Source organism: Xenopus tropicalis, chromosome 4, assembly GCF_000004195.4.
Source record: "Xenopus tropicalis strain Nigerian chromosome 4, UCB_Xtro_10.0, whole genome shotgun sequence".
Lineage (NCBI taxonomy): Eukaryota > Metazoa > Chordata > Amphibia > Anura > Pipidae > Xenopus > Xenopus tropicalis.
In genome coordinates, this window is record NC_030680.2 from 10,041,742 (window position 1) to 10,112,784 (window position 71,043).

Consider the following 71,043-nt stretch of genomic DNA (forward strand, 5'->3'; position numbering starts at 1 on the left):
ATCCATTATACAGATACATTATATCTTTCCTACTCTATATCCATTATACAGATACATTATATCTTTCCTACTCTATATCCATTATACCCATACATTATATCTTTCCCACTCTATATCCATTATACTGATACATTATATCTTTCCTACTCTATATCCATTATACTGATACATTATATCTTTCCTACTCTATATCCATTATACTGATACATTGTATCCTTTCTATTCCTATATCGTTTCCTTTCCCTGCGTTGTTCCCATTGCACTACCCGCCTGCCACCAGCAGGTGTCGCCCACGGCCAAGCACTGGGGGAGGGGGCTCTGTTCCTCCCAGCCCGGCTACACAATGACTGACACGGTCCAAAGTTATCCCGGAATACAGACAGCACGCATGTGCAACCGACCCGGATGTGAAACTCACTGCGCCCCTCACCGAATCCGTACCGGGCCGATCCAGGCCGAACCGTGCTGGGTACAAGCGGGCCAGAACCGGAGCAGAGCCCGAGAACCAGCGGGAGGGAGACCGAGAACCCGCCGGGATCTAAACCGTGCCAAATGCACAGTCCAGATCGGCACTGCAGCCCCAAAAGGGAGAAAAATACGCGTTCTCCATTCAGGTGATCTAGAACGCTCTGATCAAAAACTCTGGAGAAGCCTAGAGCCAGCATGATAGCTGCTTATGTAAGGGGTGCATTGCCTCTTAATAAGTTCTCTGCTTAGGCTATGGTGAACAAATAGAGTAAAAGTACGTTCTTTTCACCAATTTCTCTGGAGAAGAAAAAAAACAACATTTTGGACAACTTGAGGATTCTTCTTGAGATTTAATTTGAAGAACATTTATTTAGATGCAATTTGAGGAACCTTATTGAGATTCAATGTAAGGAACCTTCTTTAGATGACATACGAGGGACCTACCTGAGATGATATTCGAGGAACCTTATTCAGATTCAGTTTGATAAACCTATTTGAGATTAAAAGTTGAAGAACCTTCCTGAGATGATATTTTAGGAACCTTCTTGAGATTAAACGTAAGGAACCTTCTTTAGATGACATTTGAGGGACCTACCTGAGATGATATATGAGGAACCTTCTCGAGATTCAATGTAAGGGACCTTCTTTAGATGACATTTGAGGGACCTACCTGAGATGATATTTGAGGAACCTTCTCGAGATTCAATGTAAGGGACCTTCTTTAGATGACATTTGAGGGACCTACCTGAGATGATATTTGAGGAACCTTCTCGAGATTCAGTGTAAGGAACCTTCTTTAGATGACATTTGAGGGACCTACCTGAGATGATATTTGAGGAACCTTCTTGGGATTAAACATAAGGAACCTTCTTTAGATGACATTTGAGGGACCTACCTGAGATGATATATGAGGAACCTTCTCGAGATTCAATGTAAGGAACCTTCTTTAGATTACATTTGAGGGACCTACCTGAGATGATATTTGAGGAACCTTCTTGGGATTAAACATAAGGAACCTTCTTTAGATTACATTTGAGGGACCTACCTGAGATGATATTTGAGGAACCTTCTTGGGATTAAACGTAAGGAACCTTCTTTAGATGACATTTGAGGAACCTTATTGAGATTAAATATTGAAGAACCTTCTTGAGGTGAAATGTAAGGAACCTTTTTATATGAAAGATAAGAAACCTTCTTAACACGATCAGCAATGGGATTAGGAATCTCCTGTTCTAAGAGATAATCCATGACTCCTTTGTAGTTGGTGGTTGTTACTTGGTCAGCTTTGACGTTTATTTTTTATTGAATCAAACAATTGCCCTCCAGTTATGGATTTCCGAGGCAAAAAGTATGAGCGGGGTAGTAACTGGTCAGACCCAGAGGTGGTGGAGCTTCTCCAGCTTTGGGGCAATGAGTCAGTACAGATGGAGCTGGAGAGCTGCCTAAGGAACCAACATGTCTTTAACCGCATTGCCGACGTGCTGAGGGAAAAGGGGATTCACCGCACCGGGGACCAGTGCCGGGAGAAGATAAAGAAGATGAAGTTGGAATATCGGCGGCTAAAGGATAACAACAAGACCCTACGCAGCGGGAGAGCCTGGAAGTTCTACGAAGTGATGGACAGGGTGCTGACGCACCGCCGGACCCTTTCATACGGATCCTTGGGAACGGGAGTTTTGTCTCAACCTCTGCTCCAGGGACCTATGTCTGAAGGGTTCCACCACCCCTTCGCACAGTACGGACACACACAGCACCCAGAACTTATGGAAGTCAAGTGTGAGGAGGTCCAGTCAGATGTGCAGTGTTTGACCCCGGAGCCTCCGCCTTCCATGACGTACATCCAGGACTCAGGGGGAGAGCAGGATGAGGAAGACAGGGTCATGTTGGACAGAGGGCCCCCTGATTCTCCTATATCAAGGGTAGAAGTTCCCGCTGAAGTGAGCGTATCCCCCTCAGGTAAGTTTCAGTACATGCAGTCAGGAAATAGGGTTCTTTCCCCAGGGATCATTAAATGTTCCGGTTGAAGTCAATAACTGGGTTTGTGGCACCTGGTCCTAAACAGGTTATGTATGGACCCCTTATTGTTATAAAGACGGTCTGTTTCTGCCCATAGCCCCTCAGCTGTTGGTGAACTTCAACATGGAAAGGGCTTGAGGTTGGTTAGAACTAGGAGTAAGGATTGGTTCTTATACCAACTGCTACTATAGGCACCATCTCTCCCTACTATACCTGCTATCCCACAGCCCCAGTCCCTTCCCAGAGGCTATAATCCCCCCACTGCTACTATAGGCACCATCTCTCCCTACTATACCTGCTATCCCACAGCCCCCCAGTCCCTTCCCAGAGGCTATTATCCCACTGCTACTATAGGCACCATCTCTCCCTACTATACCTGCTATCCCACAGCCCCCCAGTCCCTTCCCAGAGGCTATTATCCCCCCACTGCTACTATAGGCACCATCTCTCCCTACTATACCTGCTATCCCACAGCCCCAGTCCCTTCCCAGAGGCTATTATCCCCCCACTGCTACTATAGGCACCATCTCTCCCTACTATACCTGCTATCCCACAGCCCCAGTCCCTTCCCAGAGGCTATTATCCCCCCACTGCTACTATACGCACCATCTCTCCCTACTATACCTGCTATCCCACAGCCCCAGTCCCTTCCCAGAGGCTATTATCCCCCCACTGCTACTATAGGCACCATCTCTCCCTACTATACCTGCTATCCCACAGCCCCAGTCCCTTCCCAGAGGCTATTATCCCCCCACTGCTACTATAGGCACCATCTCTCCCTACTATACCTGCTATCCCACAGCCCCAGTCCCTTCCCAGAGGCTATTATCCCCCCACTGTTACTATAGGCACCATCTCTCCCTACTATACCTGCTATCCCACAGCCCCAGTCCCTTCCCAGAGGCTATTATCCCACTGCTACTATAGGCACCATCTCTCCCTACTATACCTGCTATCCCACAGCCCCAGTCCCTTCCCAGAGGCTATTATCCCCCCACTGCTACTATAGGCACCATCTCTCCCTACTATACCTGCTATCCCACAGCCCCAGTCCCTTCCCAGAGGCTATTATCCCCCCACTGCTACTATAGGCACCATCTCTCCCTACTATACCTGCTATCCCACAGCCCCAGTCCCTTCCCAGAGGCTATTATCCCCCCACTGCTACTATAGGCACCATCTCTCCCTACTATACCTGCTATCCCACAGCCCCAGTCCCTTCCCAGAGGCTATTATCCCCCCACTGCTACTATAGGCACCATCTCTCCCTACTATAACCTGCTATCCCACAGCCCGAGTCCCTTCCCAGAGGCTATTATCCCCCCACCGCTACTATAGGCACCATCTCTCCCTACTATACCTGCTATCCCACAGCCCCAGTCCCTTCCCAGAGGCTATTATCCCCCCCACTGCTACTATAGGCACCATCTCTCCCTACTATACCTGCTATCCCACAGCCCCAGTCCCTTCCCAGAGGCTATTATCCCCCCACTGCTACTATAGGCACCATCTCTCCCTACTATACCTGCTATCCCACAGCCCCAGTCCCTTCCCAGAGGCTATTATCCCCCCACCGCTACTATAGGCACCATCTCTCCCTACTATACCTGCTATCCCACAGCCCAGTCCCTTCCCATAGGCTATTATCCCCCCACTGCTACTATAGGCACCATCTCTCCCTACTATACCTGCTATCCCACAGCCCCTTCCCAGAGGCTATTATCCCCCCACTGCTACTATAGGCACCATCTCTCCCTACTATACCTGCTATCCCACAGCCCCAGTCCCTTCCCAGAGGCTATTATCCCCCCACTGCTACTATAGGCACCATCTCTCCCTACTATACCTGCTATCCCACAGCCCCAGTCCCTTCCCAGAGGCTATTATCCCCCCACTGCTACTATAGGCACCATCTCTCCCTACTATACCTGCTATCCCACAGCCCCAGTCCCTTCCCAGAGGCTATTATCCCCCCACTGCTACTATAGGCACCATCTCTCCCTACTATACCTGCTATCCCACAGCCCCTTCCAGAGGCTATTATCCCCCCACTGCTACTATAGGCACCATCTCTCCCTACTATACCTGCTATCCCACAGCCCCAGTCCCTTCCCAGAGGCTATTATCCCACTGCTACTATAGGCACCATCTCCCCCTACTATACCTGCTATCCCACAGCCCCAGTCCCTTCCCAGAGGCTATTATCCCCCCACTGCTACTATAGGCACCATCTCTCCCTACTATACCTGCTATCCCACAGCCCCAGTCCCTTCCCAGAGGCTATTATCCCCCCCACTGCTACTATAGGCACCATCTCTCCCTACTATACCTGCTATCCCACAGCCCCAGTCCCTTCCCAGAGGCTATTATCCCCCCACTGCTACTATAGGCACCATCTCTCCCTACTATACCTGCTATCCCACAGCCCCAGTCCCTTCCCAGAGGCTATTATCCCCCCCACTGCTACTATAGGCACCATCTCTCCCTACTATACCTGCTATCCCACAGCCCCAGTCCCTTCCCAGAGGCTATTATCCCCCCACTGCTACTATAGGCACCATCTCTGCCTACTATACCTGCTATCCCACAGCCCCAGTCCCTTCCCAGAGGCTATTATCCCCCCACTGCTACTATAGGCACCATCTCTCCCTACTATACCTGCTATCCCACAGCCCCAGTCCCTTCCCAGAGGCTATTATCCCCCCACTGCTACTATAGGCACCATCTCTGCCTACTATACCTGCTATCCCACAGCCCCAGTCCCTTCCCAGAGGCTATTATCCCCCCACTGCTACTATAGGCACCATCTCTCCCTACTATACCTGCTATCCCACAGCCCCAGTCCCTTCCCAGAGGCTATTATCCCCCCACTGCTACTATAGGCACCATCTCTCCCTACTATACCTGCTATCCCACAGCCCCAGTCCCTTCCCAGAGGCTATTATCCCCCCACTGCTACTATAGGCACCATCTCTCCCTACTATACCTACTATCCCACACAGTGTGTTGCTACACAGCGGTTGCAGTCCCTCTCTGTACACCTTACTATAAATACTTTTATAGTACTTTCCTCTTACACCTTCACCTGACTGCACCTTGGCTTATTATTTACCCTTTTGTCACAACAGAACTTTGACCGACACCCTGCAGACTTCCTATACACACAGTCTGACAGTTCCAATATGATAGATAGCTCTGCGTGCCGCTGTAACTCCTTACACTCATTGGCTGCCCCTAAGGGTCCCCCGGTTGCTCCCTTTCCTCGCTCCGCTTGCACAGAGGACATTGGTTACTCTGTGTTTCTTCTACGTAAGAAATAAATAATAGCTATGAAACATTCCTGAAAGGGAGAGTAAATGTTCCTTTCGGCCCCCCTGGGAATCCGAGAGGACGTCCTCCTTCTGCTGGAACGTTTCCTCATACTGTAGGTTTTTCAGTTGGGGGCCCCCAGCCCTTGCCGAGTGCTAACCATTCTGTGCTGCACTTCCATCGCTGAATGGGAATCTTCCTTGGTGGATTTATTTGTAAGTATAAACTGTATTCTGTTACTTACAGATTGTAAGATGTTACTCATGCGTCTCTTCTTCCTTAACCCAGTGGGGCCAGAACATTTGGGCTGAGAGCAGTGAGCACATTCAAGTTAAAAAGGGAACTTTCATGTTATAATATCTCTTTAACATAGGATCTGTGCCACTGTGCCATAAAGCAGGGCAGGACTGCTGCTTACAATGGGGGGGGATCAGATAGGATCTGTGCCACTGTGACAGAATGCTCTGTTATACAGATAGCTAGAATCTCAGCCATAAAGCAGGGCAGGACTGCTGCTTACAATGGGGGGGATCAGATAGGATCTGGGTCACTGTGACAGAATGCTCTGTTATACAGATAGCTAGAATCTCAGCCATGATAGCGTTTCGTGGTGAGTTGTACTAACACAGCGTCACGGATGTGCACATTCTCCCTCTCCTCGCCAATAGGTCTGAATAAATAAATGTAAGGCGATACATGAATCTTTCCATTCTTGGCTTTTTCTGAATGGGCCCCTGTGTAATTTCCCTGTTCAGCCCACTCCACAAACAGGCAGTCAGTGTGAGCTGGCAATGCGGAAACCGGGTAAAATGTCGTACTCCAGCGCCAAGCGCAGTCTGCCCGGCTCAAACAGGCACTGGCGGGGGCAGCCTTTATACAACTAACGCTTTCTTCTGTCCTAAAATAAACCTTATATATCTATATATAATATATATGTAGCAGCAGTCCTGCCCTGCTTTATGGCTGAGATTCTAGCTATCTGTATAACAGAGCATTCTGTCACAGTGGCACAGATCCTATCTGATCCCCCCATTGTAAGCAGCAGTCCTGCCCTGCTTTATGGCTGAGATTCTAGCTATCTGTATAACAGAGCATTCTGTCCCAGTGGCACAGATCCTATCTGATCCCCCCATTGTAAGCAACAGTCCTGCCCTGCTTTATGGCTGAGATTCTAGCTATCTGTATAACAGAGCATTCTGTCACAGTGGCACAGATCCTATCTGATCCCCCCCATTGTAAGCAGCAGTCCTGCCCTGCTTTATGGCTGAGATTCTAGCTATCTGTATAACAGAGCATTCTGTCACAGTGGCACAGATCCTATCTGATCCCCCCATTGTAAGCAGCAGTCCTGCCCTGCTTTATGGCTGAGATTCTAGCTATCTGTATAACAGAGCATTCTGTCACAGTGGCACAGATCCTATCTGATCCCCCCATTGTAAGCAACAGTCCTGCCCTGCTTTATGGCTGAGATTCTAGCTATCTGTATAACAGAGCATTCTGTCACAGTGGCACAGATCCTATCTGATCCCCCCCATTGTAAGCAGCAGTCCTGCCCTGCTTTATGGCTGAGATTCTAGCTATCTGTATAACAGAGCATTCTGTCACAGTGGCACAGATCCTATCTGATCCCCCCATTGTAAGCAGCAGTCCTGCCCTGCTTTATGGCTGAGATTCTAGCTATCTGTATAACAGAGCATTCTGTCACAGTGGCACAGATCCTATCTGATCCCCCCATTGTAAGCAGCAGTCCTGCCCTGCTTTATGGCTGAGATTCTAGCTATCTGTATAACAGAGCATTCTGTCACAGTGGCACAGATCCTATCTGATCCCCCCCCCATTGTAAGCAGCAGTCCTGCCCTGCTTTATGGCTGAGATTCTAGCTATCTGGATAACAGAGCATTCTGTCACAGTGGCACAGATCCTATCTGATCTCCCCATTGTAAGCAGCAGTCCTGCCCTGCTTTATGGCTGAGATTCTAGCTATCTGTATAACAGAGCATTCTGTCACAGTGGCACAGATCCTATCTGATCCCCCCCATTGTAAGCAGCAGTCCTGCCCTGCTTTATGGCTGAGATTCTAGCTATCTGTATAACAGAGCATTCTGTCACAGTGGCACAGATCCTATCTGATCCCCCCCATTGTAAGCAGCAGTCCTGCCCTGCTTTATGGCTGAGATTCTAGCTATCTGGATAACAGAGCATTCTGTCACAGTGGCACAGATCCTTAATGCAAAAGATACTGAAAATAAATATTTACTATATCAGGCTTTATAAATGCATCTCTATGTAATCCCCAGGTTTCAGTGAGTCCAACATGGCTGGCTCCTCGGGGCAGAGTGGGCAGCAGAGGTTCTGGAGGAAGCGGAAAGTACGGGAATCGCTGGATGAGCTTATTGCGCAGATGTTGGCGGCTCAGCGGGCGTCGGAGGAGCGGTTTCTGCAGCTGGAGGAGCGGCGGATGGAGCAGGAACAGGAAGCGGAGGAGCGCAGGTTGCGCCTGGAGGAGCGACGGCTGCAGTTGGACCGACAGCACGAGCTGCGCATGTTTAGTCTTTTCGCCCAGATGTTGGGAATGTTACGCCCACAGGGCGGTGATGGCGGGCAGCCCCCAAACACAGATCCTGTTTACTCCCAGGAGGCGGAGCCTATGAGCAGGGCGGGAACGGCGAATGCTCACGAGACGGACCTCAATGAGGTTTATAACTGCAACCAGTTCAGCAGCCCCTACCTGTCCACTCGTGGGAACATCCTCAGCGGCTTCCGTGGCTCCTCCGAGGAGGGATACAGGGCCTACCATGAGGATAAGTACGATGAGGACAAGAACCCTAATGTACGTTTATGGGTTACTTCTCTCCTTTCTCACACTGTTAGTAAAGTTATAATCACAATACGATAAGCTGAAAGGGGTGTGGTTTGATGTTTAGGAGGTTTAGTATGACCTTAATAGGGGGCAGTCATATAAAGGGAAAAACTGTACAGAGAGATACCATAAAACTATGGCAACATAGGGATTCCCCTGTACTAAGCACAATTCAGCAGGAACAGCCCCCTAAGTTTGCTCATAGCCTGTACAGAGAGATACCATAAAACTATGGCACATAGGGATTCCCCTGTACTAAGCACAATTCAGCAGGAACAGCCCCCTAAGTTTGCTCATAGCCTGTACAGAGAGATACCATAAAACTATGGCACATAAGGATTCCCCTGTACTAAGCACAATTCAGCAGGAACAGCCCCCTAAGTTTGCTCATAGCCTGTACAGAGAGATACCATAAAACTATGGCAGCATAGGGATTCCCCTGTACTAAGCACAATTCAGCAGGAACAGCCCCCTAAGTTTGCTCATAGCCTGTACAGAGAGATACCATAAAACTATGGCACATAAGGATTCCCCTGTACTAAGCACAATTCAGCAGGAACAGCCCCCTAAGTTTGCTCATAGCCTGTACAGAGAGATACCATAAAACTATGGCAGCATAGGGATTCCCCTGTACTAAGCACAATTCAGCAGGAACAGCCCCCTAAGTTTGCTCATAGCCTGTACAGAGAGATACCATAAAACTATGGCACATAGGGATTCCCCTGTACTAAGCACAATTCAGCAGGAACAGCCCCCTAAGTTTGCCCATACCCTGTACAGAGAGATACCATAAAACTGTGGCACATAGGGATTCCCCTGTACTAAGCTACTAAGCACAATTCAGCAGGAACAGCCCCCTAAGTTTGCTCATAGCCTGTACAGAGAGATACCATAAAACTATGGCAGCTTAGGGATTCCCCTGTACTAAGCACAATTCAGCAGGAACAGCCCCCTAAGTTTGCCCATACCCTGTACAGAGAGATACCATAAAACTGTGGCACATAGGGATTCCCCTGTACTAAGCTACTAAGCACAATTCAGCAGGAACAGCCCCCTAAGTTTGCTCATAGCCTGTACAGAGAGATACCATAAAACTATGGCAGCTTAGGGATTCCCTTGTACTAAGCACAATTCAGCAGGAACAGCCCCCTAAGTTTGCTCATAGCCTGTACAGAGAGATACCATAAAACTATGGCACATAGGGATTCCCCTGTACTAAGCACAATTCAGCAGGAACAGCCCCCTAAGTTTGCTCATAGCCTGTACAGAGAGATACTATAAACTATGGCACATAGGGATTCCCCTGTACTAAGCACAATTCAGCAGGAACAGCCCCCTAAGTTTGCTCATAGCCTGTACAGAGAGATACCATAAAACTATGGCACATAGGGATTCCCCTGTACTAAGCTACTAAGCACAATTCAGCAGGAACAGCCCCCTAAGTTTGCTCATAGCCTGTACAGAGAGATACCATAAAACTATGGCACATAGGGATTCCCCTGTACTAAGCACAATTCAGCAGGAACAGCCCCCTAAGTTTGCTCATAGCCTGTACAGAGAGATACCATAAAACTATGGCAGCATAGGGATTCCCCTGTACTAAGCACAATTCAGCAGGAACAGCCCCCTAAGTTTGCTCATAGCCTGTACAGAGAGATACCATAAAACTATGGCAGCATAGGGATTCCCCTGTACTAAGCACAATTCAGCAGGAACAGCCCCCTAAGTTTGCTCATAGCCTGTACAGAGAGATACCATAAAACTATGGCACATAGGGATTCCCCTGTACTAAGCACAATTCAGCAGGAACAGCCCCCTAAGTTTGCTCATAGCCTGTACAGAGAGATACCATAAAACTATGGCAGCATAGGGATTCCCCTGTACTAAGCACAATTCAGCAGGAACAGCCCCCTAAGTTTGCTCATAGCCTGTACAGAGAGATACCATAAAACTATGGCAGCTTAGGGATTCCCTTGTACTAAGCACAATTCAGCAGGAACAGCCCCCTAAGTTTGCTCATAGCCTGTACAGAGAGATACCATAAAACTATGGCACATAGGGATTCCCCTGTACTAAGCACAATTCAGCAGGAACAGCCCCCTAAGTTTGCTCATAGCCTGTACAGAGAGATACCATAAAACTATGGCACATAGGGATTACCCTGTACTAAGCACAATTCAGCAGGAACAGCCCCCTAAGTTGCTCATAGCCTGTACAGAGAGATACCATAAAACTATGGCACATAGGGATTCCCCTGTACTAAGCACAATTCAGCAGGAACAGCCCCCTAAGTTTGCTCATAGCCTGTACAGAGAGATACCATAAAACTATGGCACATAGGGATTCCCCTGTACTAAGCACAATTCAGCAGGAACAGCCCCCTAAGTTTGCTCATAGCCTGTACAGAGAGATACCATAAAACTATGGCACATAGGGATTCCTTTGTACTAACACCCCAAAATTTCTCTAGTGAAGTATTTCATAGCATCCAATAAATAATTTTTTTCAATATCCTACCTGATAAAATAATCAAAGATGAATGCTAATTGGTTGTTGTGAACGAATGCAGTAGAGGTGATTTGACTGGTGTTTGTAGAGGCCTTAGAGACCTGTAGACAGGAGTTTTTAGTGGATTTTTCTGTTTCACTTGCAGGGAATTATAAACTTTGGCACCAGTGAGAATAAACTCTGCTTTGACCTGATGTCCAAACGGGTAAGCAAAGGCAATATTATCTATATATGTGGGATATTTGTGAGTCGGTGGTGAAGCTAGCTATGTATGCTTAGAGCCATGAATTGAGAGTTGTTCTTATATACACCTTGGGTATTTATTTTCCTTTGCACCTATTACAATGGGGGGTATGGGATCTGTGCCGCTGTGACAGAATGCTCTGTTATACAGATAGCTAGAATCTCAGCCATAAAGCAGGGCAGGACTGCTGCTTACAATGGGGGGGATCAGATAGGATCTGTGCCACTGTGACAGAATGCTCTGTTATACAGATAGCTAGAATCTCAGCCATAAAGCAGGGCAGGACTGCTGCTTACAATGGGGGGATCAGATAGGATCTGTGCCACTGTGACAGAATGCTGTTATACAGATAGCTAGAATCTCAGCCATAAAGCAGGGCAGGACTGCTGCTTACAATGGGGGGGATCAGATAGGATCTGTGCCACTGTGACAGAATGCTCTGTTATACAGATAGCTAGAGTCTCAGCCATAAAGCAGGGCAGGACTGCTGCTTACAATGGGGGGGGATCAGATAGGATCTGTGCCACTGTGACAGAATGCTCTGTTATACAGATAGCTAGAATCTCAGCCATAAAGCAGGGCAGGACTGCTGCTTACAATGGGGGGATCAGATAGGATCTGTGCCACTGTGACAGAATGCTCTGTTATACAGATAGCTAGAATCTCAGCCATAAAGCAGGGCAGGACTGCTGCTTACAATGGGGGGATCAGATAGGATCTGTGCCACTGTGACAGAATGCTCTGTTATACAGATAGCTAGAATCTCAGCCATAAAGCAGGGCAGGACTGCTGCTTACAATGGGGGGATCAGATAGGATCTGTGCCACTGTGACAGAATGCTCTGTTATACAGATAGCTAGAATCTCAGCCATAAAGCAGGGCAGGACTGCTGGTTTGTGAGACAACCCTATTCCCTGTTGTTCCTTTGCAGCTGACACAGAGTGATATGAATGTTATAGAGCCCCCACTCCTGCAGTACCCAGACTGGAAGGGCCACACTTTGTAAGTAATTGGTTTATTTCCTTCCTTGTTACCTTCTCTTTCTTCCTTTTTTCCCAGTTTTTTTTCCCCCGTTTCCCTGACCGTGCCTCTCGTTAACATTTGTTGTTCGTTAGTTTAAGGGAGGAGGTTGCTCGTTTCCTGACGTATTACTGCAAGGCGCCGTCCCCTCTCAGCGCAGAAAACGTGAGTAGTCCTACAGCCGCCCTTTATACTTGGATTCCTTACAGCCCCTTTTACCCCTGGAGACCAAGCTTCTTGCTGACACTTGCAGCTGGCACTTGAAGGAGATGTGTGCTTATTCAACCTCACCTACTATATAATAATATTGGACTTTTGCATTTTAGGTGGTCATATTAAATGGCTGTGGCTCGCTCTTCTCAGCTCTGGCAGCGGTGCTGTGTGACCCAGGAGGTGAGTTGTTCATTGGTTCTGTCCCATACAGATAACCTGTACATTTATACGGTAGGCAGTATAATAACCCTCACTACAGTACAGCTGCACTTTATGGCACTCCCTAGGCTGCTCCTGGGGCAGGCAGTTTATTTCAGTGCACTGGCATGGGGAGGGGGCATGGACTATATATAGTAAATAAAGTACCCCCTATTGTAACATATAAGGATATTAGAAGTCACCGAGGAGTTCCTTATAATATATAGTGAATAAAGTGCCCCCTATTGTAACATATAGGGATATTATAAGCCCCTGAGGGGTTCCTTATAATATATAGTGAATAAAGTGCCCCCTATTGTAACATATAGGGATATTATAAGTCCCCAAGGAGTTCCTTATAATATATAGTGAATAAAGTGCCCCCTATTGTAACATATAAGGATATTATAAGCCCCCGAGGGGTTCCTTATAATATATAGTGAATAAAGTGCCCCCTATTGTAACATATAGGGATATTATAAGTCCCCAAGGAGTTCCTTATAATATATAGTGAATAAAGTACCCCCTATTGTAACATATAAGGATATTATAAGCCCCCGAGGGGTTCCTTATAATATATAGTGAATAAAGTGCCCCCTATTGTAACATATAGGGATATTATAAGCCCCCGAGGAGTTCCTTATAATATATAGTGAATAAAGTGCCCCCTATTGTAACATATAGGGATATTATAAGTCCCAGAGGAGTTCCTTATAATATATAGTGAATAAAGTTCCCCCTATTGTAACATATAGGGATATTATAAGTCCCCGAGGAGTTCCTTATAATATATAGTGAATAAAGTAACCCCTATTGTAACATATAGGGATATTATAAGTCACCAAGGAATTCCTTATAATATATAGTGAATAAAGTACCCCCTATTGTAAAATATAGGGATATTATAAGTCACCAAGGAATTCCTTATAATATATAGTGAATAAAGTACCCCCTATTGTAACATATAGGGATATTATAAGCCCCCGAGGGGTTCCTTATAATATATAGTGAATAAAGTACCCCCTATTGTAACATATAGGGATATTATAAGCCCCAGAGGGGTTCCTTATAATATATAGTGAATAAAGTACCCCCTATTGTAACATATAGGGATATTATAAGCCCCCAGGAGTTCCTTATATAGTGAATAAAGTACCCCCTGTTGTAACATATAGGGATATCATAAGTCACAGAGGAGTTCCTAATAATATATAGTGAATAAAGTGCCCCCTATTGTAACATATAGGGATATTATAAGCCCCCGAGGAGTTCCTTATATAGTGAATAAAGTGCCCCCTATTGTAACATATAGGGATATTATAAGTCACAGAGGAGTTCCTTATAATATATAGTGAATAAAGTACCCCCTATTGTAACATATAGGGATATTATAAGTCACAGAGGAGTTCCTTATAATATATAGTGAATAAAGTACCCCCTATTGTAACATATAGGGATATTATAAGTCCCCGAGGAGTTCCTTATAATATATAGTGAATAAAGTACCCCCTATTGTAACATATAGGGATATTATAAGTCACAGAGGAGTTCCTTATAATATATAGTGAATAAAGTACCCCCTATTGTAACATATAGGGATATTATAAGTCCCCGAGGAGTTCCTTATAATATATAGTGAATAAAGTACCCCCTATTGTAACATATAGGGATATTATAAGTCACAGAGGAGTTCCTTATAATATATAGTGAATAAAGTGCCCCCTATTTTTACAATAGGGGGTACATTATTCACTATATACGTTTATGGGTAAACTGGTGCACACCGCGAACCTTTAAAAAGTTGCTTTTATTAAATTAATGCATTACAGACCAGGCTAAATTTTCGGTCTCCTTCTAAGACCTTTACCAAGACCAATAGGGGGTACATTATTCACTATATATATGTATATCCCACAAGAGGCCAGTGTAATGAATAGTAAGGTGGAGCGTTTGGGCTCCATATCCGGGTGCAGCCTCCTTGCCATGCTGATTTTATCGCTTGTTTTTCAGACTCGGTTCTGATTGCTACTCCGTTCTACGGGGGGATCACCCAGAGCATATTCCTGTACAGTGGCATTAAGCTGGTTTATGTGCACTTGGAGAGTAAGGTAAGGGCAGATAGAGCACCGGCCTGGCTCTTGTCCTTCTCTTCTCTGGGTACCGATACGATACAGGGCTCCGGGGGGGGGGTATGATGCCCACCAGATTGGCAGAAGGCCGAGGGGGTGGGATAAAGCCCTGACTGTAGCTAACAGGAAACTCTCTATTTTGCCAGGTGGTGCCCCCGGCAACCCGTCCCTTCCAGCTAACGGTGCAGAAACTGGAGACCACCCTGCAGTTGGCAAAAGAGGAGGTGAGACCGGAAAAAAAGGCATTAAAGGCTTTAGTATGATGTAGAGAGTAATATTCTGAGACCATTTGCAATTGGTCTCCATTTTTTATTAGTTGTAGATTTTTAGTTTCACTTTAGAGTGTAAGCTCTTTTGGGCAGGGCTCCCTTCACCTCCTGTATCGGTTACTGATTGCTTTATATGTTACTCTGTATGTCCCATGTATGTAACCCACTTATTGTACAGCGCTGCGGGATATGTTGGCGCTTTATAAATAAATGTTAATAATAGATCAATAGATAGAGAGATATAGATAGATAGATAATTGATAGAAAGATAGATAGATATTAGATAGACATTCAGAAAGATAGATAGATGATATATAGACCAATAGATAGATAGCTCTTTTGGGAAGGGCTCTCTTCACCCCTTGTATCGGTTATTGATTGCTTTATATGTTACTCTGTATGTCCAATGTATGGAACCCACTTATTGTACAGCGCTGCGGAATATGTTGGCACTTAATAAATAAATGTTAATAATAGATCAATAGATAGAGAGATATAGATAGATAGATAATTGATAGATAGATAGATATTAGATAGACATTCAGAAAGATAGATAGATGATATATAGACCAATAGATAGATAGATAGATAGATGATATATAGACCAATAGATAGATAGATAGATAGATAGCTGTTTTGGGCAGGGCTCTCTTCACCTCCTGTATCGGTTATTGATTGCTTTATATGTTACTCTGTATGCCCAATGTATGGAACCCACTTATTGTACAGCGCTGCGGGATATGTTGGCGCTTTATAAATAAATGTTAATAGTAATAATATTCAGCAGCTCTCCCGTTTCAGCTGCTATCTGGTTGCTATAGTCCAGATTACCTTAGTAACCAGGGAGTGGTTGGAATGAGACACTGGTATATGAATAGGAGAGGGACTGATTAGTCAAATAAGTTATAAAAAGTAACAATAAAACTGTAGCTTCACCGAGCAATAGTTTTTTTTTACCTGCCGGGGTCAGTGACCCCCATTTGAAAGCTGCAGAGAGTTTGAAGAAAAAGGCAAATAATTATAAAACTGTAAATAATGAAGACCAATTAAAAAGGTGCTTAGAATTAGTTACATTTGTTTATTTAAGTCTTTGTGTTGGTTACAGGGCAGCAGTGTGAAAGCTCTCATCCTGATAAACCCCCACAATCCCCTGGGGGACGTGTACTCGGCCACAGAAATGCAGGAATTCTTGGAATTTGCAAAAAGGTACTGTGTATTTTGTATTGTGTACGGCAGTCCTTCCCCAGGCTCCCTATGGGCATGTACAGACGCCAGACATCTGGGGCCAATATCTGGTTGGGTGTTGGCCATTACCTATTGTGTTCTGTCCATTGCTCCGCCCCGCAGGGGTTATAAATATGGGGGTGACCCCAGGGAAAATCCTGATAACAAGTTGACAAAGTAAATGTTTTCAATTGCATGTGAACGCAGTTATTTTCTATTGGGCGTTAGTGCTCGGTGCCGATCGGCAGCAGCGCTGAGCACTAACGCCCACAGAGATGAGAATGGACAAGCATCAATAGTGCCGGTAAACAATTATTGATTGACTCATTCGCTAACCCCTAAATCTCTCTCTCTATGGGGGAGTATGTTATAAAAGGCGCTATGTTTGCCCAGTAATCTATAGCAACCAATAATATGTTTGCTTTGAAACAGGCGACCAGTAAATTCTACGTGCGGATGGGTTGCTATGGGTTACTGCTCCAGGGCAAACTTGGTGCCCTTTATAGGATATGTAAACCGTTACTAGACGCCATGTTCAGAAAGTGACCAGCAGGTGGCGCTGTTGTAACAAAACGCATTCATATTAACAGTACTTTTAATAGTGCTTGGCGGTATACCGGTAAAAACCGATCACCGTATTTATGTGAAGGGGATGGGGGGGTGTTTGGGGTGGGGTGGGGTGGGGGGGGGTGTGTGCGGATGGGGGGGTGTTTGGGGTGGGGTGGGGGGGTGTGTGCGGATGGGGGGGTGTTTGGGGTGGGGTGGGGTGTGTGCGGATGGGGGGGTGTTTTGGGTGGGGGGGGTGCGTGCGGATGGGGGGGTGGGGGGGTGTGTGCGGATGGGGGGGTGTTTGGGGTGGGGTGGGGCGGTGCGTGCGGATGGGGGGGTGTTTGGGGTGGCGGGGGGGGTGCGGGTGGCGGGTGTTTGGGGTGGTCACCTAATCATGCATGGGGAAAAAAAATACCGTCAAATACCGTGATACCGATATAATTTTGAAAAATACCGTGATATAAATTTTTGGTCATACCGCCCAGCACTAACTTTTAACCCTTAATATCTTGGAATTAAAAAAAAAAAATAATGAATATAAATTACAAAAGTTTTTGGAATAGCACTCTCATCAAATAGACTTTAAAGGTTTACTTATCCTTTATCACATAACCCAATATATATGTAATAATGAATTCTCCTGTCCTAGGCACTCTCTGCACGTCATCGTTGATGAGATTTACATGCTCTCGGTTTTTGATGAAGCGTCATCCTTCCACAGTGTCCTGAGTCTGGACAAGTATGGTCTCGTTTTATCCACCCCCCCCCCCACCCAAACCCCCCTCCTGCTGTTGGTTATAACCCCCTTATAAGATATAAAAGCCAAGTACCATTACCCTGTATTTATAATCTGACCCACTGCTAATACTCTCCCTGTTACCCTATAGGCTCCCGGACCCTCAGAGGACGCATGTTATGTGGGGGATCAGCAAGGTGAGCAATGGCGTGTAATTACTCACATTGTACGTTTCCCCATATGTAATAAGAGGCATTAAGTTTGCCCAGGAGTGGTAACCCATAGCAACCAATAAGATGTTTGCTTTTAAATGGATGACCAGTAAATGCTACCTGCTGATTGGTTGCTATGGGTTATTGCACCTAGGCAAACTTTGTGTCTTTTTTATACATATAATATCTTATAGTGTATTACCCTTGGAGTCATATTGTCCCCTTGGAGCCATATTGTACCCTTGGAATTAGATGGTCCTCATGGATTCATGTTATACCCTAAGAGCCATATTGTCCCCATGGAGCCATATTGTACCCTTGGAATTATTTGGTTCCCATGGAGCCATGTTATACCCTTGGAGCCATATTGTACCCTTGGAATTAGATGGTCCTCATGGATTCATGTTATACCCTTGGAGCCATATTGTCCCCATGGAGCCATATTGTACCCTTGGAATTAGATGGTCCTCATGGATTCATGTTATACCCTAAGAGCCATATTGTCCCCATGGAGCCATATTGTACCCTTGGAATTAGATGGTCCTCGTGGATTCATGTTATACCCTAAGAGCCATATTGTCCCCATGGAGCCATATTGTACCCTTGGAATTATTTGGTTCCCATGGAGCCATTTTATACCCTTGGAGCCATATTGTACCCTTGGAATTAGATGGTCCTCATGGATTCATGTTATACCCTAAGAGCCATATTGTCCCCATGGAGCCATATTGTACCCTTGGAATTATATGGTTCCCATGGATTCATGTTATACCCTAAGAGCCATATTGTCCCCATGGAGCCATATTGTACCCTTGGAATTATATGGTCGTCATGGATTCATGTTATACCCTAAGAGCCATATTGTCCCCATGGAGCCATATTGTACCCTTGGAATTATATGGTCCTCATGGATTCATGTTATACCCTAAGAGCCATATTGTACCCTTGGAATTATATGGTTCCCATGGATTCATGTTATACCCTAAGAGCCATATTGTCCCCATGGAGCCATATTGTATCCTTGGAATTATATGGTCCTCATGGATTCATGTTATACCCTAAGAGCCATATTGTCCCCATGGAGCCATATTGTATCCTTGGAATTATATGGTCCTCATGGATTCATGTTATACCCTAAGAGCCATATTGTCCCCATGGAGCCATATTGTATCCTTGGAATTATATGGTCCTCATGGATTCATGTTATACCCTAAGAGCCATATTGTCCCCATGGAGCCATATTGTATCCTTGGAATTATATGGTTCCCATGGATTCATGTTATACCCTTGGAGCCATATAATCCCCATAGAGCCATATTGTACCCTTGGAATTATATCAGGGGTCTCAAACTCGTGGCCCGCGGGCCATTTGCGGCCCTCGGTACAATATTTTGTGGCCCGCACCAACGCCTTCGCAAAAGCAATGAATGGATCACGATTTTTATTGCGATTCAAGGGATAATGCAAGGCACGGCGGGCGGGAGCTGCTGATTGCGGAAATGACGTTATGCCTTCATAACAGTTATTATGGGAAGACGTTCTGTGTGCACAATTAGCTCCTTAGTTAGCAGCTAATTGTGCACACAGAACGTCTTCCCATAATAACTGTTATGATGGCATAACGTCATTTCCGCAATCAGCAGCTCCCACCCGCCGTGCCTTGCATTATCCGATAATGCAAGCCTTCATGGACTTTTTTTTGTGAAATCCCTTATGTGGCCCAGCCTCATCCTGACTTTGCCTCCTGCGGCCCCCAGGTAAATTGAGTTTGAGCCCCCTGAATTATATGGTCCCCATGGCACCATGTTATACCCTTGGAGCCATATTGTCCCCATGGAGCCATATTGTACCTTGGAATAATAAAGGTCTCCGTGGATTCATTTATACCCATCAAATCCCCGATAGGCACAATCTATAAAACTATTTTGCAGCAAAGAAAGACAGCAAGGATTTGGCACTGTCCAGAGTCCAGTGGTTTAGTCCAGTCCGACCCAAATGCAGACAGCAGAGCAGGCGCATTGCCACATATAGGCCCCTTGAACACAATAATAAGAAGCCGCATTAAATTCCCTGCGTCGCGTCTCTTTCCTGCCAGGACTTTGCCGTCTCGGGAGTTCGCTTTGGGACGCTCTACTCTCAGAACCAGGACGTGTGCAATGGCGTGGCCTCTCTCTGCTACTTCCATGGAGTGTGTGGACCCATCCAGTTTAAGATGGCGCAGCTGCTCCGGGATCGAGGTGAGACGATGAGTCCGTTCTATGAAACCACGCCCTCCATTCTAGCAGCCAATGAAGAGATAGCATTGTTGGTTCCCTTAGAAGCTCTGCTCTAGCTGCTTGCTCCTATTTTGTTTTCTCCTAACCTTCTCTCCTGAGCTCAGCTTAACCAACACAGTATTCAATCCAAGCAGAACTTTTTTTTAAATTCTGCCAGTGTAAGCCTGCATTCTTCATTGCATGAACTTTACAGCGCACACGTGCTAATTGCAGATGGAAACATCACTGATGATGGGTCATTGGGAAATGGTGCCGGCAAACTGAGGGGATATATGCAGTACTAATGGTGTGGTCTGGGTGGGGGAGATGTGCCCCAATGATATACACGGTCGGAAAATGTAGGTTGGTTGGTATCTGTAGTGCCATAGGGCTGCTGTACAAACCCTAAACTAAAGGCCCTCCTTGTAGCAATGCAATTGGTCTTGTTTAACATAATCTTTCTCTTGCCAGACTGGATTAATCAGGTTTTCCTAAGGGTGAATCACACGCGCCTGCGGGCCGCTCAGTCCTACGTGGCCGACGAGCTCCGCACCCTGGGCGTTCCCTTCCTTAACCGCGGGGCCGGCTTTTTCATTTGGATTGATTTCCGCAAGGTGAGTTGCTAATGGGAAAACCCGGGTCTTTTGTTTTTGCTCAGCCAAAAAATGGCAGCTTCCGTGCTCCATAGAAAATAATGGTGTTTTGCGGAGGTTTCCAAGCCAAGGATGGGCAAGTGTTGGCACCAGGTTCTAGTAACCCTTTGCCTCCCTTACAGTACCTGCGGGCGCCCACCTTTGAGGAAGAAGTGATTTTATGGAGACACTTTCTGGACAATAAAGTGCTGCTGTCCTGTGGCAAAGCGTTCGAATGTAGCGAACCGGGCTGGTTCCGAGTCATATTCTCCGACAAGACCCACCGCTTACAGCTAGGTAAGTGCCATCAACCCCTCACAACAAAGTTTTCTGCCCCCCCCCCCTTTTCCTACGCCCCCAATGGCCCCTCCCATCAGTTTCCAAGCAGCCTATGCAATAAAAGGTCTCTTTAAAAAATGGCACAGACTACACATTTATTACTATTATTATTATTAATACAGTACAGGCACTTAGAGGAAATGCATCCCCCACCATCCACCTACTTTCTCCTGCTCCCCCCCCCATCATCCACCCCCCCCCCATCCACCTACTTTCTCCTGATCCCCCCATCATCCACCCCCCCATCCACCTACTTTCTCCTGATCCCCCCCCCATCATCCACCCCCCCATCCACCTACTTTCTCCTGATCCCCCCATCATCCACCCCCCATCCACCTACTTTCTCCTGATCCCCCATCATCCACCCCCCCATCCACCTACTTTCTCCTGATCCCCCCATCATCCACCCCCCCATCCACCTACTTTCTCCTGATCCCCCCCCATCATCCACCCCCCCATCCACCTACTTTCTCCTGATCCCCCATCATCCACCCCCCCATCCACCTACTTTCTCCTGATCCCCCCCATCATCCACCCCCCCATCCACCTACTTTCTCCTGATCCCCATCATCCTCCCCCCCAGCATCCACCTACTTTCTCCTGATCCCCCCATCATCCACCCCCCCAGCATCCACCTACTTTCTCCTGATCCCCCCCATCATCCACCCCCCCATCCACCTACTTTCTCCTGATCCCCCATCATCCTCCCCCCCAGCATCCACCTACTTTCTCCTGATCCCCCCATCATCCACCCCCCCATCCACCTACTTTCTCCTGATCCCCCCATCATCCTCCCCCCCAGCATCCACCTACTTTCTCCTGATCCCCCCCATCATCCACCTGCATCCACCCTTCCCCCCAGCATCCACCTACTTTATCCTGATCCCATCATCCACCTGCATCCACCCCCACCCCAGCATCCACACACATATGCACGGGGCGCGACCAATCAAATTACCCGCTGGCCACCAATGACAGAGCCCGTAATTTTTAAAGTGGGCCCGGGCTAAAAATACCGCATCATGGCCGGGCCCCTTTAAAGCAAGAAGTGTCCGGACCCAGGACGACTGTCCCCCCTGTGCCCCCCTGATGGCGGCCCTGCTGAGGTTTCACTACAAGGTGAGCAGGGTATAAAACATAAATCTCATTGGTGCAGGAATGCAGCGAATCCGCAAGGTTCTGGAGGAGAGAGAGCGGGAGCTGCAGTTGGAGACCCCAACCCGAGGCAACGAGGAAGGCAAAGCTGACAGTACCGACGAAGTCATCTACGTATCCAGCCACCACGAGGCGTCCTCGAGCTCCGGCCTCGGAGACCTGATCAGCCAACTGCAGAGCCAGCTGCGCTCATCCGATTGGCTGCAAAGGAACACGGCCGAGAGCTTCGCACAGCAGAACCCTGAGGTCTACCAGGTCTACAGCAAGTTCATGGGCAAGCAGTGAGCAAGCCCTCACATTTTGCACAATAAAGGGGACAGTTCTTCAGGAAAAGGAGTTGGAACCCGGGAATCCAAGTTTGATCGATGACAGCCCTACTGTTTACACCTAAACTAGAGAGCCCACCGTAACGCCCAATGCTGCTCTTCAGATCCAAAGTCACTGGTTCAGCAGAATAGGAGGAACATCCAGAAGAACGTCTGGATCATTTCAATCAGTTTGTAGGAACATGATTGGGTGTTCCCCCCCCCCCCCTCCAAATATAGTAAAGAAATATTAATTTCTGAATTTTAAGACTGTTGACTTATGAGCCCGGCACCCCCAGCCTCTGCACACAGCACCATCAGAGCTAAGCTCCACCCAAGGGGCGGTGCTGGAGATTTAGCCCTGCCCACTACTAGAGCTGGAGGTCTGGATATGGCCTTCCAAGTCATTTTTACAGCTCTCAGACTTCTCTTTTATGAAATCACCAGTGTAAGCTATCTGTAGGGGGCGCTATGTGGCCAGAAACCTACAGGTTTAGCCATAAGACAGGCCTGTTTATACAGCCTACAAAGAGCGGCATGGGTCAAACCTCTAAAGGGAATTTTCTTACTCTTTTTGGTGACAATCTCCATAGAGCCCGCCCCTACCTGATGTCACTAGTGATGCACATTACGCCTTCCTACTATATAAAATAGTATCTAAAATGAGGGGCAACCATGTCCCTGGAGGTATTTTGACCCACTGCAGCACCCTTAGAAGTGCAGATCTGCTAATCAAGTCATTTCAATCAGTTTAAGAAGAGGCAGTGATCTGATTGGCTGCTAGGGGTAACTGCGTAGGTACAGTTTAGTGCCTCCTTTAGTATATCAGCCCCTTTATTTCTAATACCCTCCTGACAATTTGCAGTTGGTCTTCATAATTTGTGGTTTGTTTTTTTTCTACATTTTCTTTTTGTTCAGCAACTCTCCAGTTTGGAATTTCAGCCGTCATGCGGTTGCTAGGGTTCTAATTACGTTAGCAACCAGAGAGCGGTTTGAAAGAGAGACTGGAATATGAATGGGATCGGGGCTGAATAGAAAAATAATTAATAAAAAGTAACAATAACAAAGTGTAGAGTCTTTTGGCTGCCGGGGTCACTGACCCCTAAATGAAAGTTGGAAAGAGCCGGGGGGGGGGGGGGGGTATGACTAAATGGATAATACAAACTACAGCAGTAACTGAGCCCCCCTCCGGACATAATCCGGTTCCATATTTTGGTCATAAATGATCTTTCCTACTCTTTCTATTGCTGTTTCCCTATTAGAATCAACCAAACGGCACAGATTTTTTAAATCATTTTATTTTATACAAAAAAAGTGCAATTTCCAACCCGCTCCACCTTTCCTACGAGGGGGGTCTGTGGTCACGTGACCGATTCAACGGACCCCAGCAGAAGCACCTTGTCCAAGCTCCGGCCAATAGGAATTCTGCACTACGATGAATTTATAGAAGCACTTAACCCCCGGGGGGGCTGCCCTAGAGACTTATGGATTATTACCTATATATATATATATACAGTGGAGGAAATAATTATTTGACCCCTCACTGATTTTGTAAGTTTGTCCAATGACAAAGAAATGAAAAGTCTCAGAACAGTATCATTTCAATGGTAGGTTTATTTTAACAGTGGCAGATAGCACATCAAAAGGAAAATCGAAAAAATAACTTTAAATAAAAGATAGCAACTGATTTGCATTTCATTGAGTGAAATAAGTTTTTGAACCCCTACCAACCATTAAGAGTTCTGGCTCCCACAGAGTGGTTAGACACTTCTACTCAATTAGTCAACCTCATTAAGGACACCTGTCTTAACTAGTCACCTGTATAAAAGACACCTGTCCACAGAATCAATCAATCAAGCAGACTCCAAACTCTCCAACATGGGAAAGACCAAAGAGCTGTCCAAGGATGTCAGAGACAAAATTGTAGACCTGCACAAGGCTGGAATGGGCTACAAAACCATTAGCAAGAAGCTGGGAGAGAAGGTGACAACTGTTGGTGCGATTGTTCGAAAATGGAAGGAGCACAAAATGACCATCAATCGACCTCGCTCTGGGGCCCCACACAAGATCTCACCTCGTGGGGTGTCAATGATTCTGAGAAAGGTGAAAAAGCATCCTAGAACTACACGGGAGGAGTTAGTTAATGACCTCAAATTAGCAGGGACCACAGTCACCAAGAAAACCATTGGAAACACATTACACCGCAATGGATTAAAATCCTGCAGGGCTCGCAAGGTCCCCCTGCTCAAGAAGGCACATGTGCAGGCCCGTCTGAAGTTTGCCAATGAACACCTGAATGATTCTGTGAGTGACTGGGAGAAGGTGCTGTGGTCTGATGAGACCAAAATAGAGCTCTTTGGCATTAACTCAACTCGCTGTGTTTGGAGGAAGAAAAATGCTGCCTATGACCCCCAAAACACCGTCCCCACCGTCAAGCATGGGGGTGGAAACATTTTGCTTTGGGGGTGTTTTTCTGCTAAGGGCACAGGACAACTTATTCGCATTACCGGGAAAATGGACGGAGCCATGTATCGTGAAATCCTGAACGACAACCTCCTTCCCTCTGCCAGGAAACTGAAAATGGGTGGTGGATGGGTGTTCCAGCACGACAATGACCCAAAACATACAGCAAAGGCAACAAAGGAGTGGCTCAAGAAGAAGCACATTAAGGTCATGGAGTGGCCTAGTCAGTCTCCGGACCTTAATCCAATAGAAAACCTATGGAGGGAGCTCAAGCTCAGAGTTGCACAGAGACAGCCTCGAAACCTTAGGGATTTAGAGATGATCTGCAAAGAGGAGTGGACCAACATTCCTCCTAAAATGTGCGCAAACTTGCTCATCAATTACAAGAAACGTTTGGCCTCTGTGCTTGCAAACAAGGGTTTTTCCACTAAGTATTAAGTCTTTTTTTGTTAGAGGGTTCAAAAACTTATTTCACTCAATGAAATGCAAATCAGTTGCTATCTTTTATTTAAAGTTATTTTTTCGATTTTCCTTTTGATGTGCTATCTGCCACTGTTAAAATAAACCTACCATTGAAATGATACTGTTCTGAGACTTTTCATTTCTTTGTCATTGGACAAACTTACAAAATCAGTGAGGGGTCAAATAATTATTTCCTCCACTGTATATAATCTATATAAAGAAGAAATGATGTCTGTTCTTTGGTTCTCTTACGTGTTTATATCCACATACGTGTATTCAGTTGGTCTATTTTATCTCTGCCAGCCCCCGTTCCATGATATCGGAAACCCAATAAATGCGTTTTTACTTTCTCTCAGGCTTCTCTGTTCGAAGCGCAGAACCGGCAGCCATATTGGTCGTTAGGCGTCTCTTTTACATTTATCCGCGTGGCCAATATGTAATATTCTGAGACAATTGGCGGTTGGTCTTCATTATTTGTGTTTTTTTTTTTTTGTTCAGCAACTCTCCAGTTTGGAATTTCAGCCGTTATCTGGTTGCTAGGGTTCTAATTACGTTAGCAACCAGAGAGCGGTTTGAATGAGAGAGGAGAGGGGCTGAATAGAAAAATAATTAATAAAAAGTAGGGGGGGGGGGAGGTTAAACATGGACTGATTTGGGCTCCTCCGTCGCCATGCATTCGTCTATGATATAAATGATGGGTAGGATGAAAAGCAGCATGGTTAAGGCCGGAGCCCCCAGCCAATAGGAATAGCCCAAGGATATCCGCTGGCTCTGGATGTCTTCCCAGCGTTGCCACGTGAACGCTGCCCACCCTAAGAAGAAAAACAGACCTAGGGGAGAAAAAAGAAAATTTAAAGTAAAATTAGTCCTGTAATAGTCCAAAAGTCTTTTTTTTTTTTTTAAATGGGGTTTTAAAGGGGAAGTTCACCTTGAAAATTGCAATTGGTTCTCATTTTTTATTTTTTTTGTAGTTCTTAAACTATTTAGCTTTTAGGTTAGCAGCTCTCTGGTTTGGAATGTCAGCAGCTATCTGGTTGCTAGGGTCTTGTTTACCTTAGCAACCAGGCAGCGGCGTGAATGAGAGACTGGAATATGAATAGAAGAGGGACTGGCTAGAACAATAAGGAATAAAAAGTAACAGTAAATATTGCGGTTAACATGAAGGTGAACCGCCGCTTTAAATATAAGCCTCCTAAGCCTGGTACTTAGTTACCCAATGCTTATTGCTGATTGGTTGCTATGGATTCCTAGGTACAATTTTTTTGGGAGGGGCCATCAGTGGGGGGTGTATCATCCATATATGGGTCTGTGGGCTGACCTGTGGGTAGAAGCACAGCCAGGAGTAACGTTCCAGGGCTTGGGGTCCGTCTAGTATCCAGGGAACGACGCGGCGGCTTCCACGAGACCAGCAGAACCAGGCAAAGGCAGAAGCCGGCGGCAGCCATGACAGTGGACAGTCCAATGAAAAATAGTTGAGCTCCTCTGACTGGCAGGGGGGAAAATTGTACAGAGAATGAATATACCGAGCACAGCAACCCCCCCCCCCCCCCCAGGCTCATTCACTAACTGGGCTAATGGGCACCAATCAATGATGCAGGTAGAACCATGAAGGCAAAATTTTGACTGTCTGCTGTTCCTGCTGAATTGTGCTTAGTACAGGGGAATCCCTATGCTGCCATAGTTTTATGGTATCTCTCTGTACAGGCTATGGGCAAACTTAGGGGGCTGTTCCTGCTGAATTGTGCTTAGTACAGGGGAATCCCTATGCTGCCATAGTTTTATGGTATCTCTCTGTACAGGCTATGAGCAAACTTAGGGGGCTGTTCCTGCTGAATTGTGGTTAGTACAGGGGAATCCCTATGTGCCATAGTTTTATGGTATCTCTCTGTACAGGCTATGAGCAAACTTAGGGGGCTGTTCCTGCTGAATTGTGCTTAGTACAGGGGAATCCCTATGCTGCCATAGTTTTATGGTATCTCTCTGTACAGGCTATGAGCAAACTTGGGGGGCTGTTCCTGCTGAATTGTGCTTAGTACAGGGGAATCCCTATGCTGCCATAGTTATATGGTATCTCTCTGTACAGGCTATGGGCAAACTTAGGGGGCTGTTCCTGCTGAATTGTGCTTAGTACAGGGGAATCCCTATGTGCCATAGTTATATGGTATCTCTCTGTACAGGCTATGAGCAAACTTAGGGGGCTGTTCCTGCTGAATTGTGCTTAGTACAGGGGAATCCCTATGTGCCATAGTTATATGGTATCTCTCTGTACAGGCTATGATAGCAGACTACACCCACAGGATCATTAAACAGTGTTCCCTTCTGCCTTTTAGTAAAGGGGCTACAGGCCAATAGGAGGGCTATGGGGTTGATAATGAAAGGTTAAGCCCAGCCAGAGAGACAATGAAACTTGGGCTGTTCCTGCTGAGCCAGAAACTCAAAGCAAAGGGAACACTCATACAGTGAAGTCTATGGAGCAGACCGGGGGCTCTTTATGCTGCGCTGGAAGTTCTCCCTCTCACCTGGGCTGTGGCCCTTCTGCACTTGCCCCCCCCCCCCCCGGCTGGAGGGGCCAAAAATAGTTCTGCAATTGTGAATCAGTATGAAACAAAATCTCACGCTCCATAGAGGTCAGACCCGGAAACATCTGCTTTCTAATTCATTTGAGTCGTTAAAGGGTAAGTTCACCCATGCGCATTACAGATGAAACCACCCAGTCAATACAGCTTGGCAGTTGGTCTTTTATTTCTTTTATATTTTTTTTTCTGCTTAACCTTTACCGTTAGCTGTGGTCTAGAGTCATTGGCATACCCACCAATCAGCATACAGCTTTTATCAGCCTAGTGTGAGTGGAACAAGTAAAACTACATATCTGACTGGTTGATATGAGCTACTGCAGTGCTGAAAACTGGGTGAATCCCCAGTGACCCATCAGGCAGTAGCCTGGTTGTTATGGACCGTGAGCCCAGCAACCCAAAAGCACTTGAAAAGTAAAAACTGGTGAATTTTTGAACCATGTAAATCAGTTTCTATATCATACTCAAGTTAATTGTAAGGTTAGCTTCAGCTTTAAGTGGAAACAAGCCAGCTACCAACATTCCTTTCTCCCCTGTGCTTTATTTCCTGCTTGTGGGCTGAACCCCATCTTCATCTTTCTGCTGTCTGTTACTGATAAATGTGATAAAGCAACAGCTCCCTCTACTGGACAAGACCAGCATAGATCCAAGGGCATCCCCAATGCAAGCAGGTGGCACTTAAGAGGTTAATGCTGTTACAATGGAAAATGCCTACTAGATGAAGCTATGGGATATCATTAAACCCCAAAATAAACATTTTCCTAGTGTAAAAAAATGTAACGTCCCTATTTGTAGAGTGTAAGCTCTTTTGGGCAGGGCTCTCTTCCCCTCTTGTATCGGTTACTGATTGCTTTATATGTTACTCCTTGTAGAGTGTAAGCTCTTTTGGGCAGGGCTCTCTTCCCCTCTTGTATCGGTTATTGATTATTTATATGTTACTCTGTATGTCCAATGTATGGAACCCACTTATTGTACAGCGCTGCGGGATATGTTGGCGCTTTATAAATAAATGTTAATAATAATAATATTCAGCATTTCAGCAGCTATCTGGTTGCTAGAGACCAAATTACCTTAGTAACCAGGGAGTGGTTGGAATGAGACACTGGTATATGAATAGGATTATATATATATATATAAGTTATAGTTATTTGTACATATAATTGCTACAGAAAGCAGTATCTACCTGCCCCTGCTTCTGCTGGTTCTGACAGCCGGATTCTGCTACATTGTTTGAAGTCAGAACCAGCAGTGCACAGAATGGAAAGTTGATTATATCCCCTTTTAAACTTAAGAATAAAAACTCACCCTGCCTGTTGGTCATGGGAATGGTCGCCCGGGTAGCGTCGGTCCCTTCTGATGGGGGGTCGCTTTGCCACAGTCCCTTTCTGTTGTACCAGTTGGAGGTGACGGCGGAGGCCATGAGGTGCAGGGTGCCCAACAACCCCACAATGGCTTGCAGCTTTTGGGCACCAGATAGCCTCTCCGGAGCCCTGGCCATGGCCACCCCTCTCTTAGTGGAACATGGTCCTACAGGGGGGTCATTAGCCGACATACAAAGGGAAAGAGAAACTGGCAAACTGTGACTATGAAGTGAAAGTCCTTTTGGGTCTGGGCTCGGAAACCCCCTGCCAAACCCTGTGTAATAATAACAATTATTATAATAATAATAATAATAAATACTCAGAGTTTCCTGGAGCGACTCCTGGTGCCATTGGGATGTTTGGAATCCTGATGCGTTCTGCCTGGGGGCTCTAAGGATAATATATTCCTTTTTTGGTCTTCGCTCTCTCTCTGTCCCACGCAGGCAGAATAAAGCAGAACAGGAAACACTCCGTTATACCCTTCCGCTTGCTTTATATTTATATATATATATACATGGAAAAAACAGCAGAATATAAAATGCTTCCTACGCTTCCCCTTTAGAAATAAGCAGGTTCCCCCCCCCCCCCCCCCAGGAGTTGGGTGAGTGAGAAGGTTCTGTGCCCACAGTCTCAGCACCAACCCCACTGAGCTCCGGCCCAATACATTCCTTAAATAACTCCTTTATTTATAATCTGTGGGTCTCAGCACTGGGAATCGGCACTGGGAACTGCCCTTATTATTCCATGTGGCGCCGGCTGATCCAGGAACCGCATCTGCCATATTCTCTGTATAGTCTGTGATGCTTCCTGCCAATGTTATTAATGAGATAAAAATATAGTAAGGCCAATATTTATAAGGTGATCGCCCTTGTCCTATTGGCTAGTAAGGCCTAATCAGGGACTTAGGGGCAGAACTAGGGGTAGGCAGAATAGGCACATGCCTTGGATGCAACAGTGGGGGGCGCTAGGCATACACCTTGTCTTTTGACCCCTATTTCGGGCCTTGTCCCCCCCACCACCCCCTTATCATTGTCCCCTTGTCCCACCACCGCATTGTCAGCAAACATGTTAATTGGACAAGTGCCGGGCCAAGCCAACTGAGCGCCCTAGGCAACCTGGTTGGCTTGGCCTGCCCCAACCAGCCTCCCCCCCCTCCCCGTGCACAATGCACGCACACAGGGTGGGGGCGTTGCCGGGGCTGCTGCAGTGAGGGGAAAGGGTCCGGAACTAGAGGTAGGTAAAAGAAAAGGTACCTGCCTGATGCCCCACCAACGTTGCGCCCTAGACAGGTGCCTCTTCTGCCTACCCCTAGTTCCGGCCCTGCATGGGGGGGGCAGTGGCGTAACTATAAATGGAGCAGACTCCACGGGGGGGGGGGGGGGGCCCGGGGGATAGAGAGGTCTTTTTCCTCTATAGCTTTAGAGAACCCCCTCCTCAATGCTTTCATACCTGAGAGCTAGCGGGAGAGGATGGAGGACGTCATGGAGGGGCAGCAGGAAGTCGGCATGTAAAGGTCCCCATACACGGGCCGATTGTAGCTGCTGACATTGGTCCCTTAGACCGATTTGGCAGCTTATTGGCCTGTGTAGGGGCACTAACGACAGGAAATGAGAGGGGGCAGGTAGTGATTGTGTTGCATGTCAGACCAGTGCTGGGTCAAGCCGGCCAGACACCCTAGGCAACCTGGTCGGCTTGGCCCGCCCACCTCCATAATCCCCCCCACTTCAGAAAAAAAGAATTGCGAATTCGCGAAACGGCGAAAAATGTCACACATCAAAAAAAATTGTCGCCCACGACTATTCTTTTGTCGCCCACAGCTATTATTTTGTCACCCGCAGCTATTCTTTTGTCGCCCGCAGCTATTCTTTTGTCGCCCGCAGCTATTCTTTTGTCGCCCACGACTATTCTTTTGTCGCCCACGGCTATTCTTTTGTCGCCCACGGCTATTCTTTTGTCGCCCACGGCTATTCTTTTGTCGCCCACGGCTATTCTTTTGTCACCCGCAGCTATTCTTTTGTCGCCCACGACTATTCTTTTGTCGCCCACGACTATTCTTTTGTCACCTGCAGCTATTCTTTTGTCGCCCGCGGCTATTCTTTTGTCGCCCGCGGCTATTCTTTTGTCGCCCACGGCTATTCTTTTGTCGCCCGCAGCTATTCTTTTGTCGCCCACGACTATTCTTTTGTCACCTGCAGCTATTCTTTTGTCGCCCGTTGCTATTCTTTTGTCGCCCGCGGCTATTCTTTTGTCACCCACGGCTATTCTTTTGTCGCCCGAGGCTATTCTTTTGTCGCACCGCGAATCCATGCCTGCTGAAACATTTCGCCCATCACTAGTTAGGATTCCTAGGGTACCCGGCTGGCACGGCACAGGGGCCAGGGACCTTGCCCAAATAGCATTTACCACTGGAAGGGTGGCCAAACATTTGCATTAAACCGTATGCCCAAGACCCCATGTCCAGCAGTAGACACCAACCTATGGAAACACTTGGTACGGCCGGCCAGGAATAGGTACCCAAACACAAACGCTTCTATATTTAGTGCGCTATCAGTACAAACAAGTGTGCAAACAAGAATTTGGCCGAATTTGTCATTGTCAACACGTCACGTATCCTTGGAAGCTTTTGTGCTGACTGGAACTCACCGGCATGCCGGGTACTGGTATAAATATGTCGGACCTTGTGGGGTAGAGGGGCATATGGCAGCTTCTGGGTCGGTCAATAGCAATGGTCAGGGCTCTATCCAAATGGTTTCTGTGGTTCTGCCTGGCGACTTGTGTGTCTCCTGTTCCGATAAGTCATGTAAGTCCTCTTCTTCACTTCCTTGGGGGTTTATAGATGTGATCTAAGTCACCGATAGGCTCTTTGTGTTACTAGGGTCACTGACCCATTATGTAAACTCCTTTATTTTATTGAGCCAAGATGGGTTGAAGGATCACAGGACTGGGGTGGTTTTATATGTGCTCAGTTTTAAAGAAATAGTAATGGTTCATGATTATTTTGTACCCACTACATATATATTTACCTTAATCACTTTTTTGTCTTTTTTTTACAGCTGTGGCACAGGGGCCATATCGATGGTATGTAGAGAACTGGGCACAACGCGGGGCATATTGGTCTTAAGGGGGATATAAACCCAGCCATGATGCTGTCCCACTGCCCCCCAGTTTTGCTATAGAAGCTGCCAAAAAACATAATTATAGATGCAAGAAAGTTCACCAATGAGAATTCTACTGATAAAAAACCTCATTATAAATGCAGAAGAAGTGACCAATGAGAATGCTGATTCCCAGCACTGTGTCAGGCCCCTTGCTGGTACCTTACATATAGAGATAATGATGGCATTTTCCCCTCATTATATGGCGCAGGAATCAGACATGGGGATAAGGGCAGACTTGTTCAGTGCTGGGAAACTGGGTTTAATGCTCCCAACTCCAATTGCAGGAACAGAGAACATGGAGCCGGATTTATACAGATCAGCTGGGATTCTCATTGGAGGGTTTTTTCGCATTTTAAAGCAGTCGCTGGCTGTGGGGATTTGGGGAAACGTTTAGGAAAAGTATGCTGTATGTTTCAATGATTGTTCCTTACTGAACCCCCCATATTTCTTTTACCTCTACCATATGTCATTTGTCTCTTTTCCCACCTCCAGGACTTCAAACCGATTCGGGTCGGCCCTCATAGGCTCTTAAAACAGCTGATTCTTGAATGGTACTTTCCCCTCTGCTCATTGGATGTATTTGTTTTCCAGTTGCCGTGGACCAGTTACCCTCTGGCAATTATGAAGATGAAGAAGCTTATCATGAGGACGTATTCTCCCAAATACTCAAGTCCAATAATGGTAAAATTAGCCATCAGAGTTTATCAAGAGACTATGAAAATACCCAATAGCTATAGGGAATAGTGATGAGCGAATCTGTCCCGTTTCGCTTCGCCATAAAATTCAAGAAACGGAAAGAAAATTCACAAAACCGCGTCTTTTTTGCCTCTCGCAGCTATTTTTTTTTGTTGCCCGCATCTATTTTTTGTCGCCCGCGGCTATTTTTTTTTGTCGCCCGCGGCTATTTTTTTTTTGTTGCCCGCATCTATTTTTTGTCGCTTGCGGCTATTTTTTTTGTCACCCGCATCTATTTTTTGTTGCTGCAACAAATTTTTTCGCTCCGAATTTTCATGGAAGTTTCGCCAATGGCGAAATGCGGAAATTCGCTGCGAATCCATGCCGGGTGAAAAAATTCTCTCATCACTAATAGGGAAATATCCAAAGCACCTTTCTGTTTCTTTAATGCAAAGACTAAAGGAGGAGAAGTCTTTTGGGCAGAGTTTCCCTTTATGGTAAACCGCCAATATCACCCCAACAGACTTGTCCAATCAGATTTATGGTACAAAACAGATGGGGGAAACCATACTGACACTGACAGCGGGGCCCCGACTGTCATTATCGTTAGTGGTAAAATAATTGGGGGGCTCCGATCATGTGTTTATGAAATTGGCAAGTGCATATTAAGGAATGGCAGCTCACAGTGGTGCATAAAGCCTGCCAGTTGTGCCACGGATAGTGCCAATGTGGTTTTTCCTACCTGTGTCTTCTCATAGGTCTGGTAGGGGAAGCCGTCAAGGGGCAATAGGGTCCCTTAATCTAACATGGTAAATCCCAAGGGTAAATAACCTATTCTTCATTTTACCTCGTGTCTCCCCCTACAGGCACTGTAAAGAAGCTGTGGCAAGGAGACATTGCGATAGAGACTGGGCGCAGCGCAACCAAATGTACCAGCTGCCTCTGGCCCAAATCAGCTGATGGGACCGTCAGGGTCCCTTATAGACTCTCCGCTGATTACAGTAAGTGTGGAACCAGTGACAGATGTCCCTAATGGGCAGCAGTGAAGGTCAGTGTGAAAAAAGCACCGTCAGCAGCTTGGCAGAGGAACAGCATTGAATAATACGGTGGCAGCAGTTGTGACTAATGAGTACATATGATAGATAAGGGCAGTCAAGCCAATACTGGGCCAACAACGGTCATTTAAGGTTTCTATGGTCTTACAACCCCAGAAGTTAGGCTTAGAGACAAAGTGACATCATGAAACTAGAGTTTCTATGGATCTGGCACCTGTTCAAATGGAAATCGGGACTTGGGAATGCAGAAAAGAACATATGAGCAGCCAGGTCTTTAGAGGTCCTAATTCAATAAAGTAGGACATAGACCATGAAATAAGTTTTGTCCATAGACCTATAACTGTAAATCACTTAACTTTGTATTTTTTGACTCTTTAGGTGACAACGAGAAGAGTTCCATCAGGGACGCCCTGCTAGAGTTCAACACTCTGACCTGTGTCCACTTTGTGGAACGTTCCACAGAAGAAGACTTCTTGGACATTGTCTCTGACTCTGGGTATGTCCCACTGGGGTTCCACAGAATTTAAAGCAATAACCCCCCTGTTCAGTGAGCTTGTGGCTTCCTCTCATGGGAAAGTAGAGGCTTTCAGGCAACTATTTTTTGGAAGTTCTCATTATATGCCAGGCTAAATGGGTTCCTTCTTCTTCGGACCTGCAAAGAACTTCTTTGTCAACAGACGCTGATAGATATTCGATTCAGCTTCTGGTTACGAAGTTGACCTTCACCTGGTCCAATAGTCATCATTTATGGTGGGCTAGATAAGTCAAGTTGAGCTGAGACAGCATTAACGGGTAAAGGTCCCCATACCCTATACACGGGCCGATTCTAGCTGCCGATATGGGTCCCTTAGACCGATCCGGCATCTAATCGGCCCTTGTATGGGCACTACGGATGGGCCTGCCCGACCGATATCTGGCCTGAAATCTATCAGATCTCGATCAGGCAGGTTTAAAAATCTAGTCGGATCGGGGACCACATCAACGAGGACCGACTTATACCTATACCCGTTGTTATAATTTGATGGTTTGGCCCCAGGGCCAAATGATCAGATTAGCCTGGATTCTCCCAATATCCCCCACCCGTAGGTGGCGACAGGGCCGGAACTAGGGGTAGGCAGAAGAGGCAGCTGCCTAGGGCGCAACGATTGAGGGGCGCCAGGCAGCCTCTCCTGCCTACCCCTAGTTCTACTTTGTCATTGCCTCCACCGCTTATCATTAGCGGTGGAGGCAATGACCGATCGAATCGCAGCGCCCCCCAATGGCGCATGCGCGCCAAAGCACAGGAGGAGGTGCAGGGGGCGGTGTGATTCGATCGGTCATTGCCTCCACCACTAATGATTAGCGGTGGAGGCAATGACTGATCATCGCACCGCCCCCTGCACCTCCTCCTGTGCTTTGGCGCGCATGTGCCATTGGGGGGGGCGGGGAGGTGGGCGGAGTTGGCTGACCGGGTTGCCTAGGGCGCCCGGTCGGCTTGGCCCGCCCCTGCTTGGCGACTTGGGGTCCTTAAGGACTTGGCCCTGTTGTTACCTGGGTCCATTGCTGCTCCCTAACTTCAATGTCTAAATGACATTAGGGGAGTGTTAGGGGGAGGGTGGAAGCACTTACACTGGAACTAATGGAACAAATCGCTACCTATATAAAAACTGGACTGTCCAGTTAAAAACCGGACCAGTGGCAACCAGAGCTGCCAGTAAATATTTTTATTGTGATGTTAATATCCCTTGATGAGGTGCCAGGAATAAATGCCCCATCTCTCTTCCATCTCAGATGTTGGTCTTCCATTGGGCGGACTGGAGGGGCTCAGACCCTATCGCTTATGAGCAGCGGCTGCCTGGCTAAGGGGATCATCCAACATGAGGTGGATCACGCTCTGGGGTTCTACCACGAACAGAGCCGGAGTGACCGCGACACCTACATCGATGTCCTGTGGCAGTATATCTGTGAATGTACGTATTGCCTGCCGGGGGTCCCTAATATTCCACACCCACAATAGTAGATGATTTCTTAACAACTAGGGGGAAGCATGTTTCCCTTGCACGCCTTACTTCCTGATCAATTCTAGCTTCAAATGTGGGCGGGACAAGGGAAAAGGAGGAGGAAACAGGGTAGGTGTGCCCAGGTGCAAAAAGATGGGGGCCCTGATGGCCCACTCTTTTGTATTTTCCAATTACCACAGCAACTGCCTTGTTGCTAAGGTCAGAGATAATGGCAACCAGAAAGCAGTTTGAATGAACTATACATAGACACATGTTCTTTGCTGAATAAGATTTGTCTCAGTCTAACAGAAATATATACCGTTTGTGCAGCTGACTGGGGAAGCTTTGAGATGGTCGACACCGATAATCTGGATTTGCCCTATGACTACTCCTCCGTAATGCACTATGGCTGGTAAGAGGAAAAACAGCTCATCTATTAAAGGCTAACTATACATTTGGTTTCATTTAAGCAGAAAACTCTACCAGCGTCCAAAGTCTGGAGTCAAAACAAGCTTCCTGCAATACTCACCTGTATCCAGGCCTTGTCTGTAGGCCACTTCCTGCCTATGGGCTGTTCTGCTTCCATGGGCAGTCAGGTGACCATGGACCTGGCCGCTGGTTTCCACAACTGGTATTTCTTAAGGTGAGAAAGAAAGTTTGATTGATTAGTGGAATAGGTCAAGGCAAACCGCCCATAGGCAGGAGAGAAAGCTGGATACCAGTGAGTACTGCAGGCAACTTGGGTTAAAGACAAAAGCTTTGGTTCCATAATCATGTGGATCTGGTAGTCCCAATGACTGGTTATTAACAAGGCACAATATCTGTTGGCAGGTATGCTTTCTCCAACACATCCGGGCAGCCAAGTCTCAGACCCAAGCCTGACCCAACTGCTAATATTGGGCAGAGATATGGACTGAGCCCACTGGATGTTTCCAAAGTCAAAGAGCTTTACGGCTGCAGTAAGTGGGCTGCGTAGAACGGCTACCGGCCTTGCTTTCTACTCTATCCTGCACTGGTCAGTTATATGAAATTGCAGCTAAAATATCATTTATATTATATATAAATATTATATATATACATAGAGAGACAAAAAGCAAGAACCCCTCTGCACTTACCCAGTATCATTATATATAGGACATTAAGACATTCTGTACATTAAGCTGGCAAGAAATGCCCTCTTCTTCAGGGTCGGACTGGGCCGGGCACCGGTTGGGCAGGTGGTAGGGGTCAGCGGGGCCACGGCAGGGGTCCCTTGGGGGGGTGCGGGGCCCCTGGTGAAGCCCCGGGGAGCCCTGCACCCCCAGTTCGTCCCTGCTCCCCTTGAAATAAAATAGAGATTGTTTATCCCCAACTTGCTTGCTTTCAAGGTTAAAAACTCCCAAATGGTTGCCCTTTTATTGGCTCACTGGGATCACCTGACTGTAGCCGGGAAGGGTGGGAGCTACAGCTCCTAAACTATAGCAACAAAGGGGAGGTTGTGCTCACTGCTGAATATTAAACCATTAAACGGGGGAGCAATGAGGCTGTGACCACAAAATTCATATAGATGAATATAAGAGTTAAATGTATAGATAATATAATGTATGGGCAACGCCATAAGTGATTGTAAGTAGGCGAAGACTGTTGAATACATATTATATGGTTATATATAAGTCCTATAACATATTTTGTTGTCCTTGCAGAGCTGTGTACTTACCTACTTACTGGTGTCAATGGATCTTTGGATTCTCACAACTACATGTCTGAATATCCCACTGAAACAAGCTGTCTCTGGCTTATACGAGTCAATAAAAATAAAGTAATGTGTCCAGGAATTAAAGATGCTATACCCTTAGATTGGTCTTTTAAACGGTGGGGGGCTGTTCCTGCTGAATTGCGCTTAGTACAGGGGAATCCCTATGCTGCCATAGTTTTATGGTATCTCTCTGTACAGGCTATGAGCAAAGTTAGGGGGCTGTTCCTGCTGAATTGTGCTTAGTACAGGGGAATCCCTATGTGCCATAGTTTTATGGTATCTCTCTGTACAGGCTATGAGCAAAGTTAGGGGGCTGTTCCTGCTGAATTGTGCTTAGTACAGGGGAATCCCTATGTGCCATAGTTTTATGGTATCTCTCTGTACAGACTATGAGCAAACTTAGGGGGCTGTTCCTGCTGAATTGTGCTTAGTACAGGGGAATCCCTATGTGCCATAGTTTTATGGTATCTCTCTGTACAGGCTATGAGCAAAGTTAGGGGGCTGTTCCTGCTGAATTGTGCTTAGTACAGGGGAATCCCTATGTGCCATAGTTTTATGGTATCTCTCTGTACAGGCTATGAGCAAATGTATGGGGCTGTTCCTGCTGAATTGTGCTTAGTACGGGGGAATCCCTATGCTGCCATAGTTTTATGGTATCTCTCTGTACAGGCTATGAGCAAATGTATGGGGCTGTTCCTGCTGAATTGTGCTTAGTACAGGGGAATCCCTATGCTGCCATAGTTTTATGGTATCTCTCTGTACAGGCTATGAGCAAATGTATGGGGCTGTTCCTGCTGAATTGTGCTTAGTACAGGGGAATCCCTATGTGTCATAGTTTTATGGTATCTCTCTGTACAGGCTATGAGCAAACTTAGGGGGCTGTTCCTGCTGAATTGTGCTTAGTACAGGGGAATCCCTATGTGCCATAGTTTTATAGTATCATATATTGGCCCCTAATAATTGTATTCCTTTTCACCACTGTTTTTATGAAATTATTCTTTAGGTCTTGTTGCAGTTTGACACATTCCGCATGTCGCCCTCTGGTGGCTGCACAGATAATTACATCATGGTGTACGATGGCCCGAGCAGATCCTCCCGTGTGTTGGTAGAGAGGGCATGTGGCAGCCTGGAGTTACCTCTGCTGGTGGCATCTAGTGGTGTCCTGCTGGTGGAATTTGTTCACCAGAAAGGTTTAAGAGCGTCAGAAACAGAATTCAGGGCATCCTACAGCTCAGGTACCCACACTCAGCCTGGGCATGGCTTTTAGCTTCACCCTCGTCCTGCTATTTCCCCTGCTGCCCCTCATAGTGATGCCTTTATTTGTCAGAACATCCACCAGATGTTGCCCTATTGTCTCCATCTTACCCTACTGTCTTCATCTTGCCCTTTTGTCTCCATCTTACCCTACTATTACCATCTTTCCCTACTGTCTCCATCTTGCCCTACTGTCTCCATCTTTCCCTACTGTCTCCATCTTGCCCTACTGTCTCCATCTTGTCCTACTGTCTCCATCTTGCCCTACTGTCTCCATCTTGCCCTACTGTCTCTATCTTGTCCTACTGTCTCCATCTTGTCCTATTGTCTCCATCTTGCCCTATTGTCTCCATCTTGTCCGACTGTCTCCATCTTGTCCTATTGTCTCCATCTTGTCCTATTGTCTCTATCTTGCCCTACTGTCTCCATCTTGCCCTACTGTCTCCATCTTGTCCTATTGTCTCCATCTTGCCCTATTGTCTCCATCTTGTCCGACTGTCTCCATCTTGTCCTACTGTCTCCATCTTGTCCTATTGTCTCCATCTTGCCCTACTGTCTCCATCTTGCCCTACTGTCTCCATCTTGCCCTATTGTCTCTTTCTTAGCCTACTGTCTCCATCTTTCCCTACTTTCTCCATCTTGCCCTACTGTCTCCATCTTGTCCTACTGTCTCCATCTTGCTATACTATTACCATCTTGTCCTATTGTCTCCATCTTTCGCTACAGTTTCCATCTTGCCCTTCTGTCTCCATCTTTCCCTACTTTCTCCATCTTGCCCTACTGTCTCCATCTTGCCCTACTGTCTCCATCTTGCCCTACTGTCTCCATCTTGCCCTACTTCTCCATCTTGCCCTACTGTCTCCATCTTGCCCTACTGTCTCTATCTTGTCCTACTGTCTCCATCTTGTCCTATTGTCTCCATCTTGCCCTACTGTCTCCATCTTGCCCTACTTCTCCATCTTGCCATACTATTACCATCTTGTCCTGTTGTCTCCATCTTGTCCTACTGTCTCCATCTTGTCCTACTGACTCCATCTTGCTCTACTGTCTCCATCTTGTCCAGTTGTCTCCATCTTGCCCTGCTGTCTCCAACTTGCCCTGCTGTCTCCATCTTGGCCTACTATTACCATCTTGTCCTACTGTCTCCATCTTGGCCTACTATTACCATCTTGTCCTACTGTCTCCATCCTGCCCAAATGTCTGCTGCAACTATTATGGTATTTGCCCCTTATGGACCCTTAAACCCAGCCAAGCAGGTGTCTATAGTGGCCATTGAGCTAAGATACTGAATATAAATCATGTTGAATGTATCTGTGCAACATCATTATTAATATATATTTCTCTCTCTCAAGTGGATTGTGGTGGAACCTACAGAAATGATAATGGGACAGTGACCTCCCCTGGTTACCCGAATCCGTATACCAATTTGGTGCATTGCATGACAACGATCTGGGCCCCCCCAGGTTATCAGGTAAGCACATAATTATAACATGAAAGGGGTTAATTAAACCAAAGTTTAATTATTGTGACTGCAACATTGCTGCTGTAACTGATTGGTCAAGGTAACTGCATTGTGCTAAGGGCTGGCCAATGGAAGACTTGTATCCTGAGCTCTTTATTCAGGAGCACCCTTGTGTGGTTGTATCTCTGTGGCACCCAATGCCAGAGTTCCAGGGTTATGTTAGCAATGGTTGGCAGTGCCTGGGCCACTTTATTATGGGCAGTCCTAAGGAGAAGGCGGGGCTTATGGGAAAGTGGGTGTAATCCAATAAAAAGAGGGGGTGGCTTAACACGGTAACACGGTAGATTCTGTGTGTAACCTAACCCATGGCAGCTCTTAGCCCAATACAGTTACTATGGCTTTTTGCCTTTCTCAGATTATTCTGAACTTCACGCTCTTTGAGTTGGAATATTCCTTCTCCTGCTCCTATGATTATCTCCTGATCCATGATGGCAGTCAGCCCAGCTCCCCTGAAGTGGGAAGGTTCTGCTCCGATATGGAAATCCCCACCATCGTGTCCACAGGCAACGTCCTCCTCTTGCAGTTCTACAGCGACCACTGGATGAACAATCTGGGCTACAGAGCTGACTATCACTTTGGTGAGGGCATGAATGTTGCCCTAATTATCCTATCCACCCCGCCCATATAAGAGGGACCACTAATTCCCTACAATCGTGGGACCCCCAATCTCGTATCTGGAGCAGACAGTTTGTTATTAATCTTTAAAAATAGAGGGTTTGTTTGGAGGCTGCAACAATTAAATTAAATAGGGAGTTAGAGAGAGTGTGTCCCTTTCACGTCCTCTAATGAGCATTGTGATCTGATATAGTAACTGCTCTCTGTAATGTGCTCTTATCCCTATGGGGCCCACATATCAGGGGGTTTGGTCAAAATGACTATATTATGGGAAATGAATAAAACTCCCTGTACATGGCCGGTTTTGGCCACAATAGGAGAGATCATACATAACTATCTGGGCAATAGGGCCCCTAACTGTGTCTTTTTTCTCATTTCAGTACCAGCATTATAAATATTCTGTTCTACAGCAGCCGATACCTGTGGAGACTTGATTCTGGGTACTTGGTGGTGCCCCCCTCATGTATCTTGGGTTCATGCTATTGCTACTCATTCCCTACTATAGGCACCATCTCACCCTACTATACCTGCTATCCCACAGCCCCAGTCCCTTCCCAGAGGCTATTATCCCCCCACTGCTACTATAGGCACCATCTCTCCCTACTATACCTGCTATCCCACAGCCCCAGTCCCTTCCCAGAGGCTATTATCCCCCACTGCTACTATAGGCACCATCTCTCCCTACTATACCTGCTATCCCACAGCCCCAGTCCCTTCCCAGAGGCTATTATCCCCCCACTGCTACTATAGGCACCATCTCTCCCTACTATACCTGCTATCCCACAGCCCCAGTCCCTTCCCAGAGGCTATTATCCCCCCACTGCTACTATAGGCACCATCTCTCCCTACTATACCTGCTATCCCACAGCCCCAGTCCCTTCCCAGAGGCTATTATCCCACTGCTACTATAGGCCCCATCTCTCCCTACTATACCTGCTATCCCACAGCCCCAGTCCCTTCCCAGAGGCTATTATCCCCCCACTGCTACTATAGGCACCATCTCTCCCTACTATACCTGCTATCCCACAGCCCCAGTCCCTTCCCAGAGGCTATTATCCCCCCACTGCTACTATAGGCACCATCTCTCCCTACTATACCTGCTATCCCACAGCCCCAGTCACTTCCCAGAGGCTATTATCCCCCCACTGCTACTATAGGCACCATCTCTGCCTACTATACCTGCTATCCCACAGCCCCAGTCCCTTCCCAGAGGCTATTATCCCCCCACTGCTACTATAGGCACCATCTCTCCCTACTATACCTGCTATCCCACAGCCCCAGTCCCTTCCCAGAGGCTATTATCCCCCCACTGCTACTATAGGCACCATCTCTCCCTACTATACCTGCTATCCCACAGCCCCAGTCCCTTCCCAGAGGCTATTATCCCCCCACTGCTACTATAGGCACCATCTCTCCCTACTATACCTGCTATCCCACAGCCCCAGTCCCTTCCCAGAGGCTATTATCCCCCCACTGCTACTATAGGCACCATCTCTCCCTACTATACCTGCTATCCCACAGCCCCAGTCCCTTCCCAGAGGCTATTATCCCCCCACTGCTACTATAGGCACCATCTCTCCCTACTATACCTGCTATCCCACAGCCCCAGTCCCTTCCCAGAGGCTATTATCCCCCCACTGCTACTATAGGCACCATCTCTCCCTACTATACCTGCTATCCCACAGCCCCAGTCCCTTCCCAGAGGCTATTATCCCCCCACTGCTACTATAGGCACCATCTCTCCCTACTATACCTGCTATCCCACAGCCCCAGTCCCTTCCCAGAGGCTATTATCCCCCCACTGCTACTATAGGCACCATCTCACCCTACTATACCTGCTATCCCACAGCCCCAGTCCCTTCCCAGAGGCTATTATCCCCCCACTGCTACTATAGGCACCATCTCTCCCTACTATACCTGCTATCCCACAGCCCCAGTCCCTTCCCAGAGGCTATTATCCCCCCACTGCTACTATAGGCACCATCTCTCCCTACTATACCTGCTATCCCACAGCCCCAGTCCCTTCCCAGAGGCTATTATCCCCCCACTGCTACTATAGGCACCATCTCTCCCTACTATACCTGCTATCCCACAGCCCCAGTCCCTTCCCAGAGGCTATTATCCCCCCACTGCTACTATAGGCACCATCTCTCCCTACTATACCTGCTATCCCACAGCCCCAGTCCCTTCCCAGAGGCTATTATCCCCCCACTAGTACAATAAAATAGACTTTAATATTAGTATTATCCCAGAATAGTACAACTTATAGAAATGAGAAGACTATTTACACCATGTTGTACCGTACACAATACAGAAACAGAATGTGAGAATAAGAAACAGAAAATAAAACTGGAATGATTTCTGCAAAACAATGTGTATGATATTCTTTATATTAGGCAATGTTATAGAACCCTTATAGGAGCCCCAATACAACACAAGGTTTCTTGAATGATTTCTCCTGTAATTGCTCTGACAGAGGTGCCATTACCTTCATGGCTACAAGATCCTACAACGTTACTCCTGCTGGAACCCTCACCGGGTCACAGAACCCACTACCCACGCAGGTTACACAGCTTTCTGTTCCTTCGGAGAAATTGCTAATTGTGGGTGTGGGGCTGTGACGTAGAATATAAGGTATAATTACCCCGTTAAAGACTTTATTTCCGGCTGCGCAAGGCTGGAACTGATTATTATAGTCTATGGATCCACGTGAGATCCCCCAGTCACAAATGCCCAGTAATCTCCCTGTGTCACTGCAAGGTGTCCAGTGGGTTTATATCCCCTTTAATTCTTTAGCGTGATCCATTATCAGTAACAATAGCACCGGATGGAACACGCCTGACCTGCTGCAAGGAAGCAAGAACATTTAGGACTTAAAGCCTAGAATTAACTTATACAGAACCAGGCTGCGCTGCACCCATTAATAGCGAATGAGGCCCACAAAGCCCAGTCTCGCTAACTGTGTAACTGACTCCCATGGGGCTTACAGTAATGATTGGGGGGAGCTGGAACATTGGCGGCCAGGACCCCCGCGGCGGCACTGGGTTCCTTATTTCTGTAACTTTGTTCAGACTAAGGGGGCAAATGAGCAACGCTGGACTGCAAGTCATTCACAGGGGGCAACAGTGCTGCTCAGTTAAAAAGTCTCAGGCAATGTATAGATAGTAGAATGTATAAAGATAGTATATAATGTATACAGATATTATAGAATGTATACAGATAGTATAGAATATATATAGATATTATAGAATGTATATAGATAGTATATAATGCAAATAGATACCATAGAATATTTATAGATAGTATATTACGTATATAGATATTATAGAATGTATGTAGATAGTATAAAATGTACACAGATATTATAGAATGTATATAGATAGTATAGAATGTATATAAATAGTATAGAATGTATATAAATAGTATAGAATGTATATAGATAGTATAGAATGTATATAAATAGTATAGAATGTATATAGATAGTATAGAATGTGTATAGATATTATAGAATGTATATAGATAGTATAGAATGTATATAGAATGTATATAGATGGTATAGAATGTATATAGATGGTATAGAATGTATATAGATATTACAGAATGTATATAGATAGTATAGAATGTATATAAATAGTATAGAATGTATATAAATAGTATAGAATGTATATAGATAGTATAGAATGTGTATAGATATTATAGAATGTATATAGATAGTATAGAATGTATATAAATAGTATAGAATGTATATAGATAGTATAGAATGTGTATAGATATTATAGAATGTATATAGATAGTATAGAATGTATATAGATGGTATAGAATGTATATAGATATTACAGAATGTATATAGATAGTATAGAATGTATATAAATAGTATAGAATGTATATAGATAGTATAGAATGTGTATAGATATTATAGAATGTATATAGATAGTATAGAATGTATATAGATATTATAGAATGTATATAGATGGTATAGAATGTATATAGATGGTATAGAATGTATATATATAGATAGTATAGAATGTATATAGATATTACAGAATGTATATAGATAGTATAGAATGTATATAGATGATATTATAGAATGTATATAGATAGTATAGAATGTATATAGATATTACAGAATGTATATAGATAGTATAGAATGTATATAGATGATATTATAGAATGTATATAGATAGTATAGAATGTGTATAGATATTATAGAATGTATATAGATAGTATAGAATGTATATAGATATTATAGAATGTATATAGATGGTATAGAATGTATATAGATATTACAGAATGTATATAGATAGTATAGAATGTATATAGATATTATAGAATGTATATAGATGGTATAGAATGTATATAGATATTATAGAATGTATATAGATAGTATAGAATGTATATAGATAGTATAGAATGTATATTGATGATATTATAGAATGTATATAGATATTATAAAATATTTATAGATATTATAGAAAGTATATAGATAGTATAGAATGTATATAGATAGTATAGAATGTATATAGATATTATAAAATATTTATAGATAGTATAGAATGTATATAGATGATATTATAGAATGTATATAGATATTATAAAATATTTATAGATATTATAGAATGTATATAGATGATATTATAGAATGTATATAGATATTATAAAATATTTATAGATATTATAGGAAGTATATAGATAGTATAGAATGTATATAGATATTATAGAATGTATATAGATGGTATAGAATGTATATACCGTATATACTCGAGTATAAGCCGACCCGAATATAAGCCGAGGTACCTAATTTTACCTAAGAAAACTGGAAAAACCTATTGACTCGAGTATAAGCCTAGGGTGTCACCAGTAGGGCTGGTGCGAGCGAGCCAGAACACGAAGCACAAGAAGTACAGCAGGATAATCTTGTTCCACGATATTGCTTGAGAACTGATAATAGATAATTGACATAGATCCCCCCATTCTCAGCAGAAAGCATATTGACATTAACCTATTGCTGCTGTCTATATACCCGAGTTTTCACAAAGTCCACACTTAAATAGAGATGACCCAGTTGTTACCATATACTCAAAAGTCCAGTCCAACCCTGGAACTCATTTGCACTTTATACATACTATATATAGATATAAATCCTTATGGCAAGTACCTTGTTTGGAACATGCTGTGTGCCTGCTACTATTTACAGTTATTATCCTTAATAATAGGGCAGCTATTATTTATATTATTATTATGTATATTTCCATTTACAGCCCTGACTTTGGATATACAAACCCCAAAGATGCAGCCTCCTCCTGATACCATCTTGCCTCAGGATACACAAGTTATAGTTACAGCCCATCCCTCTAATACCATCTTGCCTTACTCTAAAGCCCCACACTGCACGGACAAAAACTCCTGCAAAGGTCGCAGTATTACTTACCGGCACCTGCGACTTAAAGTTCCCTCAGTCCCGCTCTCTGCCTATGCCAGCTTCCCAGAACCGCCATCCTGCTAACTGTGAGCTCTTCTGCTGTGCTGGGCGCGCTTCTGCTCTGCTGGGCGCCGCAGCCGCGCCAGTGACGTCACGCGCCCCCTTCAGTTACTCATGGCCTTATCTTACAAGGTGTAAGATAAGACCATGAGTAACTGAAGGGGGCGCGTAACTGAAGGGGGCGCGTGACGTCACTGGCGCGGCTGCGGCGCCCAGCAGAGCAGAAGCGCGCCCAGCACAGCAGAAGAGCTCACAGTTAGCAGGATGGCGGTAAGTAATACTGCGACCTTTGCAGGAGTTTTTGTCCGTGCAGTGTGGGGCTTTAGAGTTGGTTGAGGGTAGGCTGGTCATGTTGGCAGGGGCAGCGGGAATAACCAGCAGGGGGTCAGGAGGGTCCATGACTCGAGTATAAGCCGAGGGTTAATTTTTCAGCACATTTTGCGTGCTGAAAAACTCGGCTTATACTCGAGTATATACGGTAGATATTATAGATTGTATATAGATAGTATAGAATGTATATAGATATTATAGAATGTATATAGATGATATAGAATGTATACAGATAGTATAGAATGTATATAGATATTATAGAATGTATATAGACAGTATAGAATGTATATAGATATTATAGAATGTATATAGATAGTATAGCATGTATATAGATGATATTATAGAATGTATATAGATAGTATAGAATGTATATAGATAGTATAGAATGTATATAGATGGCATAGAATGTATATAGATATTATAGAATGTATATAGATAGTATAGAATGTATATAGATAGTATAGAATGTATATAGATATTATAGAATGTATGTAGATAGTATAGAATGTATGTAGATAGTATAGAATGTATATAGATATTATAGAATGTATATAGATAGTATAGAATGTATATAGATAGTATAGAATGTATATAGATAGTATAGAATGTATATAGATAGTATAGAATGTATATAGATATTATAGAATGTATGTAGATAGTATAGAATGTATGTAGATAGTATAGAATGTATATAGATATTATAGAATGTATGTAGATAGTATAGAATGTATATAGATAGTATAGAATGTATATAGATAGTATAGAATGTATGTAGATAGTATAGAATGTATATAGATAGTATAGAATGTATATAGATAGTATAGAATGTGTAGACTCCGGAACCCGCCTCGGAATCAAGCCATTTGTGACCTACTGTCCCTTCTCCCACCCACGTCCCTGTTACCAGTTTCCCTTTCCCAGACCCACTGACACTAACGTTTCTTTTCCTGTTCAGCTCTAAGTAACATTTATTGGCGGGCAGCTATTTGCCCCATCTGCAGAAGCGCCCCCTTGAGGTCAGGTGAGCAGCCTTACAAGAGGAGGCCAGGATATAGGTACCACACACTGGGCATTGCAATGTGGCAAAAACTAAACTCCAGTACAGTATTGCAGGGCGACTCCTTGGCTGATATCCATTACTTGCCCAAAGGCAATTAGAAGTCTCTGCAATGCATTCCTAATTGCATAAAAGCCATAAAGAGAAATGTTAGTTCCACAGGCGGCCAACCTACCCCCCCCGTAAGACTCCGCCCCTGCAGGTTGGTATAAATATCAGGAAATTGGGCAGCACAGAGCGGCTTCCCTTCTGGACAGAGGCACTCGAAGCAAGAATATGGCGTGGGGGCTATTCACTGCTCTGCTGCTCTGCGTGAGCGGGACCGCGCTTAGTAGGCCACTTGAGGTAAATCCAACGTTACCCACTTTTTTCTATTGTTAAGGGGAAATAATCCAAATTTGTAAGTAGAAGCTACACCCATATTCCTTTTATTTACTTATTTACATGGTGTATTTATATTTATGGGTAGGATCTGCCATACTGATCCCATCAGACCAATCGGATCAAAGGAATGTTGGTTGCTACAATGTAGGCAGTGATGGCCCTATGATGTTAACTTTATAATTATCAGTAAATATTGCCCTTTTTATATCTTTTCCCTTGAGCCACCATTTTGCTATGATCTGTGTGCTCCCTCAGAGATCAGCTGACAGGAAGTGATACAGCTCTAACTGTAACAGGAAGTAGTGTGGGAGCAAACGGCAGAACTCTGTCCATTCATTGGCTGATGGCGCCTAGCATGTATGTGTGCCTTGGCTTGTTTGTGTGCACTGTGACTCCTGTGATCCCAGGGGGCGGCCCTTAGTACTTAAAATGGCAGTTTCCTATTTAGGATTACCCAGTGGCACATACTATATAGTATTTGTATGAAGCAGTGTTTTACATTTGCACCATTTTATTCAGTATATTTTTTATAGAGACCTACATTGTTTAAGGGTATAGTTTTCCTTTAAATAATGATATTCCCACCAATCCGTCTTTTCCAGCTCCTGCAGTTCTTAGACTCTCCATCTGGGGGCGAGACCATTGTGAGAGGTACTGTGTTTCAATATTAAATATATTCATATATAAAGTATATTTAGGTTTGGACTATTTTGTATCAGCTGTGCCGTAGTTCCAAGAATATCCAGGGGAGCCAATGGGTGATCATCATCATCATCATCAAATATTATCTATACTGACCTTTTAGCTGGGCTTTCAGGGGTATCTAGGAGAACAAATATGCATTAACCCAAAGTGTTTAGGCTAAGCCCTCCCCCTGCCGGGCCCCCAGTTGGTAGACCACTGTACTGTTATGAGTCAATGAAGCCAAGCCACACTGCTAGGTTGCAAGACCCCCCAATGAGAAGTATCATTTCAGGAGTTGCTTGTTGCCACATTTTTTCCCCTAAGTGGTTGATGGGCACATGTGGTCTGGGTAGGAGGATGGCAGAAGAACCACAGGATCAAACATATGGTGGGCTAAATTGCCAAAATAAAAAGAAATCTGGCCTTTCAATGTTCTACCCAAGTGGGCAGAGTAGGTTGGGAAGCCGTGTAGGTTCTTCAGCTGATGATACACTCACCAAAGAGATCATCGTCTGGATGGATTTACTCACTTAGAATTTGCTCCCTTCCAACCAGAACCAGATGTTGACCAGTTTAGTAGAAACAAGCCACATTAGTTGACAACCCAGATAAACATCATTTCAGGAGTCGCTTTCCACCTTTTTTCCCCTAACTAGAGTAAGTGGCTGATGGTCACATTTGACAAACTGGTGGTCCAGGTAGCAGGATGGCAGAAGAACCCCAGGATAGCGCACAATGTGGGCTAAATTAGCCAATAAAAATCTAAATCTGCCTTTTAATGGTCACCCAAGTGGGCAGAGTAGGTTGGGAAGCCGTGTAGGTTCTTCAGCTGATGCTACACTCACCAAAGAGATCATCGTCTGGATGGATTTACTCATTTAGAATTTGCTCCATTCCAACCAGAACCAGATGTTGACCAGTTTAGTAGAAACAAGTCACATTAGTTGACAACCCAGATAAACATCATTTCAGGAGTCGCTTTCCACCTTTTTTCCTTCAACTAGAGTAAGTGGCTGATGGCCACATTTGACAAACTGGTGGTCCAGGTAGCAGGATGGCAGAAGAACCCCAGGATAGCGCACAATGTGGGCTAAATTAGCCAATAAAAATCTAAATCTGCCTTTTAATGGTCACCCAAGTGGGCAGAGTAGGTTGGGAAGCCGTGTAGGTTCTTCAGCTGATGCTACACTCACCAAAGAGATCATCGTCTGGATGGATTTACTCATTTAGAATTTGCTCCATTCCAACCAGAACCAGATGTTGACCAGTTTAGTTGAAAATTTTGGGTTGGGTCCAGTCGAAAGTAGGGAAAGTGGACAAGTAGATACAATAGGTCAGGATGGCAACAGGAATATATTGGATCAACTGTGGCCCTTCAGTTGTTAGGGCTACCTACACCCACTGACTATAGTAGACAGTGGATCCTGGAAGTTATAGTTCATCAACAGCTGAAGGGCCATTGGTCAGAACCTGTTCCCCTTCCCCAGAACCTGTTCCCCTTCCCTTACCACCACTAAAGACAGCTGCCATATCATGTGCTACTGTGATTAGCTCTTCTAGCCCATGGTGGGACCTCCTAAATCTGTTGAGGCCTTAGCCATGTACCAAAGCATTGCTAGGTGACCCTTGCCTTTCAGCCAATGAATATTGCAAACCTTTCCCCTTACTGTAAGGACTGCCTACTAATTATCTCTAATTATCTCTTGGGTTTATACCCCAAAGATCAACCTGAAGGCCTCCCTATAGAGGACATCATTGGATCCATTGAAAAGATGAATAAAGGTAAGAAAGAAAACCTGTCTCTGGATATTGCTGGCTATTACGTCAGGATTTTGACTTTGGGTTAATGGTTTGCAAATATCAAAGTGATGTACCAATAACGATATCAAGCCCCTTCTAATGACTGATTTTTCTGCCCAGGAAGAACCAGGCTGCTGCAGCACGGAGACATGGCCATCCCAACCGGGCGCAGTGCCATTCGCTGCACCAGCAAAGACTGCTATTGGCCTAAATCTGCTAATGGACTGGTCAATGTTCCCTATACCCTGGCAGCAGAATACAGTGAGTAGTGCTTGGGAGAAGGAGGGATCACTATGATGACCTGGGTCACCAACTCTAGCACAAGGGATTTTGCACTGGCGTGGGGCAATAGTAAGCTATTGGGGGTACAGTTATGGCTATTAAATGTGTATTTTTGGCCCTAGATGTACAGGACAGAGCCACTATAGCAGCAGCCATGTTGGAATTTTCTACCCTGACCTGCATCCGGTTTGTTCCCCATACTAATGAGAGAGACTTTCTCAATATCATATCAGACAGTGGGTAAGTAAATGGGGAGAGTCCATGGAACATTCACTGTATTAGTATAATACAATATAATGGCATAATAGTATTGTATTAAGACAAGTAGAAAATGAAAACTTCATAGAACGGCTACAGTTTGCATTTCATTTATACTAGATATTTTGGGGTTTGGCAGCTGCTGGTCATTTCTGGGGCGTGCAGGAGGTGGGGGGCAGGACTTGTCCCTACAGAGAGGTGGTTGTTTGTCCAATGGGATCATACAACATGAACTGAACCATGCCCTGGGATTCGTACACGAGCACACCCGCAGCGACCGGGATTCTTACGTTAAGATCTTTTGGAATAACATCCAACCAGGTATGTCGATCATTATCTGCCTTTATGTAGGGCTGTCACCAGGCCGGTATTTCACCAGTGTAGCCAGGTAGCCACCAGTTTAACCAGGTAGTCACAAGCTTATCCAGGTAGTCACCAGCCTAGCAAGGTAGTAACCAGCCTAGCCAGGCAGTTACCAGCCTAGTCAGGTAATCACCAGCTAGAGCCAGGTAGTCACCAGCTTAGCCAGGTAGTCACCAGCGTAGCCAGGTAGCCACCAGCTAGAGCCAGGTAGTCACCAGCCTAGTCAGGTAGTCACCAGCCTAGTCAGGTAGTCACCAGCTTAGCCAGGTAGTCACCAGCCTAGCCAGGTAGTACCAGCCTAGTCAGGTAGTCACCAACTTAGCCAGGTAGTCACCAGCGTAGCCAGGTAGTTACCAGCCTAGTCAGGTAGTCACCAGCTAGAGCCAGGTAGTCACCAACTTAGCCAGGTAGTCACCAGCGTAGCCAGGTAGTTACAAGCCTAGTCAGGTAGTCACCAGCTTAGCCAGGTAGCCACCAGCTAGAGCCAGGTAGTCACCAGCTTAGCCAGGTAGTCACCAGCTAGAGCCAGGTAGTCACCAGCTTAGCCAGGGCCACTGCTAAAAAGTTACTGAGAATGTTTATTGGTAAATGTGTAATTCCCTATCCCTCCCTTACTTTCCTTCACTTTACACCCAAGGACCTGCCCATTCTATCCCAACTCCTACTACATACAGCTCATCAATGCTGCCCCTGATCCACCCATTCTCCACCCCCATGATGAAACCACCACGCCCAGTACCATCACCAATTCCTCCTCTCCACCATTGGCCAATGGCATTTCCTGGCAAAGGTGGAAACCCTAACCTTTATGAGAAGTTGGCAGCAACTGGGTTCAGTTGGAAACCTAGAAGAAGACCTGGAATTTACTATATATTGAAGGGGACAGTCCCAATAAAGATGGGTCAGAATCCAGTCACATGACCGGCTAAGGGGTGGTGCTTATGGGAAAGTGGGCTGGGTTTAGGGATGTGGCCTAAAGCTTCCAAGTGGAACAACATACTAAGGCTGCATTTTTTTCTGGCATTTAGTTGTAGTTTTACAACAGCATGTATACAGATGGTTTACTATCCTGCTTTCCAGCATTTACACAGATTGTACTTTCTTATTTTACTCAGAGTACAAAGACAGCTTCAACAAAACTGACACTGATAATCAGGGCATGGAGTATGACTACGGCTCTGTAATGCATTATGGGAGGTGAGTGGGAAAAACTGGGGGGGGGGGGTTGCTGCTTATACAGATACAGTAGTGCAGCACCTTAACCACTGCACCCCTAGTTCTCTAATGTAGATGACCAAATAATTATAGATGCAAGAAAATTCACCAATGAGAATTCTACTAATAAAAAAAACTACATTATAAATGCAGAAGAAGTGACCAATGAGAATGCTGATTCCCAGCACTGTGTCAGGCCCCTTGCTGGTACCTTACATATAGAGATAATGATGGCATTTTCCCCTCATTATATGGCACAGGAATCAGACATGGGGATAAGGGCAGACTTGTTCAGTGCTGGGAAACTGGGTTTAATGCTCCCAACTCCAATTGCAGGAACAGAGAACAGGGAGCCGGATTTATACAGATCAGCTGGGATTCTCATTGGGGGATTTTTTTGCATTTTAAAGCAGTCGCTGGCTGTGGGGATTTGGGGAAAAGTTTTATTGTGCAATATTGCTTTAACAACCCTGATGTTGCTGGACTACAGCTCCCAGCATGCCTCACCCTTCATTATATGTTACATTATTCTGGGATTTGTAGTTCAGTAAGGGTTTACATCCCCTTTAAGTCTAATGAGTCACATAGAACCAACATCCATCACTTGTTTGTCTGTTCACAGAAACTCCTACAGCATTGATTACCAGCTTCCCACCATTCAGCCCATTCCCAATGGGTTAATCCCAATCGGACAGAGATATGGACTGAGCAGCCTGGACGCGGCCAAAATTAACAGGCTCTATAACTGCAGTAAGTACCACAGATATTTAGATAATGGATACAGGTTTGGCCCAACAGGATTTCATGAATGGAACCACTAGTCCAGCCCTGTCCAACTTATTACATGAAGTAGGCCAACTTTTACTCATATACTGTAGCATATTTGAGGGCCACATCTCGCCTATGGGCCTCCAGTTGGACAGCCCTGCTCTAGTCTATTGGCTCTCTATCCTTACCCTTGCAGAATGTACACAACCACCATAAGAAACTAATTAGCACTCTTTGTAGGGTAATATAATGAATCACAAAGTTTCCTCCAGGTCTAGTAACCCATGGCAACTCACCAGATGTTTGCTTTACAGCAGGTGGTGAAAATATGGTACCGGCTGATTGGCTGCAATGGGAGAGTAGGCCAGGTGTAATCTTTGGGACTTTTATTACAGGGCATTGGGCAACCAGTACTTAATAAATGTTAAGCTATGGGGAAACAGAAGAGAGAAAATGGGGGGCATGGAAATGACAGGAGAAGGAAAGGTTGAGATAAAGAAGAAGGAGCCCAATGGCCTGATGATGTGTTCCTCTCCTGTGGGGGCTGAATTAGCTCCTGTTGGGATCTGAGGGCTCATTGGTTACAGGATCAGATCAGCCCAATCAGAATTGGGTTCCAGTAGCACCACCCCCTGACGGAACATACACAGGAGATGTCCTAAATGGAACATGATTTGTTCTCCAACACGAGCTCAGATGTCCCCTTGCCCTCAGTAATAACCAATAGGAATGTGACTGATTCCTTCTTTCCTCTGCTTAAGGCATATGCAGCTCTGTTCTGTCGGGTTTCTCCGGGATCTTTTCCTCCAGCCCTTCCTATTACCCAAACAACCAGAACTGCTCCTGGCTGATCCGCATTCCATTAGACAAGGTAACAGGGAACAGCGTGACATAGAACCAGCCATCTCCATTGGTCCTGTTAAAGGGGATGTAAACCCTGCTGCACTGCTCAACTGCACTACAAATCCCACAATAATGTAACATATAATGAAGGGTGAGGCATGCTGGGAGCTGTAGTCCAGCAACATCAGGGTTGTATTCTTAAAGCAATATTGCACAATAAAACTTTCCCCCAAATCCCCACAGCCAGCGACTGCTTTAAAATGCGAAAAATCCCCCAATGAGAATCCCAGCTGATCTGTATAAATCCGGCTCCATGTTCTCTGTTCCTGCAATTGGAGTTGGGAGCATTAAACCCAGTTTCCCAGCACTGAACAAGTCTGCCCTTATCCCCATGTCTGATTCCTGTGCCATATAATGAGGGGAAAATGCCATCATTATCTCTATATGTAAGGTACCAGCAAGGGGCCTGACACAGTGCTGGGAATCAGCATTCTCATTGGTCACTTCTTCTGCATTTATAATGAAGTTTATTATATCAGTAGAATTATCATTGGTGAATTTTCTTGCATCTATAATTATGTTTTTTGGAAACTTCTATAGGAAAACTAGGGGGCGCAGTGGGACAGCATCATGGCTGGGTTTATATCCCCTTTAAGGTGGGACAGTCCTGACAAATGGGTGGAGCTTACTTAAAAGTGGGATGGGTTTAGTTTGATAACCTGATAAATCTGGCAAACCATATATATTTCCAGGTCCTGCTGCAGTTCAGTGCATTTGATGTCCAGTCCACCAGAGGTTGCACTGCCGACTACATCCGTGTATTTGACGGGCCCAGTAGATCTTCGCCTTTGCTACTGGACCGGACGTGCGGCAGTCACCAGCTGCCATCTTTAGTGGGGTCTGGGAACGTGATGCTGGTAGAATTCGTCACTGATGCAGCTGTTAGTGCTACTGGCTTCAAAGCATCATACAGCACAGGTAATGGTGTCACCTGGGGGGCCTGGGCTCAAAGAACTGCAGAAAAAAAGGTTATAAATAGGATTCTATGATGTCACAAGGTTGCAGTTATAGTAAGTATGTTGGGACATTTATTGTGTATTAAAAGTAATAATTTATAGCTAAATAAGATTTAGACAAAAGAGAGTTACATAGTTACATAGGGTTGAAAAAAGACCATTGTCCATCAAGTTCAACCCATCCGAGTAAACCCAGCACACACACCTATACTAACCTATCTATACACTCACATACATAAACTATATATACAACCAGTAATACTAACTGTAGATATTAGTATCACAATAGCCTTGGGTATTCTGCTTGTTCAAAAACTCACCCAGGCCCCTCTTAAAGGCATTAACAGAGTCTGCCATTACCCCATCACTAGGAAGGGCATTCCCCAACCCCCTCACTGCCCTCACCGTGAGGAACCCCCTACCCAAAATCCCCCGGCAGGGCATTCCCCAACCCCCTCACTGCCCTCACCGTGAGGAACCCCCTACCCAACATCCCCCGGCAGGGCATTCCCCAACCCCCTCACTGCCCTCACCGTGAGGAACCCCCTACCCAACATCCCCCGGCAGGGCATTCCCCAACCCCCTCACTGCCCTCACTGTGAGGAACCCCCTACCCAACATCCCCCGGCAGGGCATTCCCCAACCCCCTCACTGCCCTCACCGTGAGGAACCCCCTACCCAACATCCCCCGGCAGGGCATTCCCCAACCCCCTCACTGCCCTCACCCTGAGGAACCCCCTACCCAACATCCCCCGGCAGGGCATTCCCCATCCTCACTGCCCTCCCCGTGAGGAACCCCCTACCCAACATCCCCCGGCAGGGCATTCCCCAACCCCCTCACTGCCCTCCCCGTGAGGAACCCCCTACCCAACATCCCCCGGCAGGGCATTCCCCAACCCCCTCACTGCCCTCACCGTGAGGAACCCCCTACCCAACATCCCCGGCAGGGCATTCCCCAACCCCCTCACTGCCCTCACCGTGAGGAACCCCCTACCCAACATCCCCCGGCAGGGCATTCCCCAACCCCCTCACTGCCCTCACCGTGAGGAACCCCCTACCCAACATCCCCCGGCAGGGCATTCCCCAACCCCCTCACTGCCCTCACCGTGAGGAACCCCCTACCCAACATCCCCCGGCAGGGCATTCCCCAACCCCCTCACTGCCCTCACCGTGAGGAACCCCCTACCCAACATCCCCCGGCAGGGCATTCCCCAACCCCCTCACTGCCCTCACCGTGAGGAACCATCTACCCAACATCCCCCGGCAGGGCATTCCCCAACCCCCTCACTGCCCTCACTGTGAGGAACCCCCTACCCAACATCCCCCGGCAGGGCATTCCCCAACCCCCTCACTGCCCTCACCGTGAGGAACCCCCTACGCTGCTTCAAATGGAAGCTCCTTTCCTCTAATCTAAAGGGGGGGCCTCTGGTGCGTTAATTGTTTTTATGGGAAAAAAGAACATCCCCCAACTGCCTATAATCCCCTCTAATGTACTTGTACAGAGTAATCATGTCCCCTCGCAAGCGCCTCTTTTCCAGAGAAAACAACCCCAACCCTGACAGTCTCACCTCATAGTTTAACCCTTCCATCCCCTTTACCAGTTTAGTTGCACGTCTCTGCACTCTCTCCAGCTCATTAATATCCTTCTTAAGGACTGGAGCCCAAAACTGCCCCCATACTCAAGGTGAGGCCTTACCAGGGACCTATAAAGGGGCAAAATTATGTTCTCATCCCTTGAGTCAATGCCCTTTTTTATACAAGACAGCACTTTATTTGCTTTAGTAGCCACAGAATGACACTGCCTGGCATTAGACAACTTGTTATCCACAAAAACCCCTAGATCCTTCTCCATTAAGGATGCCCCCAACACACTCCCATTCAGTAGATAGTTTGCGTTTATATTATTTCTACCAAAATGCATAACTTTGCACTTATCAACATTGAACCTCATTTTCCAGTTTGCTGCCCAGTTATCTAATTTTGTCAAATCGCTCTGCAAAGCGGCAGCATCCTGTATGGAACTTAGAGTGTTGTCCATCCTGGGTTCTGAACTACTGATTTGAGGCCTTGATCCTTTAAATGGTTACAGAACCCCTCAGTGACTTCTAATATCCTTATCATTTACAGTAGGGGGTACATTATCCCTTATAATACATGAGTGATACTCAGAGTTCCCTGTATAACTCAGCCTGTAGCCTTGTGCCTTTATATGGGCACAGAACCCCTCAGTGAGTGCTAATATCCTTATCATTTACAGTAGGGGGTACATTATCCCTTATAATACATGAGTGATACTCAGAGTTCCCTGTATAACTCAGCCTGCAGCCTTGTGCCTTTATATGGGCACAGAACCCCTCAGTGACTGCTAATATCCTTATCATTTACAGTAGGGGGTACATTATCCCTTATAATACATGAGTGATACTCAGAGTTCCCTGTATAACTCAGCCTGCAGCCTTGTGCCTTTATATGGGGGGCACAGAACCCCTCAGTGACTGCTAATATCCTTATCATTTACAGTAGGGGGTACATTATCCCTTATAATACATGAGTGATACTCAGAGTTCCCTGTATAACTCAGCCTGCAGCCTTGTGCCTTTATATGGGCACAGAACCCCTCAGTGACTGCTAATATCCTTATCATTTACAGTAGGGGGTACATTATCCCTTATAATACATGAGTGATACTCAGAGTTCCCTGTATAACTCAGCCTGCAGCCTTGTGCCTTTATATGGGCACAGAACCCCTCAGTGACTGCTAATATCCTTATCATTTACAGTAGGGGGTACATTATCCCTTATAATACATGAGTGATACTCAGAGTTCCCTGTATAACTCAGCCTGCAGCCTTGTGCCTTTATATGGGGGGCACAGAACCCCTCAGTGACTGCTAATATCCTTATCATTTACAGTAGGGGGTACATTATCCCTTATAATACATGAGTGATACTCAGAGTTCCCTGTATAACTCAGCCTGTAGCTAGGAGCACTATATTAGTTATATAGTTCCAAGCTTTGATATTTATGCCAATATTAATATTTTATGTTTCCCTCAAACCCCTCTTTGCAATCAGTGAGCTGCGGCGGAACTCTGACCGTGCCCGGTGGGAATTTCTCCAGCCCCGGATACACAGAACATGAGCCGTACCCTCCTTTCAGTGACTGTACCTGGACAATGATTGCCCCGGTGGGGTACAAGGTGGGGGAGCTTAGTGGATATTTATATTTGGGGTCATTACTCTACTTACTGGGGTATATAAATGGGGTAATAATATTACGTAGATCAATAAATGGGCAAATATCTCACACATTGGGCATCAGATACAGGGGGGTAACAAGGTTTGGCACAATAGGCGCCAGTCCTGGGCTTGGGCAGCTGTATGTATGTAGCCTGCATGTTCCCTAATGTGCCTGTGTAACGTTTAGGTGCGGCTCAATGTCCTGGATGTGAGTGTAGAGTACAGCAGCTCATGTCAGTACGATTCCATAGAGATCAGGGATGGCACGGTGCCCACGGCCCAGCAGCTGGTGAAGAAATGTGGCACAGGGAACATCCCCACCGTCACCTCGTCCCAAAACTCCCTGCTCCTGCGCTTCTACAGCGACAGCTCCGACGAGTCTACGGGATTCCTGGCCAAGTATTCATTCGGTAAGGTGCAATCCCTCACCCTACAGCAGGGAAAGGGCAACTTGAACTACAACTCTCATCATCCAGGGCTTGTGGGTAGGGCAAACTGTGTATCTAGTGAGGGGAGGATCACTTTATTTGGGAAAAATGAACATTATATTAGGGGAAAATGCTGACTTGGGTGAGTCCAGTTGGGATAAAACATGAGTCCAACTATGGGCAGTGCAAATCGGTGGTGGCCCCAAGCTCCCACATCTGCCCCGTGGAAAGAGAACTGCCCTCGACCATGAAATGCACTGTTCTATTTACCCGTATACACATGGGTGCTGGGACTGGTCCATTGCTTGGTATGGGAGGGGTGAGTAAAAAGATCTACTGCACTTCCCACAGTGACCTCAGGGGGTCTGCATAGTCTGTTCTATAGTTATAAAACCATAGCGTAGATCCTATAGCTTAAGGGGAGGGGCTTATGGAAGGAAAAAGGGGGTGTTTATGGCAATGGAAGATTCCTTTTGAGCTGTTTATTATGTGATTTACATCTGTTGAGTGCACAGTGTCAGGCTGGTGAGGCTCAGTGTCTGCGCTGTGTGTAAAGGGTATAAAGATATAACTGCCATTTTCTCCATTACAAATCAAATGCCCAAGGGGGCACTAGGGTAAGCTGAACCCTGCCAGTATGTAAGTTGGAATTGTCTGGCTAACGGAATTGTAACCATGCCCCCCCCCCCTGCTTATTTAGTTCCAGCTGCCTGAAGGGATGAAGGAGATAACGCAGAACCAGAAGAGACCACCAGAAGGAAGCTGGGGGGTATCCCTGCCCCTGAATGTTGTTTAACCTTGCCCTTCTCCCCTCCCCACAAGTATTGCTTTGGTTTGATCCAGCATGAATCCCCCCTACTGACTGTGTAACGTTACTCCCCCTACTGACTGTGTAACGTTACTCCCCCTACTGACTGTGTAACGTTACTCCCCCTACTGACTGTGTAACGTTACTCCCCCTACTGACTGTGTAACGTTACTCCCCCCTACTGACTGTGTAACGTTACTCCCCCTACTGACTGTGTAACGTTACTCCCCCTACTGACTGTGTAACGTTACTCCCCCTACTGACTGTGTAACGTTACTCCCCCTACTGACTGTGTAACGTTACTCCCCCTACTGACTGTGTAACGTTACTCCCCCTACTGACTGTGTAACGTTACTCCCCCTACTGACTGTGTAACATTACTCCCCCTACTGACTGTGTAACGTTACTGGAAGGAGGGAAGTTCTGAGATGGGGGGTCGGCCGGGAAACTGAATACCAAGGCCCATAGCAATAATATCAGCCCGATGAGTTCCATTTCCCAATATCCTCATTTAATTCCAATAATAAACTCAGTCCCCCAACTCCTGTCTCCTGTACCTTTTATTGTGTTGGGTTGGGAACCCCCAAATACTGTTCCACTGATTCTTATTCTTAGCACCCCCCATTTTCTAAACGCTACTCCTCCTATAGTTTTAGGGGTACAACACTCAAACTCCCCACACTTCTTCGCCCTATAGCGGAGCAGGTTGTTTGTGTGTTTCTAAGGGATCCTGCCCCCCGTCTTCTTGGGGAGCCTCTCCGAACCCCCCAATTATCCCATTGACATTGACAGGGAAGAATTTCAAACTGCTGCCACACTTACAGCTTTGACGCTGCACCCCCCAAACTTGAAGCACATAGTCATGGGGTCCGTCTGATTGAAAATATGATGATTGTTGGATGCCCAAAAGTGGGCAGAGCTGTGAACAACCAATCAGATTTTACCTAATGACTTTCAATGGGGAAATTCAACCTGCTGCCATTCTCACAGTATTAACCCCAGGGTCCCCAAACTTTTCACAGTTGGTCACTAGGGGACTGCACTTTTAGTTTTTAAAAAGTGGGTGGGGCCACTAACAGCCAATCAGATTTCACCTATTGAAATGCCAGGGTTCCCAAACTTTGCACATTTTGTCACTGGGTGACTACGTCCCAAGTTTAGAAAAGTGGGCAGAGCCAACAACAGCCAATCAGATTTCACCTATAGACTTTCATTGGTTTACATTTAAACTGCTGCTATTCTTTAGATATTAATACTAAGGATTCTTAATAAATCATTGATTGTTTATTTTTTTAATCAAATAACTTTCAGGAGTTTATGTGAGTTTCTAAAACCACCGGTTAGTAAATGCCCCCCCTTTGGGTGTCTCGGCAAAGCAAAACTCCAGTCCCCCCTCCCTGTTCCCCCAACCTTTCCCTGTCTCTCTAATAAGCAAACAGAGCCGCTCAATGTCACACAACAATGGAACGTTTATTGTATAAATGTGTCTCTTTACAAAAAGAGAAAAGATTTAATATTGTTGTCAGCCTTCTGTTTGAAGGGCGACTTCTATTTGATTTAGCATCAGATGCACTTACCAACGCTTGCAAGTGTTTTCTGAATTCCATATTTCTTTCCTTTGCTGCAGAGGAGGCTAGCCATCGGGGACCAGATGTTATTAAGATGTTATTGTGGGGCCCGAGGATGACAAATGGGCCCCTGTGCCCCTACCCCACCCCCCGATGGCTGCCTTGTAGCAGAATTAAGTGTAAAACAACTGTACTTTTCCGAGTCTATCTTGGAAACGTTTCCCCAACTCATCCGAGCGGCTTCTTCAGTTCAGATGGCAGGTAGGGAATTCCCCGGCACTTAAACCCTTGAGGGTAGAACAGTCACAGACATCCAATCCCAATGATTCCATTAAACGTATCCAGTTAGGGGTTGGCTGAAACTGACAGGGGTAAGAAGGTAAGATCCAGTCACAGTGGTACCATGATTCCCATTGATGCGGGTTTTCATCCTTCAAAGTACATGCCTGGAAGTGTGAACTGTTGTGAAACCGCTGGGACTGCGCCCAATTTGACACGACCACAACTTTTTTTTACCAGGCGACCAATTTTTCCGTGGCAAAACAATTTGGTAATTGCGAAATGCCTCTGCATTGCGTGCCACAGTATCAGCCCAATGGTGTAAAGTCCTAATAACGCCAAGTTTATGTTCCAAAGGGCGGTGGGAATCAAAAAGCAAGTACTGCTCTTTCAGTTCCCTTGAAGGTGCCCAGGGCTTTCTTTTCCACTTCTTCCATGTAACAGTTCAGTAGAACTGGAGACACAGGCAAACCCATAACACCACCATGTTTTTGTCCATAGAAAACTCCATTGTGCTTGAAGTAGGTGGTATTGAGACACAGGCCCAGTAAGGAACAAACTTGTTCTGGATTCAGCTTTGTTCTGCTGTTGAGAGCAATGTCTTGTTTCAGCCGTTTCCTCACTCTGCTTGTCATCAACATACAATGGCGCTTTACAGTGCCGCTTTCTATAGCACAGCCAGCTCTCCCGGGCAGTTGCTTGAATGTCCCGCAATGCCTCTCTCTCCCCTGCAGCCAAGGTAGAGGTTACTTGCTAGCTAGCCATTTGTCTCTCTGTCTCTGTTTACGTCCCGCTCGGACCTTCTTACTGATTTCTACAAGTTTCACTGATGTTGATTAGTGATGGGCGAAAAGTTTCGCCAGGCATGGATTCGCGGCGAATTTCCGTGTTTCGCCATTGGCGGATTGTTTAGCGAAACGGATGAAAAATTTCGCCGTGGAAAAATTCGCCGCACATCCAAAAATTGTCGCCGGCGTCAAAAAAGAATAGTCGCGGGCGACAAATTAATAGCCGCGGGCGACGAAACAATAGCGCGCAACAAAATAATAGCCGCGGGCGACGAAATAATAGCCGCGCGACAAAACAATAGCTGCGGGCGACGAAATAATAGCCGCGCGACAAAACAAGAGCCGCGGGCGACGAAACAAGAGCCGCGGGCAACAAAACAAGAGCCACGCGCGACGAAACAAGAGCCGCGGGCGACGAAACAAGAGCCGCGGGCGACGAAACAAGAGCCGCGGGCAACGAAACAAGAGCCGCGCGCGACGAAATAATAGCCGCGCGACAAAACAATAGCCGCGGGAGACGAAACAATAGCCGCGCGACAAAACAATAGCCGCGGGAGACGAAACAATAGCCGCGCGACAAAATAATAGCCGCGGGCGACAATTTTTTTTGTCGCATGACATTTTCGCCGTTTTGCGAATTTTACGGCGTTTCGCGGATCTTTTCAAAGATTCGCGAATTTTTCGGCGAAGCGAAACGGAACAGATTCGCTTATCACTAATGTTGATTCCTGCTGCCTTTTTCTTTCCCTCTGGCTGCGGATCAGTATCAGGGAGGTATGCAGCGGTTTCACAGCATTTCACAATTCCAGTCATGTACTTTGATGGATTAACACCCTCATCAATAAGAATCATGGTACCACTGTGACTGGATCTTACCTTCTTACCCCTGTCAGTATCAGCCAACCCCTAACTGGATACGTTCAATAGAACCATTGTGATTGGATGTCTGTGAGTGTACTACCCTCAAGGGTTCAAGTGCCGGGGAATTCCCTACCTGCCATCTGAACTGAAGAAGCCGCGCGGATGTGTTGGGGAAACGTTTCCAAGATGAACTGGGAAAAGTCCAGTTGCTTCAGACCTAATTCTACTAGATAGAGCAGGTGTTACAGCTCGGCAGATGTTTTTGCTCCACCTGAGGAAGAGAAAAAGGATTTATCATATGAATTCAGTGTATTAGGTAAAATGTTGAAATAAATATATAAAGGACAAGGAATAATTCATTGTTGGGGTACCATTATCTTAGGTAACATTTTTGTCGGGTTCTCACATATATGGGGAATTTATAAATAGTTCGAGTTTGATTTTTTTTCACGATTTAAGATATTTTACACTCAAAGAACCTCAAATTGGAATTATGCTTCGAAAGCTCAAATGTCTGTTATTAAGTGCAAAAAACCTGAAAACTCCAATGTAAAACTTCATCTAAATGCGAGTGAGTTTATATAGAAGTAAATGGGAGTTGCCCTGGGCAAAGTCGTGCCATATTTTACAAATGAGTAAATTCGAGGTATTCGAGTTTTTTTTATCTGAAAGAGTTTTTCTTATTAATAAATAAGAAGAGAATTTGATATGTGATTTTATTAAATGTAGAAAAACTAACCAATTCCCCAACAAATGAGCCAGTAATATATATAATGGGTACAGTAGGTAATATTATCCCTACCTCACACAAAGAACAAGGAGCTCAGAGAGCTCATCCAGATTAGCTCGGAGGGGGCTCCCTCCTCGCTCAGTTGTTCATCCTGGTTATAAAAGAGAGAAGATGAAAAATGAATATTTCACAGGGCAAATGAATACAAAGTTTGTAACAGTTTTCTTTTTCTGCTTACACTGTCACTGCTCTCCCCTGATGACTCCCCAGAATCAAAATAGGGCTCGAATGGGGGCATGTCCCTTCGGTTCTCCTGGTTAAGATAAGAAAACATTATTTTATGAGATCAACTCCGATCAGTACAGAATATGATAAAACAAATCTTTAACATTTCTTTCATTGCACTTTCATCCGTTCATTGATTATTTTCTGCTTACCTCACAGTGACAGGAATGGTCACTGTCACTGGATTCCTCCGATGATGTTGGCTGTTGAAAAGACAGGAAAAGGGGATTAAAAATAAAGTCAGTTACAATCTTTAGACGACAGTCTGCGTGTTGCAGTCTAACCCAACCTATAAAACTATTCCCATTAATTCAGCCCCACAGAACTACATTAACTCAGTTCCCTAGAGAAGATGCTAAAGTGAATGTTCTGTAGGGCGATCTGATGCCGGGATGGAAATTGTAATATAATTGTCTTTGCTGCTTACCCCAAAGAGTCTGATGGGCTGACACGGAGGCATGCCCCTTCGATTCTCCTGGTTAAGATAAGGAAACTCAGATCAGTACAGAATATGATAAAACAAATCTTTACAATGTCTTTAATTGCACTTTTCCGTTCATTGATTATTTTCTGCTTACCTTGCAGTGATAGCAATGGTGGAAGGGGAATGTTGACGAATGATGATGTTCTTCCTGGATAAAACAGAGAGAAGATCAGAAACAAATATTTTACAGCGCAACTGAACGCAAAGTTTGTAAAAGGTATTTTTTCTGCTTACGTCATCTTGGCTCTTTTCAGGCTCCTGACAGTCCTAATGGGAATACAGAAAAAGGGGATTAAACTCAGTTCAGTTAAACTCCTTATTGCAGCGCAACACAACATATAAACGTAACATATTGTGCCCATTGCTGCTTACCTGCGGCAGAGCGTCGCCTGCTCCCTCCTAGTTTTGGGGAAAAAAAGAATAATATTGTATTAATTTAGCCCCATAAATCATTCTGAGATAAAACTTGTATAAAGGAAAGTAATATAATACTGAGTGGCGCCGTTTTCTCTTTTACTTACCTGACAGGTGTTAGTGTCAGTGGGAGTCTCAGCTGGTTCCTCCTGGTTAAGAAATAGAAAAGGCCCAGATCAGATCAATTCAATGTAGTAATGAGGATTTTGAGACAGGGTATAAATATGACAAAGGGACACGGTAGGAATGACATTAATATGGCTGCTAAAGTGTAAGAGAGCAGAAACAATTATTCCTTCTTACCTGGCGAGTCTGAGCCCCGGGTGTTTCTGGGCGCTCCTGGGTAAGAAAGGGAAATGAAAGAGATGAGCGAGGTTGTATGATTTCTGTTGTAAATAAGCCGATTGGCTGATAAGGGACTTTGATTTGTACTTATCCCTCTCTATTAGCCTTATGCTTACCTCAATCTCCTCGCCAGGCTCAGCAACCTGCTCTGGCTCCTCCTGATGAAGAGCGATACGATTAGTTATGGCAGTGTTTTTCAACCTTTTTTGGGCAAAGGCACACTTGTTTCAGGCACACCACCATTAGAAAATGTTAAAAAATTTAACTCTGTGCCCAGCAGCAGTGCCCCCCTAGTACATTGGTGCCAAGAGCAGTGCCCCCCTAGTACATTGGTGCCAAGAGCAGTGCCCCCCTAGTACATTGGTGCCCAGCAGCAGTGCCCCCCTAGTACATTGGTGCCCAGCAGCAGTGCCCCCTAGTACATTGGTGCCCAGCAGCAGTGCCCCCTAGTACATTGGTGCCAAGAGCAGTGCCCCCCTAGTACATTGGTGCCCAGCAGCAGTGCCCCCCTAGTACATTGGTGCCAAGAGCCAGCCCCCCTAGTACATTGGTGCCCAGCAGCAGTGCCCCCCTAGTACATTGGTGCCAAGAGCAGTGCCCCCCTAGTACATTGGTGCCCAGCAGCAGTGCCCCCTAGTACATTGGTGCCAAGAGCAGTGCCCCCCTAGTACATTGGTGCCCAGCAGCAGTGCCCCCCTAGTACATTGGTGCCAAGAGCAGTGCCCCCCTAGTACATTGGTGCCAAGAGCAGTGCCCCCCTAGTACATTGGTGCCCAGCAGCAGTGCCCCCCTAGTACATTGGTGCCAAGAGCAGTGCCCCCCTAGTACATTGGTGCCCAGCAGCAGTGCCCCCCAGTACATTGGTGCCAAGAGCCAGCCCCCCTAGTACATTGGTGCCAAGAGCAGTGCCCCCCTAGTACATTGGTGCCCAGCAGCAGTGCCCCCCAGTACATTGGTGCCAAGAGCCAGCCCCCCTAGTACATTGGTGCCAAGAGCAGTGCCCCCCTAGTACATTGGTGCCCAGCAGCAGTGCCCCCATAAGTCAGTGTGCCCCGTGGCCCCCCCTAATACATTGGTGCCCAGCAGCATTTTACTTCTGCTCTTCGGCGGCTTCAGCAGCATCTTCCCCTCACGCGCGCCGCCTCTGCACTTCTGCCTACACGCGACCGCACACAGGCCCTTTTATAACGTTGCGCCCCGTGCGTACTGACGTCACCCGTACACACGGGGCGCAACCAATGACAGGGCCCGGATTTTATTAAAGGGGGCCCGAGCTACTAAGAAAAACTGTAGCATCGCCGGGCCCCCTTTGAAAGTAAAAATTGCGGCCCTGCCTACGGCACACCAGGCAACAGCGGAACAGTGGTTGAAAAACGCTGAGTTATGGGATCAACTTACTATAGTTCTGTAGCTCATTATCATTAATTAACTCAGAAAATAAAATAGTTCCTTTACTACTTACCTGGCAGATGTTGGTACCAGGGGTCGGCGGCTCTGGGCAGGTGGTGTCGCCACAACCAACCGACGGGACCTGATTAAGAGAGGAAAATAGATCAGATTCACTGGGAAAAGTGGCGCGGGGATACAAACATGGGATGCACAGAGGCCGATATGGAAGGGAATCAGGGAACCATGTTACTGGGCCGAGTTACCGGCAGATTTATCTAAATTCATATTTGTTGATTTTTCTCTCTTGAAAAACCCACAAATTACTTACTTATTAAAAGACTCCAATGTAAAAAAACACGAAGGAATAAAACCGCAGAACGAATACAAATAAAAGTGCGAAACTTCATTTGCACAAGAATATTCAAAATACAGGTATGGGATCCCTTATCCGGAAACCCGTTATCCAGAAAGCTCCGAATTACAGAAAGCCCATCCCCCATAGACACCATTTTAATCAAATAATTCAGAATTTTGAATCTGATTTCCTTTTTCTCTGTAATAATAAAACAGTACCTGTACTTGATCCCAACTAAGATATAATTACCCCTTATTGGGGCAGAACAGCCGTATTGGGGTTATTTAATGGTTAAATGATTCCCTTTTCTCTGTAATAATAAAACAATACCTGTACTTGATCCCAACTAAGATATAATTACCCCTTATTGGGGCAGAACAGCCCTATTGGGTTTATTTAATGGTTAAATGATTCCCTTTTCTCTGTAATAATAAAACAGTACCTGTACTTGATCCCAACTAAGATATAATTACCCCTTATTGGGGCAGAACAGCCCTATTGGGTTTATTTAATGGTTAAATGATTCCCTTTTCTCTGTAATAATAAAACAGTACCTGTACTTGATCCCAACTAAGATATAATTACCCCTTATTGGGGGCAGAACAGCCCTATTGGGTTTATTTCATGGTTAAATGATTCCCTTTTCTCTGTAATAATAAAACAGTACCTGTACTTGATCCCAACTAAGATATAATTACCCCTTATTGGGGCAGAACAGTCCTAATGGGGTGCTATGACTTTTCTAGGGGGTGGGCAGTTAATTGCCCCCAGCAGGGGGCAATTAACCACCGTTTGTCGTAGACCCATGAATGAGGTTTCAAACCGTGCGGCTTATTAGGGAATGGGGTGCTATGACTTTTCTGAGGGGTGGGCAGTTAATTGCCCCAGCAGGGGGCAATTAACCACCGTTTGTCGTAGACCCATGAATGAGGTTTCAAACCGTGCGGCTTATTCGGGAATGGGGTGCTATGACTTTTCTGAGGGGTGGGTGGTTAATTGCCCCAGCAGGGGGCAATTAACCACCATTTGTCGTAGACCCATGAATGAGGTGTCAAACCGTTCGGTTTATTCTGGAATGGGGTGCTATGACTTTTCTAGGGGGTGGGCGATTAATTGCCCCAGCAGGGGGCAATTAACCACCGTTTGTCGTAGACCCATGAATAAGGTGTCAAACCGTGCGGCCTATTCGGGAATGGGGCTATGACTTTTCTGAGGGGTGGGAGGTTAATTGCCCCAGCAGGGGGCAATAACCCCAGTTTGTCGTAGACCCATGAATGAGGTGTCAAACCATGCGGCTTATTCGGGAATGGGGTGCTATGACTTTTCTGAGGGGTGGGCGGTTAATTGCCCCAGCAGGGGGCAATTAACCACCGTTTGTCGTAGACCCATGAATAAGGTGTCAAACCATGCGGCTTATTCGGGAATGGGGTGCTATGACTTTTCTGAGGGGTGGGCGGTTAATTGCCCCAGCAGGGGGCAATTAACCACCGTTTGTCGTAGACCTATGAATGAGGTGTCAAACCGTGCGGCCTATTCGGGAATGGGGCTATGACTTTTCTGAGGGGTAGGTGGTTAATTGCCCCAGCAGGGGGCAATTAACCACCGTTTGTCGTAGACCCATGAATGAGGTGTCAAACCGTGCAGCTTATTGGGGAATGGGGTGCTATGACAATACTGAGGGGTTGGAGGTTATTGGAGGGGGGCAATTAACCACCGTTTGTCGTAGACCCATGAATGAGGTGTCAAAGCGTGCGGCTTATTCGGGAATGTGGTGCTATGACTTTTTTAAGGCGTCAGCGGTTAATTGCCCCCGCATGGGGCAATTAACCACCGTTTGTCGTAGACCCATGAATGAGAAGTCAAACCGTGCGGTTTATTCGGGAATGGGGTGCTATGACCATACTGAGGGGTGGGCGGTTAATTGCCCCAGCAGGGGGGCAATTAACCACCGTTTGTCGTAGACCCATGAATGAGGTGTCAAACCGTGCAGCTTATTGGGGAATGGGGTGCTATGACTTTTTTAAGGCGTCAGCGGTTAATTGCCCCCCGTAGACCCATGAATGAGGTGTCAAACCGTGCGGCTTATTTGGGAATGTGGTGCTATGACTTTTTTAAGGCGTCAGCGGTTAATTGCCCCCGGGGTGAGCGGTTAATTGCCCCAGCAGAGGGCAATTAACCACCGTTTGTCGTAGACCCATGAATGAGGTGTCAAACCGTGCGGCTTATTCAGGAAAGGGTTGCAATGACTTTTCTAGGGGGTGGGCAGTTAATTGCCCCAGCAGGGGGCAATTAACCACCGTTTGTCGTAGACCCATGAATGAGGTGTCAAACCGTGCGGCTTATTCGGGAATGGGGTGCTATGACTTTTCTGAGGGGTGGGCGGTTAATTGCCCCAGCAGGGGGCAATAACCCCAGTTTGTCGTAGACCCATGAATGAGGTGTCAAACCGTTCGGCTTATTCGGGAATGGGGTGCTATGACTTTTCTGAGGGGTGGGCGGTTAATTGCCCCAGCAGGGGCAATTGTCACAGAGAACTGAAGGAAACATTGTAATATTGGGGCACGAGTTTTGCCACGGCAAGCACCACTCACATTTTCTTCAGGAAATGTACCTCTCTAGTTCTTATTATTATTCTTAGCGCCCCCCATTTTCTAAACGCTACTCCACCTACCGTTTTAGGGGTACAACACCCAAACTCCCCACACTTCTTCACCCTATAGGGGAGCACGTTGCTTTTCTAAGGGATCCCCCCGTCTTTTTATGGCGCCGCTCCGATCCCCCCAATTTTTCCATTGACTTTGACAGAGAAGATTTTCAAACTGCTGCCACACTTACAGCTTTGAAGCTACACCCCCCAAATGAATAACATAATAATGGGGTCACCCCAAATCAAACAGCACATTTGTTGAATGACCCAAAGTGGGAGGGGCCAACAACAGCCAACAACAGTCAAATTTCACCAACTGACTTTAATGGGGAAATTCAACCTGCTGCCATTCTCACAGTATTAACCCCAGGGTCCCCAAACTCTTCACAGTTGGTCACTAGGGGACTGCAGTTTTAGGTTTGGAAAAGTAGGCGGAGCAACCAACAACCA

At 45.9% G+C, this 71,043-nt stretch overlaps 5 protein-coding genes across 7 annotated transcripts in view; 4 read left to right on the forward strand and 1 right to left on the reverse strand.

The window, feature by feature from the left end:
- The first annotated feature begins 326 nt into the window (after nt 1-326).
- Nucleotides 327-22,903, forward strand: LOC101731157 (1-aminocyclopropane-1-carboxylate synthase homolog (inactive)). 2 transcript variants are annotated; one of them, XM_031900427.1, is made up of 15 exons: nt 327-2,424; nt 8,091-8,623; nt 11,307-11,366; nt 12,337-12,407; nt 12,521-12,590; nt 12,752-12,818; nt 14,847-14,944; nt 15,112-15,189; nt 16,340-16,440; nt 17,657-17,746; nt 17,895-17,940; nt 20,051-20,192; nt 20,682-20,824; nt 20,986-21,139; nt 22,338-22,903. In XM_031900427.1, the coding sequence occupies exons 1-15, from the start codon at nt 1,797-1,799 to the stop codon at nt 22,619-22,621; spliced, it is 2,565 nt and encodes an 854-aa protein (XP_031756287.1). In that variant the 5' UTR covers nt 327-1,796; the 3' UTR covers nt 22,622-22,903. The 2 variants fall into 2 exon arrangements, with proteins under 2 accessions (XP_031756287.1, XP_031756288.1); XM_031900428.1 differs by lacking the exon at nt 327-2,424 and adding an exon at nt 5,832-6,008.
- A 3,142-nt stretch (nt 22,904-26,045) lies between these two features.
- LOC101731218 lies at nt 26,046-30,029 on the reverse strand. The gene is made up of 3 exons (XM_031900429.1): nt 29,445-30,029; nt 26,885-27,052; nt 26,046-26,396 (listed from the first exon to the last, which is right to left on the reverse strand). Exons 1-3 carry the CDS (start codon nt 29,689-29,691, stop codon nt 26,203-26,205), a joined length of 609 nt encoding a protein of 202 aa, XP_031756289.1. The 5' UTR covers nt 29,692-30,029; the 3' UTR covers nt 26,046-26,202.
- Nucleotides 30,030-33,062: 3,033 nt separating this feature from the next.
- On the forward strand, nt 33,063-42,060 carry accs (1-aminocyclopropane-1-carboxylate synthase homolog (inactive)). Its single transcript, XM_018093261.2, has 11 exons — nt 33,063-33,339; nt 34,200-34,334; nt 34,767-34,884; nt 36,159-36,337; nt 36,698-36,779; nt 37,199-37,326; nt 38,050-38,165; nt 39,106-39,337; nt 40,709-40,827; nt 41,234-41,456; nt 41,874-42,060. Exons 1-11 carry the CDS (start codon nt 33,207-33,209, stop codon nt 41,885-41,887), a joined length of 1,479 nt encoding a protein of 492 aa, XP_017948750.2. The 5' UTR covers nt 33,063-33,206; the 3' UTR covers nt 41,888-42,060.
- A 6,168-nt stretch (nt 42,061-48,228) lies between these two features.
- LOC100496122 (astacin-like metalloendopeptidase) lies at nt 48,229-60,564 on the forward strand. The gene is made up of 13 exons (XM_002937302.5): nt 48,229-48,704; nt 49,346-49,394; nt 51,150-51,209; nt 51,348-51,488; nt 51,632-51,749; nt 51,907-52,088; nt 53,246-53,327; nt 53,968-54,095; nt 54,875-54,984; nt 55,709-55,934; nt 59,048-59,172; nt 59,400-59,622; nt 60,341-60,564. The coding sequence occupies exons 1-13, from the start codon at nt 48,636-48,638 to the stop codon at nt 60,352-60,354; spliced, it is 1,527 nt and encodes a 508-aa protein (XP_002937348.3). The 5' UTR covers nt 48,229-48,635; the 3' UTR covers nt 60,355-60,564.
- Nucleotides 60,565-65,547: 4,983 nt separating this feature from the next.
- syt13 (synaptotagmin 13) overlaps nt 65,548-71,043 on the forward strand; it is an 18,570-nt gene continuing 13,074 nt past the window's right edge. For both annotated transcript variants that reach the window (XM_031900430.1, XM_031900431.1), the window contains exon 1: nt 65,548-65,660. The gene's annotated coding sequence lies outside the window, so the exon portion shown is untranslated. The remainder of the gene's footprint in view (nt 65,661-71,043) is intronic.

Coding starts and splice junctions, on each gene's coding strand:
- LOC101731157 (XM_031900427.1), top strand. CDS start 1,797: ATGGATTTCCGAGGCAAAAAGTATGAGCGGGGTAGTAACTGGTCAGAC. Junction 12,819..14,846: donor GGTGCTGTGTGACCCAGGAG/GTGAGTTGTTCA, acceptor CTTGTTTTTCAG/ACTCGGTTCTGATTGCTACT. Junction 17,747..17,894: donor AGTGTCCTGAGTCTGGACAA/GTATGGTCTCGT, acceptor GTTACCCTATAG/GCTCCCGGACCCTCAGAGGA.
- LOC101731218 (XM_031900429.1), bottom strand. CDS start 29,691: ATGTCGGCTAATGACCCCCCTGTAGGACCATGTTCCACTAAGAGAGGG. Junction 27,053..29,444: donor TCCCATGACCAACAGGCAGG/GTGAGTTTTTAT, acceptor CCCCCCTGCCAG/TCAGAGGAGCTCAACTATTT. Junction 26,397..26,884: donor GGCTGTGCTTCTACCCACAG/GTCAGCCCACAG, acceptor TTTCTCCCCTAG/GTCTGTTTTTCTTCTTAGGG.
- accs (XM_018093261.2), top strand. CDS start 33,207: ATGGTACTTTCCCCTCTGCTCATTGGATGTATTTGTTTTCCAGTTGCC. Junction 34,885..36,158: donor GACATTGTCTCTGACTCTGG/GTATGTCCCACT, acceptor CTTCCATCTCAG/ATGTTGGTCTTCCATTGGGC. Junction 37,327..38,049: donor CAAAGAGCTTTACGGCTGCA/GTAAGTGGGCTG, acceptor TTGTCCTTGCAG/AGCTGTGTACTTACCTACTT.
- LOC100496122 (XM_002937302.5), top strand. CDS start 48,636: ATGGCGTGGGGGCTATTCACTGCTCTGCTGCTCTGCGTGAGCGGGACC. Junction 51,489..51,631: donor TACCCTGGCAGCAGAATACA/GTGAGTAGTGCT, acceptor TTTTGGCCCTAG/ATGTACAGGACAGAGCCACT. Junction 55,935..59,047: donor CAAAGCATCATACAGCACAG/GTAATGGTGTCA, acceptor CTTTGCAATCAG/TGAGCTGCGGCGGAACTCTG.